Raw genomic sequence first — 72,089 nt, forward strand, 5'->3', positions numbered from 1 at the left:
ACGGTAAAGTCATGGGTAAACCATCTGCAAAGAATGGCGCTCATGGCGTTGACTGGTGCTTGATGCCCTTCTAAATATCAAACTATTACACATACACTTCAAACAAGAAGCACTACCATGACTGACATACAGACTGCAGGTTACTGGGCTTTGGAACAGAAACAATGTTGATCTTGCTACTAGTCATACATAACTGTGTTCACTAATTGTTACATGGGGTGAAGATATTCTTGCTCCCAGCGATATCATACTCACATGTAGTTTTTCTTGCAGGGCATTCCATGTGAAGATTCTCTCTCTTGAGAGGAGTGGTTTTCTGGCTATATGGAGAGACAACAACAAACGCAAGTGGTTTGTTAAACTGGTGGTTCTTTGATGTACGGACGTGCTGGTGTGTGACGTGTGTCGTGAAATGAGATTGGAACAATCTCACTCGCTAGGTAGATACTTTACTGTATTCCAAGCAGAAACCTTCGCGATTATGTGCGAGGTACAATCAACCCTTCACCTGAGTTGGTCCGGCAAAGTTATACACTTCTGTTCCGATAGTCAGGCTGCAATCAAGCCCGTTAGCCCCCAAATCACTGTCCAAACTAGTGATCGCGTGCCGAACGCAAGTCGAAGAACTAACCATTGTCAACACTATCTACCTTGCCTGGGTTGTCCGGACATTCCTGTATTACTGGAAATAAATGGGCTGACGAATTGGCCAGGGCAGGTGCGGCGACTGACTTCGTTGGTCCTGAGCCCGCCCGGCCATTTTCGACGAGTAGGATAAGATGAAAAATATGGTCCTGGGCTTTGTTCGAGCATCGCAATTATTGGAGAAATCTACAATGGCGTTTCTAGAACAACCATGCCCAGTGATTTCGAAAAATCGCCTACATTTTGCGAAACTTCACTGCGGCATGCTGACCATGGCTCTAATCGGCAACTGCAAACTCAATGATCACATGGCAACTATTCAGCGCACTGAGTCATTTTCATGTGAGCTTTATGAATCCGACTACGGAACCTCATATCATCTGATATGAGGGATTCCATGAGATATCGGCCGACCGCAAAAGGTGACCATATCCGATTCGAATGAAACTTTGCAGTTGTGTAATTCTTAAAATATATTAAACGTTATTGTTAGGATTTTAGGAAAAAAAAATATTAAAAGCTTCCCCATGATCCAAATACGTCTTCTACGTCTTTCAAACGATAAACATTAGATTGTTGGTATTTTATGATAGGGAAATGCGAATAGCTTTTTAAAAAGGTGTAACTCCTCGAATTTGTTTTGTTAGAGCAAAATTCCAAATATCTGACAACTATCGCATTTTGGAACACTTTTGTTAAATGCATTTCGATTTGAATATTATTTGATATTTAAAATCATATTCTGAAATAAAATTACAGTTTTGTATTTCCATAACTATGAAATGTGAAAACATGTATAAAGTTGTCACCAGAAACACTTTTTTACGGATAAGTTCTCCATTATGCAATCACATTCAAAGTGCTTCTTTTCTCTTTAGGTTTTAGTAGACAAAATATAAAAAATAAAAAAGGGTATTGTTGTAATTTAAATTTTTAACATAAATTTTTGCTTTTGTGAAAAATGACACAACATTTTTTCAGTGTATATTTTTTCGTACATACTTATTCATTCGCTCTAACTCATTCTCAGATAGTTTTGCTGTTAAAAATACAGTAATCAAAAATATTTTTTGGAAATAATACACGCAGAAACGTCTATACCCTTTTGAAAAATTGGACTTGAGTCAAAATTATCTTATTGACTGTGGAAAAAGTTTAGTCTTCCATGCCGGTAAAACGTGTAAAGTTCACGATTTTAAACATTTTCGGACGGATCCTTCCTGCAACTACCCAGCAGTAGCGCAATTGTGATTTCGAGTTTACGGTCGTCCTTACATAGACGACACCGCGTTTGGACGACTGAAATTCAGAGACATACTAAAGCTTCTTATCCACTGCGGTAAAGAGCTTTAGGCTTATTCGGAAGCCATCTGAGGTACTTGTCAGTTTAACTTACCTATGCTGTTTGTTTTTTGTGCTGTTATTTTTCGCATCCTTCCAATTCTACTTTCTCCCGCTTTCCTCCGGGCGCTTTCCTTCCGCTTAGAAAATGATGAGAAGACACGGCAAGGCACAAATCCACGACTACATACGCGGAACGTGCCATTTGAGCCAGTATACACTGATTACTGATGGTCAAAAATAATTACCAATTCATTTTGTAGAGTATGAAATCATCTGTTATCCAATATTTGATTTTATTAGTTTTATAATTGATAGAATATCAATTCATTTATCACTTGTTCTGAAACTATGGAACCGATCGGTCTATCTTTAAAATCCGTACAGTGTAACGGTAAAAAGAACAGTGACAATCCGCTGCCAAGGCTATCTTGTGCATTCTCTGCCTCGTTGAAGCTTCAGTATTTTTTCCCTTCTTTTGTGATTCTGCGAGTTTACCGTTATTCGGCCAGTGGGTACTGAAGCAGTTAATTTTCTAGTAAGACGCCTGAATACCGTTATATACATAAGTTAAGTACCGTATAATATTACACTTCCTATTCTTGTCTGCAATACCAGCGTGCGGAACATTGTTGCTACAATAGAAGGCAAAATGTGTCCCATGAAGTGTGTTACACTGCACGGACCGGAAAGATAGACCGATCGATTTGAGAGTTACAGAGCAAGTGATAAATGAATTGATATTCTATTAATTGTAATAAATGAAAAAAGCACACTTTAAAGTTCACATAAAATTCTTACGGGCACTTTCAAGCTGCTTAGGGGAGACTGAGGAGACTTGATCCCCTTTTTTATTTTTCAGTCCAACTCCGTGGAATGATAAAAAAAACTATGTATTTTTTGTAGTTTTATATTGTTTCTAGGGATGACTAATAATCATAAAAAAATTACATGGAAATATTATACTGGACATGAGCTATGAGCATTTCTGGAAAACAACAAAAAAATTGAAAATTCTTAGATTCGTGGAGACTCGATCCCTAATTTGGGGACACTTGATTCCTTTTTGAAAACGTGTTTAAAAGAGCATGCAGGGTAATAAGCCTGTTTTTGCCCTGTTTCTATTATCACCTTACCCATCTGAAGCCTTTGGTTAGAGCAGCGTCTGCCATCTTTGCTCAAAGCATTGACTGAAATAGTATTGCGATAATTGGGGTACTCGATTAGAGATTTTGCTGCGCTCAAACAGATGATTTGCACCATTCTCAAGACAATTTTGTTATTATATTGGCTCTTAATAAGAGGCGAATGACCTTCAGGTTAAAACTTCTATAATCGAAAACAAAATTGGACCTTTATAAAAAATCAAAGAAGCTGAAATAATAAAATTTTAATGAAATAATGTGGTATCCTTCCTAATAGGGCAAAAATGGGTACCTTACCCCATTCAATTTTATAAATTGATTGTAGTTGGTATTGATTAAATTTTTATGATTAGATATTGTTATTTTTGTTACTACATATTACGCATCTCTCACCTGAATTCCCCAAATCTCCGTGCAATTATTTGAAAGCCGTCTTTATTATGGTTGAGGAACGTCAAATGTTGGATGAATGGTTGCTACGTATACTGTAGTAAACAATTACAGTTATGTTTCTTTACGAAGAAGCGTTCATTTTTGACATTTTGTTGTTGTTATTTTAAGGCAACAATGACTTCAATTGGTCGGTGTTAAGTCAGACCGGACTAAGTGACAAAATATTGATTTCAAGAAAAACGAGTTTAAAGTTTGACTCGCAGCATCCTTTACATTATGATTGGAAATTAATTTTTGTCATAATTCTTGTTTATTGTTACATATTATGTTTTGCGACTTGGTCCGGTCTGACTTAACACCGACCAATTGTTCTGGTGTGAATTTGATTATTTTCAGTGGTGTGTATGAAGTATGGCGAAAGGGATCAAATCTCCACGAATTTCAAGGGATCAAGTGAACCCATAGCATCTATTTCAGCAAACTTTAGTAAAAATATAGTTGAGCAACAAAAATCAGCTCAATTATAACGTATTCATATAATTGACATTCTCCTGTAATTCTGTATGCAAAAGTAGAGTATGTAGTGGGTGATTTTATCAATTTTATAAAAGTTTGAAAATTTAGAAAATAAATCTTCAGTTCTTCTGAGATTTTTTTTTAAATCGGTAAAAATTCGGTTACACAAGTCAAATTTATTTTTTTCTGTGTTAATGAAATTTATGGTTAGATAAAAATACGCAACTTTCTAGTATATTCGATTAATGTATTCTGATCCGCCTTTGAGTTACAATGATGGGACCAAGTCTCCCCGGGGATCAAGTCTCCTCAGTCTCCTCTAAGCTTTAATGGATCTTGAAAGCTGCTTAAGCCGCCATTAGAACATAAAACGTATCGCCAAATTACTTAAAACGAGTATCTTATGCAGCTTACTTATACGAACTTTTGGTTGCTTGGATAGTTGGGTAGAGCAGAACCGGCGATGGTCACCCGAGAAGAATCTGAGTTGACGTATCGTCGCTGTTGTGCTATCTTATGACAAACGCCATTTTGGGGTAAACTGAGTTAGATATGCCACATTACTTGTTTGAACAATCTCTACAAAGTGGCGTTTTCAGAATTTTGAAATTCTACGTGGTTACTTAGATATAGCGAGAAACATGATGAGAAATTGTGAGTTTTTTGCTTCAAATCACTGTATAGAGGGATTTGCTCAAGTTATATTGAACTTTTAGATGTTTTTATGTGTGAAAATGTCTGAGGAACACAATGGCATAAACATTTTCAAAGGAAAATTACACGAGTTGTGAGAAAAACACAGTTTTAGTTTTAAACTGGAAATAAAGCATATTTGGCAACACTGTAATCAAAAATAACATTTTTTTCTAGATTCCCTGACTCATTTCCTTCAAAATACATTTCACCGATTGTTTATAGACCATATGAACGCAAAGATATGAATAAAAGTAAAAAATGGTTATTTTTTTTCAGTGGAAAATTTTCCATGCACGATTATGACACGTCATACAAATTTTGTCATCAATACACGCCTATGACACGTGTGAGTGCGACTTTTGTTTACATTCATAGTAAAAACTCGCAACATAGTCAACCGATCTTCGTAATATTTGAGAGATTAATGCAGATTAGATAGAAGCATCAAATATCTTCTTTGGATTGTTTATACCATTTATAAGTTTCAAAATATTCAATCTCAAACTTTAAAAATTGTTTTTCTCGAAATGTGCTAAATGGCGCTTGTCATAAGATAGCACAACAGCGACGGTATGTCCTCTTCCCGTCAGCTGCGAGTGATGCTGAATGCAAACGTTTGCACTCTAATATATTTACAAGCTAGAGCATTAGGTCTTTAATACTGCCAACCCCATGTGTCAGCAAGGCTTTCAAACTTGATCGGAGATAATTTCGTTACATTCAACCCGATTTGATGGTACATATACTGTTGCGGCTAGTTATGGAAGGAAACACCGTATATACAGCGGCTTCAAAGCTGTAATATTTAATTTACAAATTAATATTAAAGGTTCATTTGGTAGATTACATTTCAGCGTTCTTTCGGTTCCCTCAACTAGTTCCACCAACAATTAATTTCGAGGACTACGACATTTTTCTATGCCGTCTTTATTTCGTCCATGTCTCTTCTAGCACTCGATAACAAACTAGCCCATTTTGACAGATGCGCGAGGGAATGAGCGTTAGTTTCACTGCCATATAATTGCGCATAAGGGGCGTCGCAACATATTTACCGCCACCCGAAGCTTATCAGGGCGAATTTTCGATATTTCTGTCACAGCTGAATATCGATCCGTCAAAACTCGAAAAATCTGTAATAGATTCAAACATTTCTTTTCTTTAACCCAGAGGATCACAAATGGCTCGGTTGCGGAGGTAGGTACACTTTCAGTCGGGGAGGTAACTTGTTTCAACATCCTGCTTGCTTTGAGACGAATTTTCATCAGGGGTAGTAGTTTTGCACGGGCCTATTGTCCAGTGCAAGCTGGTATTATAGACTAGAATGGGAAGTGCAATATTATTTCGTTACTTAACTTGTGTATATAACGATATCCAGACGGCTTACTAGAAAAAAAACACTTGTTCACCGCTCACTGGCCGGATAACGGTAAATGGGCAGCAACATAAAAGAAGGGAAAAATACTGAAACCGCGACGGGGCGGAGAATTCGCAAGATAACCTTCGCAGCGGACTAGCACTATTTTTTATAACGTTACACTGCTTGAACTGGAAAGATCTACCCATCGGTTCGAGAGTCACCGAACGAATGAATTGATTTGAGATATGTTTATCCTTAAGCTCAAACCAACCAGTCGAAAATTTGCAGCTGCAGAAGTCGTTTATATACTCCGCCGGTCGATATCGCACCAACACCGGCGATAACGAGATTTTTCAACGGCACACACCTCTTCAGAAAGCGGTCGAGCGAATAGATTCTGTTAAACACCGGGTAATGCATTTTGCCCTAGGATGGAAGATGGTTAAATACCTCGACACTCTCAAAACGCATAGATCTTGAAGCACGCATTGGGGCTCTACGAAACAACTCACTCCTAAGAGTACCTTAACGGCGAATCAACTACAGCCGCCACAGCACTGTTAGCATGCTTGTGCGTGCTTTCAACAATGTAGCTTCCACTTTCTGCTTATACTTGCTCGAGAGATACGCTTGAAGCAAATTTTTAATCAATTCTTAAATAAGTAATCATCATTGGGGCGTAGGAGTATTCCGGTGTATATAATGAAATAAAATAAATAAATAGCCTCCAGAAGCATATGAATCGGACTGTACATTTCGCTGATACTCCCTGTTTTTCTATGATAGGTATGGACGAGAAGACAGATGATTGAGTGCGAATAAACCCGCCAGGCGGTTGATGTGTTTATTCTGCACTCGGTGCTCATGCCAAAAAAGGACATGGAAATGGTGCAGTCGTGCAATTCTTAAATAAGTAATCATCATTGGGGCGTAGGAGTATTCCGGTGTATATAATGAAATAAAATAAATAAATAGCCTCCAGAAGCATATGAATCGGACTGTACATTTCGCTGATACTCCCTGTTTTTCTATGATAGGTATGGACGAGAAGACAGATGATTGAGTGCGAATAAACCCGCCAGGCGGTTGATGTGTTTATTCTGCACTCGGTGCTCATGCCAAAAAAGGACATGGAAATGGTGCAGTCGTGTAAATCATGGACGCTATTCTCGCAGTCACGTCACGTAGTGACTAGAAGAAAAATCCCTTCTAGTTACTAGGTGACGTGACTGTGAGAATAGAACCCCATGTACAATAGTAACTATACCAGCATAGTGACAACAGTTCAGTTTGATACAGGATATCATCAGATTTTTCTAAACAAAAAATGTTAATCACAAAACTGTAACATTTAACCGGTTTATTTATATAACTCAATCACTAATAAGGCACTATTTGTCTTGAGACTCTACAATCTACCATAAGAATAGTCGGTACGTGGTTTACGTTCCGATATATTTTAGAATATGGTAATAGAGCAATCAATTCTCTGTAGACAGAATATCGTTTACATAACTAGCCTTTGAAAGGAATGTTGAAAAAGCGGGTATATAATAGTGTGCTAAAATATCAAATTCTAGTGTTCGATAGCGATAAGTAGATTAAATGCTTTCCTCGATTACCGTGTGCAGAATTGACTATATATGCTGTTAGTTTCTTTGTTTTGAATATTTTCAAAGTTTAAAGTATAACTGACGAAAAAGAATAATTCATGTTCTAGTTTTTCAACTACAACTGAAGATGAACTTTTTGAAAAATAGTTGAACTTGTAACAACTCAATAACGATTGTTTTCAAGATAATTGTTCTTATCATTTTGTTTGCGCCAAATCGCTTCTATAAACCCTTACAATAATCTGAACAAGGAAACTAACACCCTATATGCACTTCCTATTAAAGTATACTTTTAGATTAACCATGTAGTGTTTGCTTAATTACTAGAATCACAAAATATAATATTTGCACTTAACCAACCATTATAACGCATTCTATATTTTTTGAAAAGAATGGTGGTTTGTGCGTCGTAATAAATAAAATTCAATAGATTCTAATTCTCTAAAATTTTATACAAACAAACCTCTAGAAACAACTTCCTACAGCACCTTTTGATTGATCGGAATAGTATAACACGAATATGCTACAAGAATATAATATCTTTTCAAGTTTCTGTTAATGATCACGTAACAGTATTCTTCAGCTAAATAGCATTGCGCTCATATCGAATGGTTGATTGACTGGCCTGTTGCAGCACGTATACAAAAATACTTTTATCCGCTCTCATGCTCACGCACAGTTGCCAATCGCTTTCGTCCGGACTGTTGGCCGGTTCGTCATTTTTGGTGATGGTTTTGGCGGCGCTTCAGTAGCGTCATACTGGGATCGCTTAACGAATAGGTTTCCGGTTCAAACACCGGAGGATATTCCATGTTTGGGTAATCCGGCGAGTTCCGATTCGAAAGGTTGCTGGTTAACACCGACGTGGTAGTCGATTGCAAACTACCAACGGTGATAGTGCTTGTGAGGGACGAACTGGATTGATGCGCACTATCGGCTGGAAAAGTGGTCTGCAATGGAGGATTCGAATATTAGTGGGCTTTATGAGAAATATCGTGGAATATCAGAATGTTTTAAAAATACAGATTTGATAATACGAACCTTCGTGTAGCTGATAGGCGAAAACACTTCATGGTCGATAACGCCCGGTTGAAAATCTTGGTGATGTTGGTTCTTGCCAAATATCGCACGATGCAATCCCGGGGATCCAAGCAGTTTCTTCTCCCGGGCCGTCTTTCCGGATGAGCCACTGAAGGAAAGTTTGGTGAAGTACGAAGCACTCCGTTCTGGAGCAGAGTTTTTTCTCACGTTTTGCACCTTAGAAGCGTTCTCTTTGAAATCCGAGGAACTATTACACGTATTGGATTTTTTGATACCGGATGGGTTTATGCTAGTCGGGATCGATCCGCTAGTGCCTCCAGTAAGACTGACTGGAGCGAAATGTTGAGTCGTCACGAAGCTACTGTTAGCGGCGGTGGTGGTGAAGATAGTCTGCTGATCGAACAGAGGTGTGCTAGGATTGCTTTTACCTTGGGCGCCAGATGGCACTGCCTGTTTGAGATTCACATTCAGCGTTGGAGTAGTTTTTTCCAGTTGTTTCGTTTTCAGCGATTCTTTCTCATTATTACTGCTATGTTTGAACTGGAAAAGCTTTTCGCTGCTCGCCTTAATGTTGTCTAACTTGGCAATGACAGCCTTGTGCTTTGACTTTTTGAAACTATCTCTCAGGGAACGGTCCGACGAAGAGGACTCTTCATTTCGTCGTTCTGAACTAATCCAGTTGCGGGTTTTCTTTTTGATTGAGCCTCCCCCTTCCTGTCGTTTAGCATCGTAGCTACTGGTAGAACCATTCCCGCTAGGTCCAGAAGAAGACGATGCATTCTTCAAATTGAACGTATCGTCTCCAGAAATCAATTCGTAGCCGAAATCTCTTAGCTTCTGTCCCTCCTTACTTCGGGTGTACAAAATATCATCGTCATCCAGTTTGAAGCTCTGAGCATAATCTGGAGTGATCGGTAGCCGTCGCTTTTGAATTTTGTTTACCGATTCCGGAACATTACTGAGATTATTTTCTGGTCTGACGTCACTTGTTTTTGATAGACTCTTCTTCAGACTTCGATCGTCCAGCTTCTCCACGCCGAGACAAACCCGCTTGTTGTACATATCTTGAGCTTCTTCTGCTTGTTTCTGCAGCATCAGATCTTTCAACGTGATCATGGAATGTATATAACCATGCGTATGGTTGTCCCAGTTTGACGAAGTTTGCAGCATAGCTTTCGACGTTTGAAAATCAAACTCTACCAGATTGGGATTGGATGCATGAATAAAGTTGTGGGGTGAAATCCGTTTAGTTTTCTTGGCACGATTCAGCAGATCATCTGATTCACTTGGATTAGGGGTAGTTGGTTCCGATGGGGGTTCCACAATGATGGGTTGTGGCATGTCCTCAATTGGTAAAACCGAAGGTAGTAAATTTGTCACTGGAGAATGGGGTTGAGTACCATTTGATGCTAGCGATAAAGTACTGGCTGTCGGGCTTTCATTCGGAATACCAGCTAAAGATGTTGCTTGAGGAATAATTTCTGTGTAGACTTGGCTGGTTCCGATTTGTAAACCACTGCTTCCTGGAACTTTCCTGTAACTGCGAAACTGCGACGTTGGAACAGGCATCTCGCTCGAATTAGTCTTTTCTACGTTTTTATGTGAACTAAAGAAACCGAAAAATTTGCTCTCGCCAGTACCTCCACCACCTCCACCATTACCCTCTGAATTAAAAGGGTTTGTTTTAGTAAACTTTTTCAACGATCCGAAATTTAAATGGTATTTGTCCTGTTTGGAAGACGTTGGAGTACTATTGCCACCTTCCGAATGCCCAGAATGATGATCCGAATTTCTGCCCAACGATGAAGATAGCTGCGGAGATGGAGTACAGAGCAAATTAAACTTAGTCTGACTGTCCATTAAACTGAACTCATCCTCTGAACTATCCGTCTCGGAGAACAATTCTTTTAAACTGTGATCTGCCGATCCACTGCCGGAAGAAGCGTCGTTCCCCTTCATCGTCGCTTGCTTTATGAACTCCATCCACTGTGCAAGAGCTTCTTGGGTCTCGGCAGCAAAGTAGAACGTTTTGCTTGGATGATAAACTTTGAAGGCGAAAGGTTTTGAGTGCACTTCTTTAGCCAGTGAAATCGTAAATCCCGATAAGAATATCATGAAGTTCGCTTTTTGGGAATCTTTCGACTTGAAACCGTATATGGTGGTTTCAATCAGCACGAAGTAATATTTTGCCCAGTACGCCAATCCACTGTGATCCTTGGTACGACGGTATAGATGTCCCTGGATATCACTAACGCACAGCGTTTTCAGTGAAACCTTTCTTCTCTTTGATAGTAGTGAATTTTTCTTCTTCAAAGTTAAACTTTTCGTTTTGTTCGGGGTGAACAATTCCGAAGTCTCTATTTGTCCTTCCAAAAAGTGCTTTGCCACGGGTATCCTCCTGGGAGGTGAAATCATTCGCTCGACGGGTTTTGGTGGCGGCGATAGGATCAAGGGAGCTTGCTCTCCACTAGCTGAATCACGATTTTTCAGATCCACCAAATTCGCTAATTTGGATTTATTGTTGTCCTCGCCGTGCTCCGAGTTGGAAAGGGATGCCTGCTGAGGACTGACGAAGCCAAGATCTGCTGATATGTTGATAGTGGACGGGGTGGAGGCTGGTACTGGTGCGGGCGATGGTGGTGGTGGTTTCTCTGGTACCAGATGTATGATGGTATCGAGAGTTTTCTTCGGTCGAGGAGGAGGCACGGGAGGTGCCTTGGACAAGTGGTCCTTACGCGGTTCGATGGCGGGGGGGATATCTGAAAACATAAAGACATTGAACGGTTTGTTTATTATTGAAATTTAAACTTTATGATATTAGTGTTTTACATTTTTAACAAAAGATTCGTTCAGACTTCGAAAACCAACCGACTCAGATCGACAAATTGGGATGCGTGTATATTTAAAAAAAATGTTTAAAAGCACTCTGATCAGGAAAAACCAACAAAAACCAACAATTCAGGGAACGGGAACTTGATTCTTCCCCGGCACTACCTTACGGCAATACTTCAGGGAGAGGTTCTGTTATGTGCGCAGCACACACTCCAATCGAAATACTTAGTAGTTATTCTTTCAGTAGGGTTAGAGCACCCCTCCTCGACACACTACCATATGGCAGTAGGAAAACTAGCTATGGGTCGAGAATTAGTGCTCCTCTCCTACGAGGACAATCTGGACGGAAAACTTCAGATTGTCTAATTTACTGAGCCCTTCGGTTCCATTCTGCCATGTGGCACCACTTCCTCGTTGACCCCCGACGATGTACCTAGCGGAGAATTCCCCGGCGAAAGAAGTTCTCCCGATACTGATTCTTCTTTGGTGTTCGCTATATTTCTATCGGGCCAGCCGGTAGGGTGTAGTCCTACGATTCCGGATGGAGCATGGCGCTACGACGACCCATACCCGGTGCTCTTTCGCAGTCTACTCGACTAGTCCCCAGTAGTGGATCTATCCTACTCCGGTAGAGTTCCCCGGAGGCGATTGCTCTCTCGAAACCGTTGCTCGCTGTACATCACGTCATTTCCGCTGTAAGGCGGTCATGATCTGCACCAGCACTCTGTTGACCGCGTGTTTACGTCGCTTGTCATTCTGTATCCGGATTGACGTCTGGTATGCCCGTTTCAAGCATCTCCCTGCGCGTCGTTTCGAACCTCGAAGATTCGAAGACCACATGCTCCGGTGCGTGCCTCCTCAACGTCCTCACAATGGTGACGGTATGTGCCCGAACCGATGAAGATACTTCCTGAAGCAGCCGTGGCCCAACATAAGCTGTGTCAAATGGAAGTTCACCTCTCCGTGCTTTCTATTGACACGCGTCGACAGGTTTGGAATGAGCCGGTAGGTCCACCTTCCCGTCTCCGTATTGTCCCATTTTGCTGCTACCCCCCCCCCCCCCCTCCATAGAAACAATTCTTATCATCTTTCTGACGTTTCTGGTGTTTCTCCGATTGTATCACTCGAAATCCTCCGTTAAAGTGATGCAGACGGAGATCATCCAGGCGATAACGCGTACTACGCTCGCGACTCGTACGGCCATCAGGCGGAAGACTCTGTTCAGCTTTTCGCGGTTCCGTTTGGTTTTCAGCGCAACACACAAAGCAGGTACCCCTTATCGCAGTATCTGGGATAGCAGACATCTCGTGCTGCTTCTCGGACCGCCTACGTTTGGCATTATTCTCCCTATTGCGTTCGTTGCCTACGCCGACTGTTCACAGGCGTAGTCGACGTGGTTGTTGAAACTCAACCGGTTGTCAATTATAACTTCCAATTGCTTCAGTGCACGTATCGATACAATGCCCTCCGACGTCGATCTGCATGCACTTAACAGCTTTGCAGTTGCTGAACAACACACTTCCGTCTTGTGGTGAGCTATCTGCAGCTTGACCCCGTTCATCCTATTCTCGATCGCATCTATTGTCTACGTCACCAACATCTCCCTTTTCTTCAAGTGTATCACTTATCACCGTTAGTGATACGGTCCGCAAAACCCACGATTGCCACTTTCCTGGGCTGTCGCACTATCAAGACCTCATCGTACAACCCGTTCCAATGAGTTGGACCGAGAAAAGAGCCCTGTGACTTCGCATGGACTTCTGCTCATCGTTCGCCTCGAACAGCAGCACTCTGCTATGGAAGTAGCTGTTCAGGATCCGACAAAGATAGTCGGGGACCTGGGAGTGTGTAGCGCTGCGGCGATGGCTCGCCAGCTGACTCGCTTCCGTTTAAATGCCTTCTCCGCACTCTCGAGTACTATCCGAATTGCATCCAGTGTCGATGCGCTTTGCGGAATCCTAACTGCATCTTGAACTGTCCGCGCCCTCCCTTCGTGTATTTCGTTATCCTGTTAAGGATGATTCTCTTCAGGAATTTTCCGAGTATATCCTGTAAACATATAGACCTATACGAGGCTTCCCTGGTTATGACAGCAACAACAGCTTCTGTACCTTCTATATTTCGGCAAAGGTACCTTCATCTAGACACTTCTGCAGCACCATCCTGGACATGTGTTCATCGTTAGTCACTTGCGAATCGTCTGTGTTTACTCCTACTTCTTCGATTATCTTCAACTTACCCGGGCACATTTCGACTGGCGTAGACGGGCCCTTCATTTTCACCATAAGGCCATCAGATTGGCGTCTACTTCTCGTCACAACTCTTTATGGCAATCTGACTCGCTAAGCTTGATCTCCCGTTTTAAAGCGACCCTATCTTACCGAAACGCTGCCTTGTGGTTCTCTCTATCTGGCTCCGACACTGCTATCTGAACCTGCTTTCTGGCTTTGAGACAAGCAGCGCGTAGCGTACTGAGCGTTTTATTCCACCAGTAAACTGGACGCCGTCTATTGCACAGCTACAGTTTTCGCGACAGTGCGTGTAGCGTCAGTGAAGGGCTTCAGAATGCGACGTCGATGATAGACTCCCTCCCGTCTCTCCGAAACGTGCTAATGGAACCTTCATTGCACAACTTCGTTAGAGCTAGATGATATACCCTCTTGTGTTGGTTACTCTATTACCTATTTCACCGGATGTTCGACCGTCTATGGAAGCTGTCCCTCAATGTCCCCTTCTTTCTCCAAACAGCCTGGATAAGCGGTTTAGTGTCGGTAGTGGTTGTTTGAACCGGCTAAGAATTCCACTACGATCTACCTATTCCGGTGGTAAAAACCCAACAAACAGGGAACCCCAATTCCATAGTGTCGCGATCCGTGCTATGGGTAAAATTGTTGAGAGGGTTTAAATTATTCTCAATGGCGAACGGAGCCTACGCACCGAAGTGTTTTCGCCGATGATCCGCATAATTTAGCCGAATTTTTGTTGGCTGGGGGTTTGCTGAGATTCTCCGTTGATATGGTAAATCGGTGAAGTGTTGCTGGATTTCGATTATCAAATTTCGATGTGTACAGACGAAGCTGGGTTCCTTCTCCCATGTCATAGGAGGCGACTGAAAGTAGGGGTCCCTAAGTCAAGGTGTAGTTCCGTGCCGAGGACTTGATGGTTGGAGAGTATATCTAACATGTACCAGTCGTGCACGGAGCTTTTTGGATTTTGCCCACACTGTGTTATGCGAATATCTGACGCAGTGACCATTATTTTCTTCGCAAATCGTGGGAATCAACTAATCGTGCCCTAATTAAACCTGCTATGGCTCGCTACATGCGTTTAATCCCAACTTACTAGTTGTTGTGCTATTTATGTTGGTAATGAAATGTACAGCTAATCAACAATGGATAGAATAGCACAAATAAATCTCCAGCATAAACGTACAGCAACTATGAATTTATCTCGACTTATGCAGGAAGGTAAAGTTTCCATAGCATTGTTTCAAAAAACCGAATTTCCACAAAGGAAACTTCTTTTTTGGAAGGTTACTTAACATTTCCTTAATTGCTATAGCATAACGAGTCATCTCCTTCTGATGATTTTAAAAGCTTTGCCTCATACTGTAACAGAAATGAGCTTCCCAGTTAACCAGGTGTCGTATATGATTGGATGTCGTTTCCCGGAATACCATTTCCCGGAAAACCATTTCCCGGAATGTCATTTTCGGGAAAACCATTACCCGGAATGTACTATTTCCCGGAATATCATTTCTCGGAATGTCCCATTTCCCGGAATATCGTTTCCCGGAATGTACCATTTCCCGGAATGCTTTTTCCCGGAAAGTACCATTTCCCGGAAAGTACTTTTTCTCGGCTATTTGTTATATTATTGAAATCTGAAGTACTTTGAGAACATTTGCATTTAGAACTATGTTGCTACTCAAATATTTGTTTGGTTCCCTTCACAGTTTCTCTTTGCTCGCTGATCATGTTAATGAATTTAAAAAAAACTAATTCTTATGCATATGTTATTTTATTTGAAATCAATATCAATCGGAGGTCCAGAAAACAGCTTATGCTAAAAAGAAGGCGATATCAAAGCAGGTCGTAATTTAATTTAAAATTAATAACATTTCAAAAATATACTACAAAAATTTTAAAGAAGGCAAATCCATTTCATTGTATTTATTGTATTTGAATCAATGAAATTCTACAATTATTTTCATTGATTTGCTCTTGTTCCAAAGAAGCCTAATTCATATAGAAATTTTTAATAAGAAGAATTTTAAAATATTGATGGCGTCTTCAATGCACTATTACTGTAAGCAAATATTAGTGAGAATAAAAATCAATAAAAGTCCAAGAGTATTTTCAGAGAAACTTCATGTAGATTAAAATAATATTCTATAAAAAATTCCAAAGAAGAATGCATATTTATAAGAAGGCAACATCTCAGACAGATACATTCACAATCTATAAAATTTCAAAGGTTTCAGGAATATTTAACTAAATTTTAGGGAATGTTTATATTTTTCGTTGCCTTTTACCTAATCTTCAGGGCATTTTTAGAGTACTAGTGATTGGTTATCATAAAAATGGTGCCAACGCACAGTGGCACGGCGAGTGACAAAACCCCAAAAATCAATGTCTTGTAAATCTTTTGTAAATATTTACTTTATTTTTCTCTCAGTTTGAATAAAAGTATTTCAAAATTTTACTATAATCGGATGAAAAATGAATTTTTAACATGTCGTTGAAGCAAGTGATGTCAAGGATTTCTGTTTAATTCAATTCATTAGAATTGTTAGTATCTTAGATTTTCAAATGGCGATATCTCAAGAACTACACAGCTACTTGGAGCAATTTTAGGTTCATTGGAAAGAAGAACGAATATGCTAAACTATAGATGTGAGATTTTTGTGCAAAACTGATTTATGTTTGTTCTTCATCAAAAAAACCCAATTGAAAAATTTCATATCATATCAGTAATTTATCTTTATACGTCTTACAATTTTTGAGATGGTCTCCCATGGGTCACTTATCATGAATCTGACTCAAAATTTAGTGTAGTTTCAAGATATACAGGGGTCATCTTGCGCATTTTTGCGCCGAAGTTGGTATATCTATGTTTTTGAAAATACCCATATGGAGACGCTCTGTAGCTCATAAATCTCCTTACAAATTGGTTGCCTAAAAACATCATATTACTGAAAAATAGTGACTTTTACTAGTTTTGTCAATCATTTCCGTTATCCGATGTGATTGGCTACTATGATTATATGTTATATATATATATATATATATATATATATATATATATATATATATATATATATATATATATATATATATATATATATATATATATATATATATATATATATATATATATATATATATATATATATATATATATATATATATATATATATATATATATATATATATATATATATATATATATATATATATATATATATATATATATATATATATATATATATATATATATATATATATATATATATATATATATATATATATATATATATATATATATATATATATATATATATATATATATATATATATATATATATATATATATATATATATATATATATTGTTTATATTAACCCTTTAACGACCAACGCATTCAAATGGGTTTACAAAAAAGTAGCCGAAAAAATTAAATATGGAATTCCAAAGCTGATAGCAGAAATGGATTCAGCGACCCAAAATTAGTGAAAATCACAATTTGTCACAACTTTGTATGAACAGGTGCCACTGTGCAACGTTGTGGAAAATACTGCCTTTTCAATTTCAAAGATGGCCGCATTTCGAGGTGTTCTAAATTGATCGTACAAATTTACACCATTATTTTTTATTTCAATTATAGAGGTTTTAACCTTAAGGTCATTCGCCTCTTCGGGTTAGAAAAATCTCTTAGGAAAAATTTCTAACCCTATGTGCGGGGTCGGGACTCGAACCCAGGTGCGCTGCGTACAAGGAAATCGATTTACCAATACGCTACGCCCACTCCCCTAATTTACACCATTTTAGAGTAGGGTATAAGCTTATTTTTTGCGCAACAAGGAGATGAATCAAAATCCCAAAAATGGGATTCATAATACGACTTTTGTAGCACAAGTAATTTGTTGAGCATTTTCAGTATTACCACGCGACGAAATCGATTCAAAATAGTAAAAGAATTGAAAATATACCATTGTTACTGAATCCACAAAATTTGCAACAAATATCATCATATTTTTATTCCCCACTCGATTTTTCTAAATCCTCCCACGTTTCTTATTGGTTCTAAACCAAAAGTCGCTCATAAGCTGTGCAGAGCCGTGTTAAGACCACTCGGGGCCCCTGGGCACAACTGAGTTAAGGGGCCTTTATAATTGAACAGGCATATACTGCTGTAGAGTAGGATGATCAAAAAATGATCCCCAGCATCAGGGAGCCATATATGCCACCTTAGATATATTTTTCAAATTTAAGCCAAATCATTCAAGCATGTGAGAGTATTAAAAATACTGTAGGTATCAAAATATATCGAGAAAAAATTTTAGATTTTCATCACCATAGGTGGCCTTGTAAATGTCTAGGTACCGTCGAAAAACAGAAGATGATTTTGATAGATCTTAATGGACTTACCAGCTGCGCTATTCCCACCCCATATGATATAATCTGATCTTCATTGTTGTAAGAGGTTGTTTGGGGCAGATGAGTGCCTCCATCAATAATGACTAATGATTTAGTAAGGAGAGTTAAACGTCAACTCTACAATGTCGACGATTCATTCAATCATTGTCCTGACACTATGACAATCTAAGAAAAATATTTAGCAATATGCCAATCAAATTTAACTTGTTAATAGATGACGACTGCATGATTTACAAAAGTTACATTGATTCGTACAAAGTTGTTCTCAATTTCTTACTGTTCCTGATACGATGCAGTTGGAAAAAGTCAATTCCTAACTTTAAAAAAAGCCACACTTTTTTTCAATAATTATTCAACTACATTTACAGATGATAATATTGAATATTACAGCCATTGAAATCAATCGATATTATGTCGAATCTAAGCGCGCGATTCGAGGTTCATTCTTTTTAGATATTCGTATTTTTCACTGCAGGATTCTTTGAAATAGTGTCTCTTCATATACAACTTGCCGGTGAGGTAGATTTTTGTTATATATTTTAACAGAAGTTTTGTGCTTTCTTTTATAGTGAACGGTTCGGAGACGCGAAGATAGCAAACAAATACGTATTTTCATATTCAACGAATTAGTATCTCAAAGACGGCGCCGGTAGTTAAATGGCAAGTCTAGGGTTTAGATGGTAGAGTCGCCTCTCTGATGTCGGTGATAAGCACTCAGTGTAGAAGGAGACAGAAAGAAAAAAATAATAACAATAATTAGCCTTTTCAACTTTGGAAATTACTCGAAACTATTAATATGAACAACACAATTCATTTTAACAATTCGCTACCACAACTATTAGCAGTTCATTCATAATCAGCCACAAACAGAAATGCAACCATCTACCAACGAAGCTCATCAAATACGCAAAGCAAATGCTATATCACTTTGACTGCAAAATATACAAAATGTAAACCCAAACATAAATGAATAAAAATTTAATTCACAAAAAAAAATTAATTTCAATACCAGTAATGTAAAACATTCGAAATAGGAAACACATCGAATGCACCACAAATTCTCGACTACTGATTCCTGATTCTGACGGCCTAAAATATTTTTGATAAGGGGGAGTGTCGTGCAAAAATAACATAATTGATTCTGTACCAGACTACGACGGCATAGTGGAAAATGTCTAATCTGGCCGCGAAAGTATCGTGAAATCTCAAAAAGTCCAGGAGGAGAATTAAACTGGATTCCTAGTTTTAAGATAGCTGCAAAAAAAAATTCAAACAGACTATTGTAACCCACTGTTGTATATAGCATTGAATTTCTAGTTTTAAGATAGCTGTTCCTATTTTATAAAAAAAAATTTCAACATTGTAGCCTCCTAGTTTTAAAATATCCAGAATGTAAAAACAAACGAGTTTGACACCGCCAAGCTAACGCATTTGTGCCTATAAAAAAAAGTTCATGAGTCATTTTTAGAGGTTTTCATGAAGATTTGTCCATTCACAATCCCTGATGTGATGAAGAAATTAAAATTTTCCACATGCGCGGATCGCTTGCCAAACAAGGACTGTGTGCCGAATTTCGACATCTTCTTCTTCCACTTTCTGTACAGGTTTCTTGTGCAAATTTTGCCACCTTGTTGCCGCTCCTGGTGCCTTTCGAACTTTATGTACGTATTGTAGAACACATTTCATTGAAGCGAGTAAAGGCGCTATAATCTAGGCTCATTAGCCAGGGCAGGACTAATACCTCTGTCCCATCCCAGGAGCTTAGGACCAAAGGAGTGACATTACCCTTTTTAGCCAAATCACTCCCAACGATTTACCCCATCAAATTGAAACGGTCGGTACGGTTGTCCACGTTTCTTCCTTATTCAAGGTTCAAAATGATTCGTTGATTGAATTCTTCATTAAATGAATTTGATTTTCGTATAATGTTGAATATTCATTCTGTACGCTGCACAGTTGGCCTGGCCGTTTTAATGATTGTGTCACATACCATATGTGCCACAATCATTAATACTGACAAGAAAAATTGTACGCGAAAGTTTGCAATTTTCCAGGATTTGGCTGTGTATGTGTAGACTAGACTAAACTAGCATTATAGAAAATAATTCATTGTTTTTGCTCAAAATGATTTGAAACTTAAATCAAAATGTTGGATTGACGTTTGAATTGGTCCAATACCATCCTGATCATGTAGTGCCTCGTTCCCTATCGCTACCATCACTCCGGTTGATTGTCTGATGGTCTCTAAATATCACATGGGATAAGGTACAATGTGTGAACCCGAGCAACTGATCCATTGTTACCCCGCACGCTAAAGAGTTATAAACAATTAAGTGCTACTATTTTTTGAAACTATGATTCTATATTCATCCTAGTCCCTAAAAGCCCGGGCCCCTGGCCCTGGCCCAGTGTGCCCATGCGTAAAGACGGTACTGAAGCTGTGCATATAACGATCAATTTAAATAAATTTTCCTAACATCGCGGAATCGAGAAGATTAAATCTTTAAAATGACAGTTTTGCAATCTTGTCGTTAATGTGTTTTTTACCACTATAACCACCAAAGATAAAAAAAAATTTAAAAATATTTTCAAACAACTTTTCATGTTCTAAAGTAGGAAAAGTCTCCTAAAATACAATTAGCTGCACAGCAGGTCTTCCAAAAATAAGTGCGGTCGGTGAGATACGCGTTTTTTCCATTTTCCGGGAAATGGTATTCCGCGAAAGTTTTTCCGGGAAATGATGCATTCCGGGAAACAGTTTTCCGGGAAAAGATACATTCCGGGAAATGGTTTTCCGGGAAATCGTATATTCCGGGAAATGGTACATTCTGGAAAATAGTTTTCCGGGAAGTGATATTCCGGGGAATGGTATTCCGGGAAATGACGTACAACCGTCGTATATAAATGGCCAACGTAAATCGTAACAGTATCCAAATCGTATCAAAGTCGCATAATAATATGCTAGATGCATGAGCAATAAGCATCGTAACTAGTGCGTCTTGAAAACTCATATACGAAACTCGTATACGAGCATAAAGTAAATCATGCCAGGTCCTTACTAAGTCGTAACTCATGCCGAAATACTAATAATTACGATGAAAGTCAGCATATGCTGTATGTAGCCTCCACTTTTGTCTGTGTATCCTATATTTGGGAAAAATAGTGCTGCAAATATTATTGCGTAACTCGGTTGCAATCACAAAATACCTATGAAAATGTTTACTCGTCACATCACTGCCGCTATAGGCATAACTGTCCCATGTGCTATGGGATTCCGTATACACATGGGACAATTATGCGTAGAGAGGCAGACCATTTGGGGCAGCTCAGACATCAATCTGAGAACTGATGAACTGATGGAGTACATAAGTAGTACATATCTCCATATTCTGCATGTTAGAATGTGACTAGCAGGTTAAATAAAATTCTCTCGACATCGAACACACCAGATGGTGCTTACGTGAAGGACGAAAAAGATGTTCTTAATTGTGTGTTCGATGCACACTTTCCAGGTTGTATCGATCCGGAGATAAGCAGTGTTCACAGATTTCATTCTGCTGATTCGGACGCGTTGGCACGCACATTGATTACCACTGAATCAGTCAAGTGGGCAGTAAACGGTGCTGAGTGACTCGATTTGGTTTTAGAAAATAAGACTCGGTTGAGGTTTTGATTTCGTTTACCGTGTAAACCCAATCTAAACCGAATGCGATGTGCATCACTCGTTTACACGTGTTGAGATTTTGAGAACCGTACCGGTGAATGTATGTACCGGTTGGTGCACAGCCTAATATAGAGGGCTAAGCTAAGAGAGACAAAGAGGAAGTATTACTGAAACTGTAAAAAATATTTCTAAAAATAGTTTTTGTAACATCATTTCTCAAAAATCTGGATATCTGTACATATTCGCAAAAATCTGTATATCTGCACATACAGATTCTTGGTCTGAAAATGCCTGAAAAATCTGTATAAATACAGATTATTCTGTATTTTTGGTAACCCTGCTTCGCATGGCCTACGCCAGGGTAAGAATGACCGAATCGCTCCACGAGTGCCAATAATGGAGGATCTGACAGCCATGTGACTGGATGCCTTCACACGCCCTTTTACGCACGTTGGTGTGGATTATTTTGGGCCGTACGAGATTGTTATTGGTCGATGGACAGAGAAGCGTTGGGGGATACTCGCCACCTGCCTCACAGTATGTGCGATTCACAACGAGTTGTCAGCTCGCTCAACATAGACTCGTGCATCATGGTTTTTCGAAATTTTGTCTCACGGAGAGGTAAGCCAAGAATTTTTTACAGCGACCGTGAGACCAATTTCATCGGCGCACGGCGTGTTATCAAGCAGATGATATTATTATTGTCATTGTCATTTCTCAGCCCACACCCTGGCAGACGTTCATCCGCCCATCTAGACTCCGTCAAGATGAGGACCTACAAAGCCTAACTGTTCGTACGTGCTAGTCCATATAGCACACCAGTTTCTTCCACAAGCAGGCGCCGGCTGTTAACCAGTCCCACAAGTTTCAGATACATTACATAGAAAATAGTCGGAGGCAGAAAATGAAGAGATAGTAGAGATTTTGGTTTGCTGAAACGAGACAAGAAAAGTTAAACAATTGTGATTAGTATCGTAGTTATAATAAATAAGTAAACGATTTCTCATCTGTTGTTTGTTTCCTTGTTCGTAGTCCTCCTTCCTGGTTCCTGATCTGTTTAGACTCTTGGCTTCCGTTTTCTTGGCCGTCACGTTTTCTTGCACCGAGTCGCATATATTGTAGCAAAAGAAATAAATGAAGACAAAAAAATGAAAATAGATGCGAAATGCTCTCCTTCCAGACCACGAACATAACCCTTACACTCCCCTTTGCTTATCATTTTGGTACAACCCGAGAAGCACTTGGCCTTGTCGCCACTGCTCTTCCACCATCCTCGTGGTTTTCTCCATTTATCACTGGCGTCACATGTGATATTTGGGTACGGAAAATGATTTTCTGAGCAGACAATCAAATGAAAGAAGATTGTCAGGTAATTAGTGCACTTTCTGCACCAGGTATCATATCGCATTTGTAGATACACAATATTAAGTGTATCTACTATACGATATGATGGCCGGAAGGATAGATAAGCAACCCAAGCTCCCCATCAAGGAAGCAGATGATGTTATTAGTGAAGAAAACCTGATGAAAGAGTGGGAAAACTAGTTGTGTGTTTTTGCCACCCACTCCCCTGGTACCTGGGAGTGCTTCATCGGATGCGTCAAGAAAAATCTGTGGTGACCTTACATGCACGCTAATTGACGCAGCTGGTTCTACGAAACCTGCCGAAAACACCGTCAACTCTCGACCATTGACTCATGTTCCAATTGACGGTGATTCAACTCCCGCCTTAACGTCGAACCACTTCCTGCCCGGGTCATTTAATGGGGTGCAACCATTGACTGACTACCTGCCCGAGATAACCCGCCGCGCAAAGTGGTTTAGCCATGGTGGTGATTGAAGACCCAAAATCACCAAGAAATTGTTGGCCGAGGGTCAGAATAATTGGCACGCAACCAGAACGAGCTGGCCGTCCGAGATCATCGAATCTGAAAATTACGGTCGGTATTTATGAGCGATCGGTAGCCAAGTTTGCCGTGCCAGAAGTGCGGTGTGGTGATGGGTAAACTGACCGAAAGACAATGTACCTGGGGGAGTGTTGCGCGTAGACTTGCGCAACGCGTCCCTACCTACCTTGGGCGACAGACATTGATGACTGCTGTAACCAGTGACTAGAGATATGCTAAAACATTTGTATTCTTGCCCATCCAGGATAATTATTTTCTCTCTTCGTTATACAAAACACAACGCGACTTTCACTTAATTGGGAAGCAAGCCGGAGATTATAATAGCGGATAAACCCTTCACGATCTGTTGACCAATTGCCAACAACACCCTTTAACTCTCAAAAAGGCAAACTAAAATCGTTACTTCAAGAAGCATCACCCCACTGGCTCTAAGACCCAGCGAAATGAAAAGCCTCTTTTTGTCATTTTATGAGTAAAAAAAAAAATTAAACCCCGAAAATGCTCGGTCATTTATACTTCTAATTACAAGTTGATTAAAATCTGATAATTGTAACCCATCGGGCCTCTGATACCCATTACCTTTTGGAGGGTTAAAGAATCATCTACAAGCTACAAGCCATAACGTTTAAAGTATTTAATATATGAACTTAGCATCTTCAGCAAAGTTACTCGCAATGATAAGTTCCATAAAATTGCTGAAGTCATTATCTCATTCTTATTTTTAAGTACAATTTTGGATAGCTCGTAAATGCGAAAACCTTTCCTTACAGTAATAGCAAAGCAAACTATTCACGCTTCGCTAAATATTGATATTTTATCGAATTTTCTAGCTATTGAGTTCAACTTCATTTCACTGCGGTCTGTTGCAGCAGTACGACTTGTCTACTCTTTTCTTTCTTGCCCCAGGGTTACATTATCTCTTCCGCTTGTCATGGCAATAATCGATGAGCACTCCGCCATCAGCTTTCTTATGGGCATTTGCAGGCATTACGGTCATATCGGAAAACGTCAAATGACGAACCAAACAATTGGACAGGATACGATCTGCGATATCATCGTCTCGGTGAAGACGATGATGCCATACCGTAAGCCTATAGTCGTAAGCCAATAGTTATCCACTGACCAACATCACCTCTGCACTGTTGGTGACGTTTTACGTACTGATTCCCCGCTGTGCTAGTCTAGTGTTATACTAATATATTTCACAATACATTGCCAGATAGTTCGGTAAATCTGGCAGCACATGTAACCTCAATTTAAAAAAAGGAACTCACCATCATCATAAGCTGGCGTACTGTAGCTTTTATCCAGACGTCCTCGTTTGACCATCTCTCGGTTGATGAGCACCGTGTTGATCGCCTCAGCAATATCCGTTTCCCGTGAAATCTGTCTTTGCATCGGAACAGGTTTCACCACAGAGCGACTAGCACTCGGCAGAACGTTATCACTAGCATTCCCATTTACACTGGTATTAATGTTTTCCTTGATGTTTGCTGCTCTACCGCCCTCAGTACCACTGAAACAAATTGGTTTAAAAAATATGTTTGATTGTGCTTTCAACAGACATTTACCTAGAAGCACCCGAGTTGGCACTGTTTTTGTTGGCAATCGATTCAAATCGCTTCACTCGTTCATTCACCGACTGTGTGGGCAATTCCTCATCCGCGTACGGGATTGGTTCGAACGTTTCCAGCACCGTATTATCCACGTTGCAGGTGTACTTGGTATCGATATGGCACTCCTCAAACTTCATATTGGATTCGAAACGGACAACCTTAGAAACGCCAGGTTTGTACTCTTCACCCTCCGGGGTCAGCCCGTTTTTGGACAGGTCGTTTGGTGATTCACATTTTTCCGGAGGAACAATATCCGGTAGCGATCCTTTCAAACCACCAAAGCTGTTGCATTTCCCTTGTCCGTTTACGATCACACCATTACCACCTGCATTTGCCATTCCGAGGCAGGTTGTCGGCCTAGGAGCCATTTCCAATCCAAACCCGAACGAAACTGATTTGTCCCTTAAACTTTGCGGATCATTAGGCTGCAATTTTGTCTGCCGTTCATGCCAGAACGACACACTGATCAGGTCCTTGAAATTAGACAGTGTATGTCTCCTTTGCAGTACGGCTCTCGGTTTTGGCAAGTACAACCTAAGATCTTTCTCGGATTTTTTCACATCCGTTGGCGTTAGAATGTCACTGCACTCCGACTCCGAATCTGAAGAAACATGCTTTTCCGGAACTCGTGCTAGTGGCAAACTGAAATCTTGTAGAGCAAACAGTTCTGCTCGAGGACTGGGCAAATTTTCACCCCACCGGTAGGGTAGCGATCGTTTTTTGCTTGGCAATCGGTACGGTTTTATGTAGATCTGGCCGTAAATTTTTGTATGTTTTGGACGTTTTTTCAGCGTGAGAAGAACGTCTGTAAATAGGAGGGCTGTTATATTTCAAAAGTTCATACGATGTAAAGAGGCAAAGAACACAAACCAGGTGGCGACTCCTGCAGCTGTACGAGCACTTTTTTGTACTCCCATCCGACAACGGTTTGGTAGTTGATCTGCACTATTTCATCACCTTCCTCTACTTTGCCAGAGTTGTGCGCTGGTGAGTTGAATTTTATCTCGGCAATTCTACGAAAGGAGAGTAAGATTGATGGTTTGTTTGTTTGTGGGAAATAAACATTAAAATCGAGCAGAAGTATGTCTCTCTGACAGTAAATAGACCGTTGTGTTGCTAATTACCGGTGAATGCCATTCAGGCTGGGCATGATCAGGAATCCCAAATCCGATTCGCGCTTTTTGAGCGTAACTAAATCCAGTGAGGCAGGCTGCAGAACCATCGGATCGGATATATCCTGTATTATGTAGTCCGCTATTTTGGCCAGCTTGTCGGCGACGTTGTGAATCTAAAATAAATACAAACATGTACTCGTTTATTTCAATCTTTCATTAAACTTTACATTTGCTTCACATGAATCGTGGATCTTATAAAAATGACGAACTATTTTAGGTTCAACACAATTTAATAAGTATACATAATTTAAGACATTTAAGAAATGGTCTTTAATAGGAAATACTTCGGACTACTTACCGTTTCAACGGGTTTAACCGAGAATCTGTCTCTCATTGCCATTGTCGCCATTTCCAACCCTAGTCTCATAATTTGCTTCCGTAGTTCATCAAAACGCAATTGACCTGTATTAAGGATAAGAAAGGAAAGTTAAGCGGACGACAAGGGATCCAATAATGTGTTTTTCTAACCTCTGAACGGTGCCCTGTCTAGCCACCCTATCAACGGTTTCAGGGTCGCAATGGTGCGAGTAATATCTTTCAGTATCTGTGTTTCAAGTTTCGTTTGGTCAGAATATTCCAGTTGTTTGCATAGCGATCTTGCCGCTGAGGCAACATGTAGTGCCAAAAACTGCAGATTTTCCTTGTCCAGATTGTAGTTCTGAAAGAAAGATTGAAAGTGACGATTGTTGTTTCAGCAGAACAAATAACTTACAAAATTCTTGAGGTACTCGACGGCTTCTAGTACAATCTCCTGGTGTCCAATCGAAAGCATTCCTAGCTGTTCCAGCTCGTACGGGCGTATGTTGAGCAACTGCTTGCCTCCCACTTCATTATTGGTGAATGATTGTACATAGTGATACATGGAATTGTCCAGGCCTTGGGCGAAAAAAGAGCACGAATGATGATAAAAAAAACTTCTATGCATAGCTAGATGAAGTAAGTTCTCGTGCGAGATGGTGACCCAGTTTCAAGTTATGATAACCGAGAGTATTATTTCTGCTTTTACCATACGTATATACTGATTGGTGTCCTTCAACTTTGTACAACTATTCCCCACTCGCCTCCCGCAACACAGAACCATTAACAGCTAAGTATGAGAATGCCCTAAAAATTGTCAAGGACAGTGCTAGCTAACAGACCATAGCCCAAACGGATCAATTACTTCATTCAAGAGTGGCAAATGAAGAAGCCTTATGCAACTTACAGTAAAATTGATGCTGCAAATTCGTATAATTATTATTATTTACCTTTCAGCCAATCCGTAACCTGATCGCTGGTCCATTCGGCCACATTGATGTAAGCCATTGTACAACATCCACTGATTCCAATTCGACAGCCGATCGAATAACACCACTGTTTTCACTGTCCACTTTGTGGTATTTTCTGCTGCCTGTTTGGTGACGACGAACGAGAAGAAATTCCTTCGATCACTCGTTGCTCCTCTTGCTGCGGGTGACTAATTTCACGGTAGCCCCCTCCTCCAACTTTTAAATTCAATTCACGCTTCTATACCTAATGATTTGTCACAAATTTTTCACATTTCTTACGCATCGTCACCTGAACTTACCGATGCATATAATTTTGGTGCCTAAATCGACCGAAAAACTAACAAATTACGCAAATTTTCACGAGATAAAAATCCTCACTGCTTGCCATCTTCTCGAATCATCAATGGCATGCTAGTGTGTGTATGACACAGCCAAAAGAGGCAGGCGTTTTGACGTTAGGTTTCCTTTCGTTTCTTTGATGCTTTTTTTCCTCTCGATCACTAGTGTTTTGCTTGCTGATGTTTTCGCTGAATTTATGAATGAACCCGCGCTTAAGCACTAACACCAACGAGATATATATAGTAAGCTATAAGAAGAGTGAGAAAAGACGGATTCTGCAATGTCCGATTGTTATTTTGAATATTGTGTAACCCTGTGACTGAGAACAATAACATAAATATAAGAATGCAGTGTTGACAGTTTGACAAAGAATAGCGTCATTACACTAACATGCTATTTTTAAACTCTGCCGATGCAGCTGCACGAGGAAACTGCATTGTTTTTCCCCTAATCTAGACCGTACATCAGAATCATTAACCGACACTGAAAAAAAACTAAACGTTAATTTTATTCGCTTCAAACCACTTAAAATCCATATGAAGAAGAGATGCTAATGTTATCACGCGCATACGCATGTGTCAACTGTATAAACTATGTGCCCTATAATTATGAAATATGAATGTAAGATTAATATGTCTTGTAAATACAAACATTAGGTTTATGTGCTAGCAAATAGCGTCTATCTGCCTCCGCTAATTGCAAAAATCTTTGTGTAAAATCAATTGACATAACGTTTACTTTGTTTTGAGTGTATGCTGCTACCGGCGAAGATGTGTTTATGCTAGTGTTCATGCGTAGATGTTTTCAGCGTTATCAAATGGTCGGTGTTAAGTCAGACCGGACCAAGTGATAAAATATTGATTTCGAGAAAAACGAGTTTAAAGTTTGAATCGTAGCATCCGTTACATAATGATTGAAAATTAATTTTTGCTATAATTCATGTTTATTGCTACATATTTCAAATCTGGCAAAAGTCGAATGTAGCTGACGAAATTCCTTATCCAGTGATATCATTATCTCATTTTTTTGATGTTTTGCGACTTGGTCCGGTTTGACTTAACACCGACCAAATGCTCTTACACTCTGTTTCCGATATTCGGAGTTGCCTCACTCTAGTTGTTGTTAAGGCTAGTTTACAGTTCGGAAAACGTGTCACGGGATTTGGGTCCCCGCGTATTTTAAATGGAGCTCGGAATTTCAAATCCCGTGACGGGAAATGAGTCTACACAAAAATGACAGTTTTCCGAAGTGTAAACCCAACCGCGAGAAACATCACGGGATTTTAAAACTCTCCACACAGAAATCCGACCGAGAACAATTCAACACAAATTGTTTCCGACGGGGAAAATAGTATTTTTATAAGGATTGCAATTTGACTGCAAGTTTGATACTGTTTGTATTTTTAAGAAGCTGCAGAGTTTTAAGTTTGACAGTTTGGAGAGATCTTGGCGGGTAATTTTCCCTGATCAAATCCCGACGCAAATCCAGTGCGCAATTCCGTAATCTATTTCCCGAATTGTAATTTAGTCTTTATCGCTACTTCGGATGCTGAAAATAAGAATTGGACAGTGCACGAAATTAAACACTATTTTGGACAAGATTTTGGAAGAATCACGAGAAGTCTCATGCCGTTCAAAGCGACTGGAGACTGGTGGAGAAAGACATTTAAAAATAGACTCATTATATTTGAAAAAATCTAACCAGAGCACGAATTCTTGTTGTCTGATCGACAAACTACAAAAACCATTGCTTAAAATGTATTTATTACATATCGAATTCCAAAAATATGCACCACTACCTCTTGATGAATATACGGCTAGGGGTAAACATTAGGGATGGACAAACATTAGATTCCTGCTCCGAGCAACTTTTTGGATACCGTTTAGGACCTAAAACAGTTGTGCAAATTCGTGAAATTATATTTTTGCGCCCAGTGTTTAAAGTTTTCATGAGTATGAGAAAAGTGACTTTCACAAAACAGTACCTCCAAGATTGCCTCCTAAAAATAAATCGTTTTGTGTTTGCTATATGAAATTTACCAAAGAAATAAAGTCTCGAAGATCATGAAAGGATCTGACACTTGTAGAAAAAGTTATTAAACAAAAACCGACTGATGCTCTCACAATTGACAAAATATCCATTATTTCTAGCACCACTGCAGTTGGCTATCCAATTATATGCAATTTTGATTTGATTTGAATTTTGATTTGAGGTTGGTTTCGAGTTCTCCTGCACACATGAATTAAACTAAATAATTTTATTACCAGGAAAAATGGCACAACTAGCAGACGTGGACAATGTGAATAAGATTGCAATTGTAGATTTGGAAATATATTCTCACTGGCCAAAGCTGATCAAAAACATTTAAATCATCTGCACAGTTTGTAAGGCATTGATTGCAGCAACTAAAGATTGTAGTACTGGAGATCTATAATGTTCATAATGTCAACTTGAAACGAATGAGCTAGCTGCAACTTTGGGGAGATTACATTTTCCTTTCGTAGATCGACGACATGCAACTCCTTCAGTTTAGCCAACGACATTTAACTATATGCTGATATTTTCTGTTTAATCATCCTGAGGGAGAAAGCTTTCACGACATGCAGTGTCGCCTAGTTGGACAAAATTTTCTTTTGGATTTTTCATAATTTTGCATTCTTCTATGTTTGTAAACAGGTTGATTAGATTTTTTTTTTTCAAAATATTAAATCTTGAGGACAACAGTTGATCAACGTTGTTGGTTCGATCTTTTAGCAGAACTTCAAAGGTGAAGTAGAAGATCCCTATTAGAATCAAACCGGTTTTATTTTAAAGGTTATTCGTTGGGCTTATACCTATCGTTCGATTTAAATGATACAAGGCTTTCTTTTAGCGCAGACATGCAGAATAAAAAATAAATTGCGTATTAAATAAAAGTCATGATGTTCCAAGTGGTTATACTTTTTTTTTTAAACAGTGCGAAAGGACTTCTACTATATTATACTTGAGAATCAGAGTACTTTCCGGAAATGAACATCTTGTTTTGCCTTTTTTGTCCGGAGGAATGAAAAAAAAAAAACGATTTTTCATAATAGGTCTGGAGGAGATGGTGGTGTTTGATTACCCAGGGTTCGTAAAGTAATCCATTAATGTCTGTCAGGATTATCTACAATTGGAAAAATGTCTATTCTATTGAGGAATAACAATAATCATTTTTTTGAAAATGAATTTTCTAATGTTGTGCACTTTATATTCGTAAATGTGGAAACTTTGTACCACCCTGAGTGCCAAAATCAAGTTGAAAAAAAGTAAATAAAAAATAAACATCAAATATGAATTCAGCGTGATCAAATTGCCCCAAGGGGAAGTTTTTATTAAATTCGGACAACTTTTAAGGTTTTGTCCGACTTTTGTATGGAGGATAATCACTGTGCGATGCACAGTGGCGGGTCTTCAAACAAAAGTCGGACAAAACCTCAAATGTTACCTAATTTGGCTGAAAATCACAATTTAAGCTAATTTTGAGGTGCTGAGCTCATTTTTGATGTCAAAAGTCGTAAAATATTAAATGCATTTTTCCATACAGTGTCATTGAACCTTTCTTATAATTATGATCCCGTTTTCATAATAGATTTTCCGTTACTGTTCACCAATGTCAGCAATAACATAAAAAATGAAGAACACTACTTTAAATCCATTGTATAACGTGTTGGTTTACTGTAGATTGTCTAACTATTTTACACAAAACACCATGCGCCTCCATATCAGCAACAAAGCTTCAAAATCTCCTTAAAAAAATTTGCGCACCTAGGCGCAGAACGAGACCATGATATTCGAAAAGTAGAGGTTATTTCCCATAGAATGTATACTATGTGACCGTTCCGAAATGATTCCGAAATTTGTACAGAATACATTAGTGAAAAAAGTATTTTTGATCTGACCCCCTCAAACATATTTAAACTAAAAAGTCATAGTTCCAAGTAAATTTACCAAATGTATGTTATTCACTAACCACGCTCTTTCGTTCGTCTACACAATGAAACTAGTTGTGCTAAAATCGGACCAAAATCAAAAGAGCAACATGCATTTGAAGTGAACAGAGCAATGGTGGTTTCGGAAATGAAAATCATTAAAAAGTCCGGACTTTGCTACGTTTAAACTCATGTTAAAAATCGTGTTCTTATCCACTGATCGTAAAATTTTGAATATACATCATTCAATACATGAGAAATACAGGAAAAATATAAAATATCAATATTTCAAAACTAAATTTTTGAGGTTTTGGCCAGCCTCCAGCCACTGTGCGACGTGCTGCACATTCGTCGATTCTTCGCATTTATTGCGAAGAACCCGTATTCCAAGTACGTCGCAAAGGGTTTTGATCACGCAGAAAAAATATTTTTAATGTCAAATAATATGAGGGTTGAAATAATAAATTTACCAAGTTGTTCTGTGTTCAATAAAAAATACATGTTTATATAAATAAAACAATTGTTGAAATAATTCTGAAGAATTTATTGGATCAAACATGGAAAATAGTTGGACCAACAAATTTTTTTATTGATTTTATCATAACAACAATCGAAACAACAATCAACTTTGTTGAATCAATGAGCTCATTTTGTTGAATAAAACTAATAAAATATTTGGATCAATGTATGTCTAATGTTCAATACAAAAAACATTTTTGTTAAATCAAATAATATCTTTTATTGTTTTAAACATAACAAATATTTGAATCAATGCATAGCATATATTGAAGCAAAACCAATTTTATTGTATATAAAATATGCCTATTCTTTAATAGGAACCAAAGGCCAACTGTCATGGTGACAAATTTAGAACAAACCATTACTCGCTGACAACAGATAACATCAGTACAAATGAACCTCACAAAGTAAATACTTGCCATTGACTTATTGGCCTTTCTCTAAAAACAGGCTACAAACGCATTAATTTTACGCAGTCAAATCATTCTGGAACCGCTTCGGAATCCTGAATGGATGCAGTATGGCCCAGTCAAACCCATTCCGGGATCGGTTAGGAATTCTGAATGGATTCATTATGAGTTCCAGCTCAATTCTGAAGAATTTATTGGATCAAACATGGAAAATAGTTGGACCAACAAATTTTTTTATTGATTTTATCATAACAACAATCGAAACAACAATCAACTTTGTTGAATCAATGAGCTCATTTTGTTGAATAAAACTAATAAAATATTTGGATCAATGCATGTCTAATGTTCAATACAAAAAACATTTTTGTTAAATCAAATAATATCTTTTATTGTTTTAAACATAACAAATATTTGAATCAATGCATAGCATATATTGAAGCAAAACCAATTTTATTGTATATAAAATATGCCTATTCTTTAATAGGAACCAAAGGCCAACTGTCATGGTGACAAATTTAGAACAAACCATTACTCGCTGACAACAGATAACATCAGTACAAATGAACCTCACAAAGTAAATACTTGCCATTGACTTATTGGCCTTTCTCTAAAAACAGGCTACAAACGCATTAATTTTACGCAGTCAAATCATTCTGGAACCGCTTCGGAATCCTGAATGGATGCAGTATGGCCCAGTCAAACCCATTCCGGGATCGGTTAGGAATTCTGAATGGATTCATTATGAGTTCCAGCTCAAAGGCAACAACCGATTCCGACTCAATCGTTTGTTGCATTTGAGCGAGAATCCATAAGAGATTCCAAACCTGTTCCGGAGTAGGTTTGCTTGGAACGAAATGAAATTTTATTACATGCAGCGCATACGATTCCAATCACCGTCCCTTTATGTAGTACCTTTGACCGTGCGCGTGGTTTATTCCAGATATGCGCTATAATGTAGTGCTTCAGAGTCTCGGCTTTTCCAAAAAGATTGCAGAAGGCGCACGAATACGCTGTGTCTTCCTGTTGGACCAGAGATGGTGAAGTACAGGAAACTGCTCTCTCGAACGGGTATTATTTATCTCTGGTGCGGTGACGTGTTTTCAGTTCTGCGATTGTCGTTTTTAAGCCACACAGGGTGTTTTGTTTGAGTCCTGGAATAGAGGAAGGCACCATAAAACGCACCGTGTGCATTCGACTTAATTTATTCACTAACCTTTGTGCGACATCATGATTATTTTCAAGCTGCACTTGCGCCCTTCGAGTCCGGAAAATCTGAACACTATAAGAATTTACCGAAATTTGAATTCCCTGATTTAAAAATATCGAATTTCTCCAGCATTGACGCACGTGGAAAAAGTTTCAATTCAACAAGGACTGTTGATGTAATGCATTCAGTCCTTTTGAATCAATTAGCTGCATGCTTTTGTTAGAATCACTGATTTGTTTGGAACAAACAATAATTTTGTCGATCTTCGAAAAGCACAGATAACAAAACTTGTAAGATTGATTCAAAAGATATTTTGGTTGATCTAACCAAAAAACTAAGTTTGGTTTAATAAATTCCTTGGTTGACAATAAAGAATTTTTATCGATTAAAAATGAAGAAATAATTTATAGAATCAAACATGCACAATTCTTTTGCGTGATGGCACGGTGACATTTCAGTCCGTAACCGTTTTCGTTTTACACCCGAATAGAAATGTACAGTAACAAAACCTTGATTTTCACTGTGACAGTACAGTATTTTTACAATAATTTACAGTAAGTTTTAGTGTTATGCTACAATACAAAAACAATAAACTTTAACGTTTTTATAATTAATTTCAATGTAAAATAGACTTTTACAGTGAAAAAGGGGGGGTAGTTATGTATCTTAACATTAAAAAAATCAGTTTTTCTCCATACATATTTTTCTCGAAAACAGTAAAATTTAATGTGAATGCACTGTATTAGTTTTTTGCTGAACAGTGAAATTTATTGTTACATGAAATTTTATTGTAAATCTACTGTGAAAACTTGGCATCGAACAATATTGAAACAGTAATAACTATAATATTTATTATTTTATGATTGTTTGTAGGGTAAATGCTGTTGTAAAATTCTATCCGGGCAATAATGGTAGTTGCGCAGAAGGAACAATAAAAATTGTGAAACACTGTCCCAAGTAGCAATTAAAACATATGAGGAAATTAAAATTAGCGAAAGATGTTTTATAGAAGGCTTATATGATGCTTTTATGTTTAACAAGTTCGAATTGTTTCAGTCAAATAATATGCAACATGTATTTGTCCTACTGCGGTATTTGTCAAGGAATCTGAAACAAATCAATATTATGTTCCACAGTGATTCCACAATGATCTTTCAAAATCAAGTTGCGCTGGTACCAATTTGTTTTCATTTGATTCATAAGTTTTTTATGAGTTTATTTTACTGCTTTTCGAACATACGGATCAAGTGATTTCGTTCAACGATACTATTTTGAGCCTAGGAGTGACCATTGCAAAGCTCTAAATACTTTATTTCTGCCTAGTACGGTTATTTGCGTGACTCAGAACAGTCTTCATAATGATGGTGTTTCCGAAGCCAAAACCAGCCAATCTATTCTCGTTAGCGGTCACAATCATAGACGACATTCGCCTTTTTTGGCGTCGTTTATCCTTTATGTACGCAATGTTCACAACCGTTTTCTATTTATAATATTGTATATCAAAACTGCCCCCGTTAATTGGATCTGGTTACCCGAGAATTATTCAGGGTATCTTTGATATTCGTTCCGTATCCTCTGGCAGTTGCTTTGGGGTCACACTATATTTTCTTTACATAGTACTATTGTTTGACCTTTATTCAAATCTTTCAGAGTGATCCATTTGGCTCGTTTGCCCTCTTTTATTTTTCGTGTAGATGTAGCAGTCGATTTCAGATGAATAAATAGATAGCAACGCGATGTAAACACTGCTATCTTTTCTAGCATGCTGGATTAAACGTCCATTTTGATTCAATGACAAGCAGGCGAGTGTGGACTTTTAGCCAAACCGACTCGTTCCATAGGTACAGCAGATTGAGTTTGCAATGTGACTTGCATTTACACTCCCTATAGAAAATCCTCCCGATTTTCCCACCGACTAAATCGGTTTGCATCAGTACAATAACTTGGACGTCAGTCGTCGCGACAACCGATTTAATATTGCCGACGAAATCTGTTGAAGTCGGTCAATTTCAACCAATTAAGTCGATCGATTAGTTGGTAGCAAATAGAAATATATATTTGTTGGTAGTTTAAACCTGGAACCAGATTTACTCAGATTAAATCTGGTGATTAATATGGTGACAAAAATTGTTCACCAGTGAAACCCAACTTGGTCGAAGCTATTTCGTCGGTCGACTAGGAAATTTACCAACTGTCAAATTTTCTATGGAGCTACTAACACCCTTGGAGAGTTTCTGACAGCCGTCAACCAGTCCAATTAGCGAATCAAAATCGCTGTAATTGAATCTATTCTAATCTTTGTAATCCTTCATTTTATATTTTTGAATGTAAATTTTGGCATCACTTTTTCGCCCTGTGGCTACGATCAATCGATTTTTTGACAGTTTGCTGCAGAGAGGAATTCTGCTTCGCGCAATGCATTTCTATAGTGCAGTGCAATATTTTCTGTGTTTTCTTCGCCAGGCCACAAAGGGCTATTTTGTGTTGTGATTAAAATAATCTTTAGACTTACACACGATTTTCCTGTAGTTTTTGATCGAAATGCATTTTTGATTATTTGGTTAACCATGGGCAACGATCAGTCTCAGCTGAAGGGACTGGAAATCAGCCGGAAAGCTGTTCAAGTGACAGATTATTGGTCCCTGTATAATGGGGAAATTCCGGCGGAGTCCAGCGTATCGTTTTTCTCAATTTTCCAAGGCGAAACACTGGTCACCGGACAGTTCTGGACGAACCAGAATCCACTGGAGAGGGCTATCAAAAATCTGAAGATTTACCGCCATCCAAACATACTGAAGTACATTGCTTCGTGGAACAAGGGCTCTCTGAAGATGCTGGCAACGGAACGATGTCGCCCGTTGGCAACGTGTCTAAACATTACGAGTGATGTTCAGATTTGTCTGGGTCTAAGGAATATTCTATGTGCTCTAATTTTCCTCATAGAACAGGCCAAAGTGCGTCATCTAAGCATCAGCATATCATCGGTTTATGTTACCGAAGATGGAGCTTGGAGGTTGGCCGGGTTTGAACACCTTTGGGCAGGAGGAGATTTCAATTTGAACTTGTTGGAAAAGTCACAACCTTATCGGTATCCGAAGGCGATCGATCTGGATGAACTGAAAAACAAAGGTCAGGGTGTGGAACAATTTGCCTTTGCTGTGATGTGCGAAGAAATTTTGCATAACAAAACTGATAGCAACATTCCTGCGGTGGATGATTTCAAGTCGTACTGTGCAACGCACCTGAAACAGGCCAATGTGACCAAGCGGCCCAAACTTTCGACAATTTTGCTCCATCCGCTGTTTAATCACGATTTCATTCTGATACATTCCTTCCTAACTGAACTTCCGCTGAAATGTCCGCAGGAGAAGCAGGAGTTTTTTACCGGATTAGCAGATCGTCTCCGAACGTTCGATTCTGAAACGGTGGCGGAGCAAATGGGTTCTCTGCTTCTATCGCGCATTGTTCTGCTAGACACGACAGCTCAGTTATGCGTAACACCGTTCATTTTGCGTCCAAAATCGGATGACCTATCGGCGGGTCTGTTTATGGCCAAAATTTTCTCCACATACATTATTCCCAAGATTAAAAAAGTCTTCTGCGTCCAGGATGCTCAGATTCGGTTAACATTGCTGGAGTATTTTCCAGCCTATGTGGACTTTTTCAGTAAAGAAGATTTAAAGGAGCACATTTTACCACAAGTAAGCATAATTTCGATCTTTAATACTCTACTTATGTACTATTTTCTTGCAGTTATTGTTAGGGATCAAAGATACCAACGATGTTCTAGTCGCTAAGACGCTCCTGTGCTTGGCAGATTTAGTGCCAATCTTGGGATCTGCAGTGGTGATCGGAGGCAATCGAAGTAAAATTTTTGCTGACGGAAGACCACAAGGTGTTCCAGACCAATCAATGCCATGGAGTGGTGTTCGATCCATTACCCCAGTCATCGGTTCCGGCGAGTTCCTATCGGGAAGTCCCGTTCCAGGGGGAGGAGTGAATGCAATGGACACTAGCGTTTCCTTTTCTTCGATTGTGCAGGAAGGAGTCGGTTTTAATTACATGCCGGAACGGTTATCTCCCGAGGGTGAGGATATTTATCACACTAATAGTGATGTGGAGCTGGAGGTGGACGAATGGAGTGACTGGGAAAATGATGTCAATGAACACACTACTAGCCATCTGATAAATACCGGCCAGGAAGCGGAAGCGCCCAAAGATGACAACAAAAATGAGCCTATCACTAGCCAAGATGGACCCATAACACCTACTACAACAATTAGTAAGGATGGGAAAGTCTCGGATTCTGGTAAAGTTAGACGACAAACGTCAGGGAGTGAGAGCATTGAAAATTTGGACATTAAAACACAGCCGATGAAAAAAGTAGAGTCAACCGCCGAAAATGAGTTTGATTTTTTCAAAGACATGGTACCGGTAATTCAAAAAGCGAATGTATTGCTGATTAATGATGAAGATCGCGCCGATAATGCTGAAAGTATTCAGTTGACAACAGTCAGATCAAAAGGTGAAAATCCTACGCGATTTGTGGACGAACAAGATATTCCACTGATTAAAGTTGATGGAAGCAGATTTGACGTTAAAGTGGAAACTCTCGAGACTAACGAGGATGGATGGGGAGACGAGGAAAGCGAATGGTGAACAGGAAGATTAAATAAGTAGTTAATTTAATCAGCTAATGTAATATCATGGAATGAATATCAATTGCCAATTTTTAATACACCTTCGCTAATGGACTCGACTTCGCTGAGTCGCGACGTAATCAAATAAAAATATGAAACTACGAATAGTTACTTGATCTATAAACATATCCATCTCGTACAAAACTTACAAGGGATTGTTTTATGCTATTTTCGCCTAATTTAGATAGGCCACAGACTAACAGACATAACACTATGAGCAATTTTTTCCAAAAATATCGATCCGCCAATTTTCCCAGAAAACTATAGCTTCACTTTTTATACAAATCCCCAAACACCTGTTTACTAGTAGGTTATCTCTCGGGCTTGTGAACAGTTTTCATTGGTGGTCTGTCCTCCAAGTACTTGCATATGTCAGTGGCATCAACATCACAAATGCGACCACAGTCCGCCCAGAATATATATTTAAAATGGTCGTTAAAGCGGGCGAATCATTGTTTCCAAGTATTATGTCTGTTAGTCTGTGGAAAGACTATTGAATAGTGAAACTACGAGGAGAAATCACGACAACGATGAGACGATTTTAACACGGAAGGTACAACGCTGCCACGACAATGATGCGAAGCGATCTTGAAGCAGATCTGCTGTGTTGTGGACTTATTAATGGGAGTTATATCTTGGTCCTTTGTTCCCCGTTGACTTTCCTTGGCGTGGTTTTCTTTTGTTGATTAAGCGCTCTGGAGTTGGTATCACATTGAAACTTAATTTATTCGAAAAATATTAACAAAAGTTATCTCAAAGCTACATGTTGCCCGTGGGATTCATATATCACTACGCGAAAATTTGTCCCTTTTAGTCTTTAAGTTTTTTTTCCTATTCTTCTGTTATACGGCGTAGATTTCCTATGGCCTTAGAAGGGCGCAATTCCTATTTATTTATTTATATATTTGGCTCTGCCTCTTCAAGACTGGCTTATTTAACCACAATACGGATTCTTGCTATACAATCCTAGTCTAGCCCCGTAAGGGTTCACAAAGTATTGCGCACTTCCCACCAACCTGGACTCCGCACTTTTAAAGTGCGAGTGATCTCAAAACTGCGAGCTGTCAAAAACATGTATTTCAAGTGATAGACCAGTCGAACTAACCGGTCTATGAGAAGAATTTAATGGAAGAATGGTAAGTGCGCAGTGCGGTTAGAATCCAGTTTTTAGTGCCACAAGCAATATGCGGTTACATTTGTACCGCTTTCTAAGATTTTATTACTATCCTAATTGCAGAGAAAGTGAGAAGGAAAAACCAAAGCTAGCTAGCCGAACTGCATATAGCATGCTTATGAAAATTAGGTGCGAGTGGTTGGTAAATAGACAGAATGATTCCTTTTTCTGTGTTCTTTTCATTCCATTTACGGGATTTTAAGATCAACATCAACCTTCCCCACGCGATGCAGCGATGTATTTCTTACACAAGGCTGGCAATGAATAACAATCTCGTTTGCGTTTGTTACAAACTGCATCGCAAGGAAGTAAAAATCCGGACACTCATTGTAGTTGCAGTTCGTTTAGCCACGTTCGGTTGACACAACGTGTTGCCGCGTGCGTACAAAAACACGTGTACATGTTCAACTGCACAGCCGAACTCTATGTACATCCGGTGGGCTTGGTATACATACACACAGGTTCGTGGCGAGATGCATTATAGTATAGGTGTTCCCATTCGTCATGTTTGAGTGTGTTGGTTTGTTGCTATTGAAATTAACAATGGTGTTCCAGGACCGCAAAACCCATAATCAACAAACCGAACAACTGAAACAAAGCTTGTGAGCACGTGGTGAAAATAAGTATGGCATCCACAATCGCAAAAGGGCAAATGGTTACATCCCATAAGAAATATATAAATAGATTGCGACGAATCGTGCGCCGAATAGCGCTACGAATCTTGCTGCGACGAAAAATAATTGTCGCGTCTCCTTTGGAAAAGCACGGACAATATCTTCTTTATGTATACCACAGATAACAGACATTTAAGCTAAAACAAAATTTGTTAAGAACCTGTGTGAACTTTCAAATTGATAAACGTTGGAAATCTGTTTTTCACTATTGCCATCAACGCAACTGTTTGCTACACGTGTTTGACAACTGCATTCCAACTGCATTGCGTCGATCACTGCGCCTACAATTATTTTGTCAAACGTCCCAACAAACATTTCGTGGTTTTTAAACGTTTTAACGTTGCTTTATTCAGCTCTAGCTGAACATTGGAGATATACGTGTAATCATGTATCGTTTATTCCACCCTTAAACATCCGGGATTTGGAGAATTTATTCAGCTTGTCTGATTAAGACACATTAAAGAACCATTCTTCAGCATGTATACAGCCTGAAGAAAGCCACAGTTCAGCTTTATCAATAAACCTTTTCGTTGCCGCTATTCAGCTGAGAAAATTATCATAGAAAAATTATCAATAAAGACATTTATATCAAGTTACACACGCTATCAATTTCTTTGGAAGCCATATACTTTTATTAGTGTTACGTTACAATTAGAGAAAAATTGTATTACCTTATTGGAAGTCATATCACGTACCTGGATCCGAACCAGCAACCTGTTGAATACTAAGCACTCACCTTACTGTCTGCACCAATCTTGCATACACCGAATGCTTAAGATTTCACCGATGTACCGATCAGTCTAGGCTGCTGAATAGAGTCTGTACAAAGACTACACTAGCCTTTTATAGATTTTAGTGAATCCACTTGGCTTGGGTTCGAATCCCAACCTACGATAATTTTTTTATGCGATAATTTTTAGAACATTCGGAAATTTTAAATTAGACAATTTACTAATTTCAAAAACTAATTATTGTAGACGTTTTTGTATCCAAGATGAAGACTTACGGATGTCACAAAACCTTTACACAAGTAAAAATGAGTGTCACTGTGGTGGTAACTGAATGATGGATTGAAGCCATTTATAATTCTAAGGTGGCAATCTCCTTGATTTATTTGCCATACCATTTGGCAAATGGTTCATGGAAACAATTGTGGTGTCAAAAATTTACAGCATAGTTCGAACAAAAATTTTCTCTTGTGTTCAATAAGTAAACAGATCATTTTGAATTAAAAGGTACATTTACGTAAATAAGGGCGCGTATGATTTGGTAAGCTTTTACATTGAAAAACTGTAAATCGTTGGTTTCATATGCTGACAACTCAGTAGATATAAAACAACAAAATAAATTTGCTGTTGTTATTGCTTCTAAACCATAATATATGAAAACATCTCGATTGGAATATACCGAAACACTTAGAAAATATACTGTTTTCTCGCTTGAAAGATTTATGAGTACAGTTGTTGCCTAGGTTGTCGCCAATGTAATAATCATATGTTATTCCAGGGACTTTATAGTCCACAGATAGGCACTTACTTGGAAATAGGAATGGGCCATGTAGAAACGAATTTTTCAAAATCGATGTTGTTAGCCTAAAAAATTGATCTGGTAAAATCGATTTTTGTTTCAAAATTGTCATTGAATCGAAATTTTTTTGTTTCGTACAATCGATCTTTTTGTCTCGAAAAATCGAGAATTTTCCGAGATATCAGTATAAAACATTACTTATTACTCGACTGTGCGGGGATTTGGCTGGGTTCAACTAAGTGTGTATGTATATGCAAGTCCTGGGTATGAATTATTTTTTAGGTTTACTAATGCATCGAACCAACTTGTTACCTTCTTTCCCTCTAAGAACGGTTGGTTTCAAAATCGTCCAATGAAGGACGTTCGTTGGACCAATTTGGACAACGTCCAAATAACCGTTCAACAAACGTCCATCGTTGGACCCGTGTTGAACGATTTTGAAACAATTTTTTGGACGTCTCAGTGGGTTTTGTTAGCAGAAATTTCGGTTGATTCCGAATTTTCATACATACTTCTGTTCAGAACCACGAGTGTCTTCAATAGTTATACTTTCAGTGAAATTTGACCACTTTATAAAAACTTTTCTTCACGTTCTCTAGCAAAAAACTACCAAACTATATCCGTTATGCTTTATTGGGCTGATGCTCTAATGGCTCATACCATTAAAATGACGTTTTAATATATTTGTATATTAAAAATCACAATTTGCAATTAACCAAGAGGAAAACCTATGCTAAAACGTGAAATTATTATTCCATATTTTCTGCGAAAAAGCTTCAACAAAGGTTTGGTGGTTTAGTAGAAAGGTTTAGCGGAAGTCTATTTGACCCCTTTCACTTATTTACTTAACTCAATATTCTTAAAAATATGAAAATGGTTCATTTGAAAACTGACGAAAAATTAACACCATTTGTTTGCATTTGCATCACCCACAGGCACAACTTTTGTAGATGGCGACACTGTACCTTCGATGACGCGAATAGGTGGAGAAAAAAAAAAATCAAAAGCAGCTTTTCGATCAAATTACAGCGCAAATTCGTTAGTTGGGTCACGATTGCGCCCCAACTAGCGAATCGTATCCGCTAATTGGGGGGCAACTGACAGCTGGCAAACAAATCTCGAGGAAAACGCTGATTGTTTGTTTTCTTTGATAAAAAAAAAACAAATATTTTGCGGTTGATGAAAGTTGGCTGTTTCCTCCCAGTTCAAAGTCAATTTTTGTGACAATGTATGTCATTAGTGTTTTGGCCAACTTTTTTGATGAATTCCTTTACACAAAACAGGAAATGGATACGCCGTCGGAAAATAAACCGATTAAACGTAAGCATACTACGTTGCCACTAGCTAAAAAGTTGAACGTAATCCATGACGCTGAGTCCAGTAAATTGTCACACGAGCAGCTCGCAAAAAAATACGGGATTGGAAGTTCAACCGTGGGCCGACTGCTTAAGCAAAAGGAAGCTATCAAATCCAAAATAGACAGTCATAGAGAACACGGAATAGAGCAACGACGAACTATGAAAGAACAGAATTTTCCGTTGATGGAAGAGGCATTGTTCATGTGGATCCTGCAACAAAGACACTCAAACATAATTATTCCGTCGGATGTTCTGAAGGTCAAAGCAAAACTACTATTCGAAATATTACAGAAAAACGGATGCTACGAGACATGCCAATTTCTTGCATCGAATGGGTGGGCTCGTCGTTTCCGTAATCGTTTTGGCCTACGTACGGTTATATTCGCTGGAGAAAAGGCTTCCTCCGATCTCGAAACTTACGTCCAGTTTAAAGGAGTGCTCATGAACAAAATCGTGGAAATGGATTTAAGACCTCCGCAACTGTTTAACGCTGATGAATCCGCATTATTCGTTAAACTAATTGCATCTCGAACGGTAGTCTTGTGGGTTGAAAAAGCTGCGTCTGGTTGTAAATTGAATTGAATAAGATACACTTTCATGCCTTATGCGAATATGGACGGAAGCTTGAAATTAAAACTTATGTTTATAGGGTCGTCTAAAAATCCGAGAGACCTTCCTCGTGAAAGCTCTACCGATTTCTTATTACAATTCGAAGAAGGCTTGGATGACCCGACTCCTGTTCCGAAAGTGGTTTGACGAGGAATTCGTTCCCGCCGTGCGAAAGTTCTGTGACGAGAACGGGCTTGAACCAAAAGCGCTTCTTGTCTTGGATAACTGCTCAGCTCACCACGATCTCTGCGATTTTAAAAGTGACGATGAATTGATCCAAGTTATCTACTTGCCTCCCAATGTTACAAGCGAATGCTAACCCATGGGCCAGTCCGTAATCAAGGCAATAAAAATTCAAACAATTGGAACAAACTAATTGACAATTTCCCAGAATTTGAATATCATGAACCTCCACCGGTGGAGGATAACATGCAAGAGCTTAAATCTTGCATAGCTGCTGCAGACAAAGCTTCCGGTACTAACACCAACGAAAATGACGTTGTTCGCTGGCTTAATGACCAGGTTGTGGACTCGCAGGGGAATATTTTAAGTGTTACAAAGTATCAGTACACAGATGAAGAAATCATTCATTCAGTTTTACAGCGGTTAGATAATACAATGTGTACCGAGGAGGAATGGTTGAACACCTCCGGCGATAATATTCCTGGAATGGACGAGTGACAGGTGAGCTGTGATGCATCTCCAAACCGCAGAAAACAATTTTCTGTCGTACTCAAATCATTAGATAATGTGATTGAGTACGCCAGAGATGACCTCCAAGAAGTCAGAAAACTAACATCTCTGCGAAACAATCTAACTGATGCTGAATGGAAGAAGCGCAGCTAACATCTTATACATTTATTTTACTAAGAACATTCTGGAATATAAATAAAGTTCCATCTGATTTTAAAGTATGTTTTTTCTTCTAGATCGTCACAGAAATCAACTAATGAGCCCCTTGAAATCGATGACTTTCAAACGTCAATCAGTGTTTGACTGTTAGTTTTGACGTAAGAGTGTCTTTTAGTTGGGACATGCCCCAACTAGCGAACTCCCAGCTAACGAATTTGCGCTGTATTTACTAAAAAAATTTCTGTGTGTAGGGCGAAGTCGGTTTCGCTCGCGTTTTCTGGCAAATTTTGACTGGAACCGAGCAAAACCCTGGCATAACTTGGAAATAAACTGTGCAAAGATCCTGGCGATTCCTACCTGGTAGAATTTAGCACGAATCGAGCAAAACATCTGACAAAGATGTGGTAGGAAGCGTACAGAGATCTTGGCCGTACATTCCTGGCTGGATTCTGGATAAAAGTGAGCAGCATCGGTTGGTTTAACCGCTTCTGTCAGAAACGGTTGTTGCATTTGAGCGAATTCTTTGCCGAAATTCTCGCACAAATCGCGCAAAATGCTCGCAGGAACTCTGAAAGCATCAATTTTGCTTTGCTAAACTTTTGCTAACTTTCTGTTTGCCACGGTCAGCGATGCCACATGATTTTGTGAAATGTCTGTAAAAGAATAACTAAAATGTCTGTAAAAGTCTGTAGATGGTTGTGTAAATCCTATTTACACTAGGTTATTACTTTAAAAGTAGCTTGAAATTAGTGAACTATTGTGAAGGAATCACTCGTATTCGGATCAAATTATTCTAGTGCAATTTTGTTAAACCCTGTTACTCTTTTAAGAGTCTGTAGATTTCTGATTACATCTGTAGGAGACCATCAAAAGTCTGTAAAATACAGACATGTCTGTAAATCTAGCATCGCTGGCCACGGTGACTGGGAAAGTGTTTGTATTTTACGCGGTTCTCATCAGCATACATCGTCTCTGGTGCAATACTTTCACTTTTTTACAGTGCACCTAACTGTCAGTTTTTATGCTGAATTTCCTTTGTTTTGCTACGCACGTTCGTGTCAAATTTTAAGAAAAATAAACATCAGGGAAGGTAATTTAAACGGAGCAAAGATTTTATAATTAGAACGCAATTCACGCATCGGACGGGATGCGCGTAACCGGATAATCTGAACCCGTCGTTAGGCTATAAATAGCAGCAATATTTCCTTCCATCATAACTGGTGAAAGCTCTTTAAGCTACTTTCTGATCGAGCGGCGTCGTGGTGGAATCTAGATTGATCGGCATTGGAATTGGCATATTGGCACCAAAAGCGGATGAGTAATTGCTGAAAAAATGTTGGCTCAAGAGGATCCCTCTTCTATTGGAGAATGGTACCGCGAAAAACGACTTGGCAGTGGTGGCTTCGGAGTGGTCACATTATGGAAGAACCAACAAACGAAGGAGATGGTTGGTAAGTGGAAAAAAAATGTTTTGTTGGAATACTGCTGTTTATGCAATTATTTTCTCGGTAGCGATAAAAAAATTCCACATTCTTCAAGATAAGAGTGAGATGACCGAAAAACACTGCGAGCGCTGGCGGAACGAGGTATCGCTAATGACAAACAAGGTTCGAAATGAAAATATTGTTAGCACAGTACAGGTCAAACCGGATAGTTTTATCATAGAATTGGCGAAAATTTCAGCGAACAAATTGCCTATACTTTGTATGGAATATTGTGAGGGTGGTGATTTGAGAAGGGTTTTAAACCGAGCCTCGAACTGCAGTGGACTGCGTGAGCTTGAAGTGAGAGACATTCTGCGATCATTGCGAAATGCAATATCGTGTTTGCACAGCCTGAAGATAACCCATCGCGATATTAAGCCAGAAAATATCGTGTTGAAGCAAGAGGGCGATCGAGTAGTTTACAAACTCACCGACTTGGGATATGCCAAGGCTCTGGATAAACAAAGTTTGAATGCAAGCTTGGTTGGTACAGTGGAATATATCGCACCGGATTTAATTTATTGTGACCGTTACAACTGTTCCGTTGATTACTGGTCGATGGGAATAATCGGGTTTGAAATTATATGTGGAATTCGGCCTTTCATTCCACACGCAACGGTTGCAAAATGGATGATGCATGTGCAGCTGAAGAAATCGATGCACATTGCAATCACGGAAGACAATAGCGATAACTATGTTTATCACAGTGAAATTTACCCCCACAATCATATTGCACCGGATTTAAAAAATCATCTTGAAAAGTGGCTTAGGTTGGCTTTAGAATGGAATCCGAAACAGCGGGGTTATGTATTTCAGACCGGCACCAAAGAGGAGACCGACCAACAGTTGAAATCGGTAACGTTTGCCGACAGTCCGGCTGGTAGCAAGCAGCCGGTTCAAGTGTTGAAGGTCTTCTCCATGCTGGACGACATTCTACAGAAGAAATTTTTGACAATCTTCTGTCTGTTCAACTGTAGTTTTCTTAGTATGGAAATTGATGAATCAAGCGATCTTGATATGATTAAAGATCATATCGAAGCAAAAACGAACATTGCACGGGACGCGATTGAGTTCGTGCTTCCACTCGAGCAAAAGTTGGACCGTGTTACGGAGAGCACAAAACCAATTGATCTCTATCTAGCCGGTTTATACGAGAAACCGATGCTCTATGTAGTCAACAAACAAGGTGCCATTATTCAGCCGGATTTAAAGCCGGAAATACCAAAGAGCGTGTCGGATGTGTTCCAGAACATTAGGGTAAAATTGAAGCCGCACATGTTGCGGCAGTTTGCCGGTAATGCGCACTTTTTCGTGACAAACGAACAGCGCCTGTACGTCTTGGCACTGGAAGGAATAAAAAATTACGCATTGGTGCTAAACGAAGAGATTGTCAAATGCAAGGACGAGGTCGGACAACTGAATAAGATTACGTACGGAATAAGTGGCGGCTTGGAGTACCATAAGCTGACATTGAATCATACACAGGAAAAGATGAGTGCGAAAAAGGTACGTGCTGCATACAGTTTATCGGCATACAAATTTGTATTCATGATTATTGCTTCTTGGATTTCCGTTACAGCTATCAAATGTTACTCTGCGGCAATCCTTCACTTTATGGCAAGAACGTTGTTCTCGGATGGAGGCGAGCATTTTGAAGCTAATCGAAGTAGCCGACAAGGTTACCAAACGGTACGATTCGGTGCTAAAGCGTAGCCGTGATTCTGTTGGTCACCATCTCCTGAAAGATTATGAACAGCAGGACCATTTCAACTTGAAAGGATTAGATGGTCGGTACGAAATTGTCCGAGCACAGATATTAGAGAAGAATACGCACGAAAAATCGCACATTGATATGCTACAGGCGGTCTATGAGTGTCTGAAGAAGCGTGACATTTTATTGCGGGATTATGCTTTTAAGGAACTCCAGCAGTATGTTGTTCTATGTTTTAATAATTAGGGAAAAACGATTTATGAAATAATTTTTTTTTTAAATTTCAGACAGCTAGTAGACATTCGTCGTGAAATGCAGGAAATACGAAAAGCTCTGCAAAAGGCTTTAGAGCACGCAGAAAAGTTCAAGAAAGAGCTCGCCAGGATGACTTTGGAACACAACGATAATATCTGGAATCTGCTGCAGAATTTGTTAGAGAGCACACAAAAACTAACTTCCAATGAAAACCCTGCAACGCTTTCGGATATTGAACAACTGATGGGTTCGGTTAGTTTGCAATCAAAAGCCTGCAATGGAGGTCTTCCGAATGGTCCAGATTTTCATGTCGGCGGCACAGTATCATCTCTGCAGGATTCTCTGGGAAAAAGCTTATTGAGCAAAAGCTTACTCTGCTTTGGCGAAGGACCGGATGTGGAATCGTTGATAACAGCAAATAATTCGTTGATAATGACGTAAGATAATTTATGCAGATATCAATTTTAAGTGGTTTATTTCAATTCATATTATTTCCAGAACTGATGATCTATTAAACGATGGATTTGATTTCTTCAAGTAGTCATAAACAAAAGATGTTACCCAGTCTTAATCTTAATTACAACGGATGGCTTCTTGAATGAGTGTATTTTTCAATAATGACAGCAACATCAGAAGAGAATCGGATTCGATTGATCCACATTATTCGAGAGATCATTCCGTCGTAATAATTATTGAATAAGACTGAATATCTGTCAATTAGAATCGTGCCTATTCTGTCATTGACGGTACATTGTTGTAAGGAGACCGTGACAAATTTGATCAACTATTATTTTATTCTTATGTGATACACAGCTACTTTTGTACATAAAACGTATTGTCTGTAACATGTATCTTCTACTAAATGCAATTAAAATAATTTTATCTTTAATATTCATGACTATATTATTTACAAATAAACGTTAAAATACAGTTAATACTAATAACGCAAGTATTCTTATTTTTCTTCTTTTTTCCACGTTGACAAGTACTCCATAAGATCTGTTAATCCTTCGAATTCTGTTCTACTACTGGGAGGATCATTTTTGGGGATTTTCGGGAATAAGCTACCAATCGTTTGACGGAATTCTTGAAACTAGAATAAAACAAAATCAATGTCAATAAAAAAGTACAATCATTGTTGACCATAATACGTTCGAGGCTCCCGTCAACTTCCAAATCCCGTAACAGATGGTTCCAGTACCAAGGAATGCGTACAGCGTTCCCCAGCCAAGCGCCCTCATGGCAAGACTGGCTCCGGTTTCTCGCATCGCAATACTACCCTGAATCCCTTTTTCGAAAAACTGAGGATCCGATTTTTTCGCAGACATGACTGTTTTACCGAAACCGGCAATTGCAGAAATACCGGCTACTCCAGCTAGAAAGGCAGCGGCTGAAATCATATTTTTTTTGTATTCATGCGGCAAGAGAAAATCAACTTAATCTTTTGGTTTTTTTTTACCTCGGTATCGGTATTTGCGTTCATCATCGGATGATTGAAGCGTTGGTACTGTTTCTGGTGAATTTGTGGATGGATTCTCCATCGTTTTTTTGTGTCCGGATTGTCTATTTACTATCCACAAGTCTTTATATAACGGATCAAAAACAAATCAACGTCAAAACCATGTGGCACTTATATACTAAATAGGTTAGTGCCTTGAGTCGAAAGGGCTCATGTCTTGGATTGAGTCTACGATTTTATTTGCTTTCGTCTACGGCCACATTCGAACTTATGGCGCTGTATTCTATACGATGATGCGCGATCTCCGTATCAGCTGCAACCGATTTTCTGTTCATGCTTTTCTGAACCTGAATAGAAACCAATAGAATTCTATGCAATTGATTTCACACTATAATACTACGTTCACACTACGAATTAAAACATGTTTTTACGCTATCTTGATGACATTTTTCTTGTTGCTAATTATTATAACGTGTTTTAACTCTGTAGTGTGAACATGGTAAGCACATAGCACAGATAACAGACGTTTAGGCTAGAACAAAATTTCTTCAAAAACCTGTGTGAACTATCAAATTAATAAACGTTGAAAATCCGTGTTTCACTATTGCCATCTGCGCAACTGTTTGCTACACGTGTTTGACAGCCGCACTCTAACTGCATTGTATCGATCACTGCGCCATCTGCAAACGTTTGCCAAACGTGTTTCAGACGTCTAATTTATTCGGAATTTCAGTAGCGGGAATTTACATACGATTCAAATCGAGCCTAAACGTCTGTTATCTGTGAACATAGTATACTATGTTCACACTACAGAGTTAAAACATGTTATAATAATTTGCAACAAGAAAAATGTCATCAAGATAGCGTTAAAACACGTTTTTACTCGTAGTGTGAACGTAGTACTACGTTACTACGTATACTACGTTCACATTACGAGCACAGACTAATACTATGTTCACACTACGAGTTAAAACGTGTTTTAACGCTATCTTGATGACATTTTTCTTGTTGCTAATTGTTATAACTTGTTTTAACTCTGTAGTGTGAATGTAGTATAATACTACGTTCACACTACGAGTTAAAACGTGTTTTAACGCTATCTTGATGACATTTTTTTTGTTGCTAATTATTATAACATGTTTTAACTCTGTAGTGTGAACATAGTATAACAGACATAACACTATGAGGGGATTCCCTTTACAAATATCGATCCAGCAATTTTCCCATAACGCTTGCTCCATCTTTTATTCCCTGTCCCAAACACTTGTTTGCTGGTGGGTTACCCCTCAGGCTTGTGAAAAGTTCATAATTGTTTCTTATGAATTCAGTACTGGCCTGGACGGCCAGCTGGGAGCTAATAGCACAGACTAACAGACATAACACTCAAAAACAAAGCTTCGCCCGCTTTAACGGTCATTTTAAATATATTTGTAGTTGGGACTGTGGCCACATTTGAAATTATGGCGCCACTGACATATGAACAAGCATATGGGGGATAGACCACTAGTGAAAAATTGTTCCCAAACCTGAGGGGTAACCCACCAGTAAATGAGTGATTGGGACTGTGAATTAAAGGTGGACCTAGTGATCTGGGAAAATTGTCGGATCGATGTTTTTTGAGGGAATTCCCTCATAGTGTTATGTCTGTTAGTCTGTGCTAATAGTTTCAGGCCAGCACTTTTTGATTAGCACTGTTTGAAACAAAAGAAGTGAGATTTTCAGTCAAATTGCAACAAAATTTTAAATTGTTTTTTATGTCATTGAATAAATTACTGTGAGCATTAAATCGGTTTACATGGTTATGATTTTTACAGAAGATATCCGATTATTTGAAATGAAATAAGTTGTGCATATAATTAGTTCCTGACGCGTGTTTTATTATCATTTGAGAAGTAACAGTCATTATCAAATCATTTGAGAAGTAACAATCATTATCATTCAGTTGTCTAAGCCCAGTTTTCCAAGAAATATTGACGAAGCGTTGCTCATTATGTACAAATTTTAATATTTAATGAGAGTTTTCTCTTCAATCTTCTGAAGGGATCTACACTTGGCGGTTAAGTTGTCCAGAATTGAGTTCTACAAGATGACCACACGAATGAATGACGAATGACGTTCATGTTTGACAATTCTCAGTGGTTTGTTTACTTTGTCAGTTGCGTGAGTTCGAGTGCAAAGGGTGCCCATCTGCTACATTCAAACTTACGTAACTCCCATGTAAACAAACCACCGAGAATTGTTAAACGAAGTTCATCCGACTCATTTTGTGGGGTTTTGTCTTGTAATATCATCTCAAGGTTGATTTTTACTGTTGATTTTTTGTCTACTAAAATGCTCGAGAAATGTCAACCATGTTCTATTTTTTATATAAATGCACAATAATATCCATAAATAAACTTATGGCATTCATTCGAACATTGTGATGAATTTCATAAGACTGTTCTATGGTGTATACAACGAGCAAAATTTACATTGAATTTCCATAAAATCGTCTTATGGCTTTCAGACATAAGGATTTTAAATGGATTTTATAAGTCTGTCTTATGATTTGGAGGGGAAATTTTCCAAATCCATCTCTTACTATTTTCATAAGTCTTTTTTAATTTCGTTTATAGAGGTTTTAACCTCAAGGTCATTCGCCTCTTCGGGTTGGAAAAAATCTCTTACGAAAATTTTCTAACCCTACGTGCGGGGTCGAGACTCGAACCTAGGTGCGCTGCGTACAAGGTAATCGATTTACCAACTACGCTACGCCCACCCCTCATAAGACAGTCTTATGAAATTTCTGAAAATATTCGAATGAACGCCATAGGTGCCCATTCATGAAAATTGCTGACATTTATAAGCAGAAAATATATTAGAAATAATGATTTCCATAGAAAAGTCTTATGACACTCATCACAATGTTCAAATGAATGCCATAAGTTTTTTTATTTATGGATATTATTGTGCATTTATATAAAAAATAGAACATGGCTGACATTTCTCGAGCATTTTTAGTAGACAAAAAATCAACAGTAAAAATCAACCATGAGATTATATTAGGTTTTACACCAACCAGCATAACCCCACAAAATGAGCCGGATGAACTTTGTTTGACAATTCTCGGTGGATTGTTTACATTGGAGTTACGTGAGTAACGTGCACAGGAATAAATTTGAAAGAACAGCTCATATTAAAAAGAGGGATGAAACATCAATGATTTAAAATAATTGAGTTAGGGAAATAATTAGAAATTTTGAGAGAGAATGTAGAACAAAATAGAAAAGTAAGAGATAGTGGAAGAGGGTGAGACAAAATGGTAGAGAAGGAGTATGAATGAAAAAAATTGGATTGTTTCCATTCCACAAGACTTAGTGGCGTAGCCAGAAATTTGGTTTGGAGGGGGTCTTGATGAAAATCGCAATTTTTTTGAAAAAATGCTAAAATTTAATATGAGTTTGCTAAATTATTGAAAACACAAAAACATAAGTAGTCTAACAGATGTTATTCCAGTCTACAAACAAGAAGGATCAACATGGAACAGCTTACAAACCTCTATAGATTATTTTCTTGTATAATATGTCAATGAAGTCAAAAATTGCGATCTTTTAAAGTGGGATAAATGATCTAAAAAATTTTCAACGTTCAAGATCACCTAATATAATAATCCTTGACTTTGAAGGTTTGACAACTTCGGGAAGTTATCAACATAAAACAGCGCCTGCTTTGATATAGAAATTTTAGTGATTAACTCTCATAGAGGTAATTATGGTGAATTAATTTTTCAAAAATATTAAGAGACATGGTGCCTTCAGCAAAGTTTTTGATAATGTCATTTCAAACAATTTTGTTGAAAATATGAAGGCTACATGAATTCAACATATAGGGATTTAAATGGACTGGGCCTGCTATATTTCTCCTTAGTGAAGAAAAATTTAGGTGAAAACTATTTTTTTCTGCGCTACGGATAAAATTGTTTGAAACAATCATTGCGAGTTGAGAACACAAAACCTATAACTAAATTATGGATGGATGGAACTGAAACTTGCGTTTCGACTTCATCTCATCAGAATCCGACACTAACTTGGTGGCCGGACTAAGCTAGCGCCGAATTGATGCTAGCTCCTGAAAATGGAATCACTCTTTGTGTTTTTGAGTCCTTTTAATATCTGGGAATTATTTGTTTTAAATCCAGTTCCCTTATTTTTTTGTAAGCTTCAAAGGCACCTTGAACGCAATGTGAATTTATTATTTAATTACCGCAGAAGAGATTTATCAAATACAGTAATTTCAGAATAGCTTGTTGTAAAGGTTTTCTACTACTATATTTCGATACTCTGAATATGTGAGATATTTATGTCTTTGACAAAGTTGTTTGAAATAGCACTTTCGAAAACTTTGCTGGAGACATTAAGTCTTGACCCAAATTTGGTTGAAGAGTAATTCTTGTCTATAATTACTTCTAGGAGGATTAACAGTCAAAATTATTCTATCAGCAGATGAACAGTTTTACGTTTTGAAATTCTTCAATGTTACTTAACATCGAAATTTGGCAGTTTCGAATGAATGTGATCGTGACCGTTAAAAATTTATCGAGCATTAATTTTACTTTTCTTCATTAGTCAACCTCACAACTTGCAGTACTAGTACGTAGCACACAAAATTTTAGTACGCCATTCATTGCATCCTGCTAAGAGGCTATTCATATAGTTGATAATACAACAAAAATCCAATGCTCATAAAACCGATCCTGACCTGCTAGAGACAAAATTACATCAGCTTTCAACTAGTTTCTGAAATGTTATTCTTGTTGTTAACCATATTGAATTGTTGTCTAAACTCTACACAATCTAAAAAAATACATTTTCAGCAAATGTTGAAATGTATGTAAGTTTTCGGTAAACAAGCTTATGTTTTATATGGAATCAACCTATTCAAATTTAGATTCCCATTCGAAAAATTATCTCTAATCCATATTTTGAAGCATCTTTCCAAAAATGAGCTCATAATAATTCAGACAGTTATTTTATTTTACATTGAAGTAATTTGATAACTCGACATAGATCTTTCATTAGGGCTTAAATCGCAAATGTAAACAAACTGCGTTTTCGCTATTATGACATTATGCGACAAAAATACTACAAGATTGAGGTGAAAATTAGTTAAAATGGTTTTTAGTTCGATTTATAATTAAAGAAAACAAAACGGCGAAACATGCATTTTCTTCGAGATTTCGACTTAGGCCCTTCTTCTCATATGGAATATAAAGGCTAAACTTACATTTTTAGACAGAACCGGGCGTACGATTATTATTCACAAAATTATTCTTTAAACGGCGGTTCTATTATATAAATGATAAGCAATATCTACTAGGATCATGTCTACTCGATAGTTGTTGCACATAAACATTCGAGTATTTCGATATTTTCATGAAATTCGAAGAAAAGATGCACGCGCCCTATCATTTACATTGGGTTTCTATGCGCCCATTTGCTGAGCCCTATTAAAAAGTATACTGTCAAGCTCGCCCATTTACCCAGCCCTACCCAGCAAGACAGAGTCAGTTTAGCCCTTTTACCGCGCCCTTCTGAAAATTATGTACACCGTTTAGCCCTTCCACAAATGGTGGTTGCTGAAGGGCGAAATCACGACTGGGATGCAAATTGGGCGTAAGCATTTTTTTAGTTTCTACCCACTAAAAGCACATAGGAATTAAATTCTTTGTTATATTGTCATAAGGTTTAACCAAAGATGCTTCCGGAAAAACATGGTCATAAAGTAATTTATACCTACAATAAAAACTACATTTAGAAAAGCATCGCCGTATATTGAAACTGATTTTTCTCCATTTGAGTACATTGCGACTTTGGCCCTATTGAAAGATCTGTGTCGAACTATGGGATTTTGGCTAAGAGATAAGTTACAAAATCCCCTTCCCACAATTTTCCAAAAGTTCTTTAACCCCCAACCCCCCCTGGCTACGCCACTGACAAGACTTTATAATGCATGATTGAAAAAAATTGTCATAGAACAGATTATTTTGATTACAGACAGATTTTATGTGCTTAGCATCCTTCTGCCTAACTGCCTAATGACCTGACATTGTTGCCGACGAAATGTAAAAAAATAAACTATATTAGCATATATAACCCCACATCGCTTCAATCCGTGTGCTCGGACCTCAAATGAAAAAAATATATTTGTAATATCCAGACAATGAAAACAATACGAGATTCGTTCAATCAAGATACGAAAATCAAATTTATTATGAAAAAAAAAATAAAACACAATTAAAAAAAAAGACACAACTCGAGGAACACACAAAAAATATATTATCCATCTCGAGCCTAAAACAATATTACAATAAAAAAATACTAAAAACCGAGCACAACAGGCAAAAGAACTCGAAATTATTAAAACGAGCAAAGTAGCAAAAGATCTCGAACAACAAAAAAAAACACATCTGGGGAAAAAGAAGGAATTGGGGGAAACATACTAACCACTAACACTCTTTTTCTTTTGCAAAGAATCACCGACATAAAAAAAAATTAGAAGATTAGGAAGATTGCCAATCGAGTCGGTTTTCATTTTAAAATAAACTATAAACAAAAGTAATTTCACATATGACAAATTTTAAAGATTAAAGCAAATGATTGAAAACAAACATAAATTGAAATAATTAAATAGATATAGTAAATTACAGGTTGAGAATGAAGATAACACAAAAAAATTAGTTTGTTTATATTTTTAATACAATAATAATCTATAGCAGTCAAATTATCAAATCCGTACAACAAAGAAGCAAATAACATATAATGAAAAAAAAAATTATTAAACATAGGAGATTTTGCATGAAGTGGAAGCAGAAGTCCAGAGTAGTGTGTGCCCCATGGAGATGGTAGTCACGAGCACTACCCAACGCGTTCGACAAGGATGGATTTGGAAAGGACGGTTGCAGGTGGTGACGGGAAGAAGATGGACGGGATCTCGGAGGTGGAAGAATGGTCAAAATACGAAACAAGCAGGACAGCCCATTATTAACGAGAAATTCAATGAAGCTGAGAGTGGAGTATTGGCAACGAAGGCTAAACCTGGATCAGCCTAAACCAAAGATTAAAGCCACAGTCGGAACAGTCAAACCCGGTCTGTGTGATTGAAAATAGCGCCTCAGTAGCCCACAACCAAAATGGCCTGAAGCAAGCAGACAAATCTCCCGGATAAGCCAAACGTTGAGGGAGAAACCAATGTAGACAAATACGTAAAGGACGTCAATATCAATGTAATCGATCGAGGGGTGGTACAACAAATAAATTCTAACCAGAATCGAGGAGCGAGGAATCGATAACAAAAATTAACAACGTGAACGGAGAAGACAGAATCGAAACAATATGTATGAGCAAGCAACCATGGCCCAAGAAGACAACAATCTGCGGACAAAGAAGGATGTCACTTCTCAACCAATTGGAAATATCCAGCCCCCTGCTAGGCAGACATTTTGTCCTAGCCAACATCTGCCTTTGTTAAAATCAAAACAACCCAATGCTATTGCACGGGCGACATGGGCCTAGATGCAGCTAGGCCCATCATATGTTGACTACTGTCAAAGTCCGTATATCTCCATAGCGGATGACAGAAGTGACACCCCCTGGAAATATCCTGCCGCACGAGGGGCCCGAAATCTGAATTCCGAGAACCACTACGCAACCGAGTCGAGGAGCCGAGAGTGGATGTAACGTTTGGAAGCAGGAAGATGTGCGGACTGGGACCACCGTAAAGTTAGGATGTTAAGAAAATGTCAAATAATGATAGAAAATTGTAAATATTTGGTTTTGACAAAAGTAACAACAAATATGATTTTTGTAATGGCAATCTTAGGAATTAAGGTACAAAAGACTTTTTACCTCATTTAAAGGTAACCCGCGCAATTGTCTTGATGGTGCGTCTCTCCGAGGCAACATCAAGCTCAATAAGTAAGGGGGCATGCAGAGTCCCTAATTTCCCCCGGTTTCAATCCCGGTAATATTCAATCATCATTTGCCAATCTCTTGGATGCTCGATTCCATGAGTTAAGTTGCATCATAAAGAATTAGCCTTAAGCTAAGTAAGTTTCATTAACGCTGCGCCTTGTATACGCGAAGGCAATGTTTAATAACAACAAAATTGTTTGCTTACGCAGCGACCCTACTGTAGCAGGGGCATGGCATCACCTTATGGAGCAGTCCATTGTTTTTAATTGAATCGGCCAGCGACCGACAGTTCTAGAGAGAGCTTTAGAAATGCTTTCAAAAAACTTCGTGCATTTCTCTCAGAGATGCGCGAAAGTGATCTAAACCCGCGTTGTTAAAAAGTCTTTTAAACCCGAGATAAGTCAGTCGGATAAGTCAGTCGTATTAAGTTAGTTAGTGACCGCACGGATAGCAAGCGTGCGCGTGTCGGATAAGTCAGTCGTGAAAAGTTAATTAGGGTTCGCACGCGCAACAGGCGCGCTGCCGAAGAAGTCAGTCGTTTAAGTTGTTCTCGCCCGGCCGCGTTAGGTCAGTCGGATAAGTAAAGACATATCAAAGAAAACGAAATAGCTTACGTTGGACCGAGTCCGGTAAGGCAAGTCTGTAAGGAAAATCCACCCTGCTCCCGTCGTACAAAACCAGTGGCCACCGGCGGCTTACGCTACACGAGAAGCCCCGAAAGCTGTGCTGGATAAGCTTCGGTTCCCTTTCCCTCCTCTCTATTAAGCATTCGATCTGAAGCCTATTCGGCCTCATGTCCTTCGGCCTGGTGACCTTCGCCCTAATGGCCAGACACCGGTAATTCAAGTGCCTTTTACGCTGCTCACCTAGGTTCGATGCCCAACCCCGCACATATGGTTAAAAGTTTTTCTCTAGAAATAATTATTATAATTAATAATTATAATCGGAATAAGAGGTGGATGACCCATAGGTTTAAAAACACTAAGAAAATACTTTATTTGGCACGACTCAATGCGTTAGCTTGACAGAGCTGTATGGTTTGCTCGTTTTTTGTAAAAAAATAATGCAACTAAATTTATTTCCGTCTTTTGGATCCTGTTGACGCCGGTTGCAGCTTGTAATGTAGTAAGTTGTTTTTTTAGTGTCCTCGACGCATGGCTTTCCGTAATCTAAGAAATATGTACAAGAGTACAGCACACATACACATAAAGACATTAATTCAATTCGTCGAGCTGATGCGAATGGTCTATGCGAAGAATCGCTTTTAGATCTTTTGTCAATTAGAACGGTAATCTTCAAGGTAATCTTCAAATACGATAAGCTACTTACCACTTAAACAAGATCCATCAGTAGTGCTATCCATATCATAATCGATTGTTCTAAATTAATATCTATCTTCATAACAGCATATTAAAAGTTTAATAGGTCATAAAATTAATCTGAGGATTGATATATCAAAGACCTTTCCCCTTGGTACGCCCGACAAATACAATATGCTTGGACCGACACGTGCTCTTCGAAGCAACATTACCCCTCATTTTTGATTATTTGCTTCTCATCCCATTGTATCTACCCTTGGACCGGTTTTACATTGGAGAGAATATAAAAAATGACATCACCCTGTACCAAATGTCCTTTCTTAGTTTGTGTTATTCGTTCATCTGGTTTGACCCTCGGAAGGATCGATGACTAGGAAATGAAATCCTCAAATTGTCGCTCATATCATGTTCGGAAAATTTCGTCATAAGAGAGCATCGCAAACCTACTTGATGACTTTCATAGTTTTTGATAGATCCCAGTCTACCGCCCTGTCGCCGGAACGAGAAGGCCACTTTGGTTGGAAAGATGAGGAGGGTGAATGGTGCTCACGTATTGAAAGGGGTTACCCTTAACCGAATCTTTTATTTGCTTTTTTAATAAATATCAGATTAGTGAAGGATTCACAGATACGGTTCACATTAGACACGAGTACAGGTGGCGGAAATCACTGCGAGCTGATTTATGTTTTTTGTACTCGCTTCACGTAATTGCGATTTCTGATACATTTTATTTAGGTAATATTAAATCACGGTATAAGAATTTTTTTTCCACAAAATTATATTTCCTTACTCAATAAAGACATCCTGTAGCAGATGGATTTTCAGTCCGTCATTTATAGTGACGTTTAATGTTGCATATTTGGCCACCAGTAGTGATAAAAACCACACGGAATCGATTCTTCCCACAGTAATAAACGTTTCATTGGCCACACTTCAGACAGTATAATCCATCTCAAGACGTGCCATATATTGAAAGCCATAACTTCTCGACGCATGTGAAGAATCATTATCCGCTATCATGATGACAATTATTACCGAACATTAATCACTCTTCATTTCAATAATAACTTCATAAGATGACAAATGGCAAATTGTTTGAGACGAAAACAAGTGCATCGAACCGAAGCAGAGCCAAACCCTAGCATCTCCGCCAGTAATCGATTCGTTGAGAACACGTGGGCAACCAACCACCCCAGTAGTGCGAGCAGAACATTACCTCGGCAACCAACCGCGTAAGGGTGCAAATATTTGATTTTCCCCCTGTACGAGGATAATCACAAGGACAAATCGCTTTATGGTTTTTATATTAGTTTTCACTGGTGAAGATGACTTCAATGATCTGAAGCGGCGACCGTTTATATTGAAATCGACACCCTTCTCTTTCGGTACGGTCGGTCCGGGAAGACATGCACTTGCCCTCGTCTCATCTCCACCCAGTCTAGCCGGTTGACTGCACGGTGAAGAGGACTTTTCTAATAAAATCTAATAAATGTACAAACAAGGGACAAGTGTGTCAGCAATTTGGATATGGTGAGTTTCTGTTCATATGTTTTTAATAAAATTCGACATTTATAGGTACAATAGACAGTTAGTGGAAGGAGTGAGAAAGAACCGGATTGATGTTTCGTATGTTTGTGTCTGAAGCTACTGCATAGTTTTGGGATACACATTGGCGTTTTAAATGAGACTGTGAAGATATAATAAGGCAGCTGTTCACTTGATCAAAATAGCTAGCTTACGACTAGATTCTTTTTTTTTCTTTTTTTGTAAGTAGTAGTTATAACCACCATAAGTTTTTTACGAACACGGTTTTCAATAAGTTTTAACGCGATTAAAATATTTAAAAATATCTAGTTATAATGGAATTTTAAATATTATAATAATCTCTTGGAAATAAGGCACACAAAATAAAGCACCAATGTTGCTGTATATTTTGGCTGGAAAATGTAACGTGGTTTCCAAGCAAAATATTCAGTCTCTCAAAAGTTAACTTTATAACAAACAATGATCAGAATCTCTAAATTTGCCCGATACGAAGTATTTGCGAGAAATTCACACAATGAAAAATAAATAATGAATCCCAATTTGGATTGATTGATTTTAAACTTAACTCGGGATTTCATGAAAAAACTAAGCGTAGGTAATGTTCAGGACATTAGCGGGGTTTTGACGTAGGACAATTATTTTGTGTACGAGTTTTCTTTATAACGTTAAAAAATTCTAACTAAAACATGGTACTTTTACTGTTCATTCGCGAAATTTAATTTTCGAATTACTGAACTAGTCAACATTCCTTAACTTTTACTATATCCTCTATTGACAGATGTTTATATATATTTTAAGTGGAAAACTCGTTAATAAAATTGTTTTACTGAATGGATTACCGAACGAGATACTATTTTAATCCTCAGGAAAATTTTACTGAACCCGGTGAATCAAACTTAATGTATGAATTTAGCCGTTGGAAAGAGATACAAGCAGAATTTTAATAATATGATACGCTAACGAATAGTCCTATGTCAATCCCGGACAATACCCACCCTTAGCTTTCTTTCGCGGCTTCGTTTCACCTGCCAACAATGAAAAACTTAATTCCGTTCGGTCTGCTGTGGCAGCAGAATAGTATGAATGTTAGGCAACACACCATCTTGGGCAATGTTCGCCCAGGAGAGCAATTCAGCTCTTCGTAATTTCGAATGACCAGCTGCAGCTGGCGGGGGACAGTCCTGGTCTTCTTGTTCCCACGTGCTGCGTTTCCTGTCAGCTCCAATATTTCGGCAGCCAGTTATTCCATTACAGCCGCAAACTAAACGGACGCTCCGGAGTAGTGACCCTTTCTCAGCAGACGGTGGATTCGACCGACAGTAAACTGGAGACTGGCAAATGGGTTGGCCATCGAATGAAATTAGTTAACTTCCATCGTCAAAGAGAAGGAGCTTCGAAGAGTTGTTCAAGATTAGCGTCTCGGTGCATGTAATTAGTGGGAACCAATCAGATGGGAATGGGAATGTGCTTCAGTTAGATGATTTAAAATTGGGTTTTCCCGTGTGTTTGTGTTAATTTCGACCCATCCAATTTTTGTTCCAACTAACCCTAGTACGGAGCTGTACAAACTAATTATTACATTAGTCGACGGAGCCGGCTGAATCCTAATAATCACCTTCTTTCTCGATGTTGAAATGTTGTCACCGGACATGCAACAAGGTCAACTAATAGAAACTGACTAAAATTACAATACATTATGTTCTAGACTAGTGGCTCGGTGCATGAAACTAGCGGTAAATAATCACGAACTGGTTGGGTGTTTTAAAATCCGGTTTTTCATTGTGTATGCTATTTTATAACCATCAGAAATGAAAATATTTGGATAGCAGGTAACGGCACATTCAATGGAAAAAAAATCGATGCAGCTTTTCAATGGACATGCCTTCTACTTTGTGCCGCTTACACGTCTGGTTTTGAGAAAAACTGTGGCATATATATTTATAGGTTCTAGTGTTTATGTTGATTCGAATTAAACGTAGTTTTTGGACTATTTAAACAAGTTACACATAGCAAGAAAGGTATCGGTAGCAAGCATTGAACGATTTGTGAAATAAGATTAACAGGTAGTATAGTATGAAGAAAGTTATTAAAGTTCAAAGTGTACGAAACGCTTCCGTTTTGAAAATAATGAAACGACACTCAGTATTCATAAAGTAAAGAAAGATGAAAATCCTAAGTAAAAAAACGACCGATTATTTAAAAAAAATACTACGAGCGACCTAATTGTACGATTTTATTAAACTAACTAGCAAAGAAAGCAAATGATTGTTCGTGATTTTTTCCAATTCGAAAAGTTACTAATTTGTATTTTCTTTTAACAATTGTTCAAAAAATGCAATAGAAAAATGTACTGGACCCCTTTTTTAGTCGAAAAAAAAAACACTTTTAGCACCTAACAACAAGCTGCCGAGGGAAAAATTGGCCCGCAAATTGTAACTAAGTTATTCTACACAAAACGTCGCCGCCCATGGAGCTCGAACATCGGATTAAAGGTGTAAACAGCTTTCGTTACCGCGACGCCTCATGGACCAACATGTCTGTTGCAGCTTTTTCGCACTATCAAACGATAATGAATAGAAGCGTGGTATACACGTTCGACTGGAATTAATGAGGGCTACGAACGATTGAATCAGATGCCGACCCGTACGCATACGTTCCTATCTTAATTGAAGTGCATTTTGAGTGGTATAAAATCGAGAGTGCTGATTCAAATGGTCCTTAGTGACAAATGTAAACAAACTGAGTTATTTGCAGCGCAGCATGTGATTACAACATAGCTAACGAATACCGAAAACCAGGACTCATTATACCCAGTATTTATCAAAATAACAAGCATTATATAAAAAGTCGCAAAGTTTTCATGATCATATTTTAAAATTTTGCACTTGAGACCTTTTAAATTGAAAGGGCCTATGCGCGAAATATTTGAAAACCTCTGCAACTGTTCATAGGCGCCATGCAAAAACGACGCAAGATTCATTTCATTCTATGCTTTTCCCACTGCACATAGGTACCTAGTAAAAACGTCATAAGCATCAAAATAAAAGAAATTATTTTCTTCTGCTCATGCGAATTATTTTCGAAGTTGAATTTAGAAAGTATAGTAAATTAAAAGATAATTGGAAAGCTTAGTTATTCTAAAGTAACATACCATTCGTTGGTTTTAACCACTTCCAGCCAATGGTTTGTTAGTATAAACTAAAGTTTCCCGCATTTTTTTCTGCAAGACTTCTGTTAAATCCAGTGCAACTATTTACCATAGTAATGATGAACATTCGTATTCCGGTGCTCATTTTGTCGAAAACTTTGAAGAAATTCAATATTCGTCGTAAGAGCTACCTTTGCTGAAAAAAGCCTTATGTGCGGCGTCGTATGATTCTTAGGCCCGAAAAAAGACCTATGTGAAAGGTCCTATAATTTTCAAAAGGACGCATCATTCTAAAGCGCTTAAAAACTGCATTAGCACTAAACATTTCATGTTTTTAGTATTATTCACCTGAAGCGTGGTTAAAATTGACAGAGCGATAGTTAAATTTGACAGCTCAATGGTTAAAATTTTGCCCATGATGCAGAATAAAAAGGTGGAAACATTTACTGCATCTAATTGAAGTTGTCAATATTTTTCAATACAAAATTAAGGGATAAAGATGAAAACGATAACGTGTTGTGTTAAGATTTGTTTGGGTTATTTCATGATGTGGATGTTTACTTTTCGCGAGGCTATGACTGTCATCATTAATGTAATAAGAAAAAAAAACTAATTTTAAAATATCGAGAAATGTTCACACCTCTACCAACTTGTGGTCATCGCAGCTGTTAATTCTAAATAACTATCCATATGTCAATATGTCTTCTTTGTGGTTGCCCCTGTTTGCTCTACATGTTACAAATTGCCCGAATCCAATGTAGTTGGAAGCGAGTTGTTTGTTTGTTCACATGTCGTCGCTGTTGTGCTATCTTATGACAAACGCCATTTTGGGGTAAACTGAGTTAGATATGCCACATTACTTGTTTGAACAATCTCTACAAAGTGGCGTTTTCAGAATTTTGAAATTCTACGTGGTTACTTAGATATAGCGAGAAACATGATGAGAAATTGTGAGTTTTTTGCTTCAAATCACTGTATAGAGGGATTTGCTCAAGTTATATTGAACTTTTAGATGTTTTTATGTGTGAAAATGTCTGAGGAACACAATGGCATAAACATTTTCAAAGGAAAATTACACGAGTTGTGAGAAAAACACAGTTTTAGTTTTAAACTGGAAATAAAGCATATTTGGCAACACTGTAATCAAAAATAACATTTTTTTCTAGATTCCCTGACTCATTTCCTTCAAAATACATTTCACCGATTGTTTATAGACCATATGAACGCAAAGATATGAATAAAAGTAAAAAATGGTTATATTTTTTTCAATGGAAAATTTACCATGCACGATTATGACACGTCATACAAATTTTGTCATCAATACACGCCTATGACACGTGTGAGTGCGACTTTTGTTTACATTCATAGTAAAAACTCGCAACATAGTCAACCGATCTTCGTAATATTTGAGAGATTAATGCAGATTAGATAGAAGCATCAAATATCTTCTTTGGATTGTTTATACCATTTATAAGTTTCAAAATATTCAATCTCAAACTTTAAAAATCGTTTTTCTCGAAATGTGCTAAATGGCGCTTGTCATAAGATAGCACAACAGCGACGATGTGTCGTCCCAACCGGGTAGTATATGATTAATGTAGCTGAGGATCGGTTTGGGACAGGTATGCCATACCTCGTGAGGCGTCATAAGATGCTTTCGGAAGTATCGTCCCCTTCGAAGAAATGGTACTGCACAATGGCAGAGACCTTTGTCATTTTTTTTCAGAGGATTCATAGCAGGACAATGTCCCGTAAATAAACTTGTGATTATACGTAGGGTGATGAGCCTATTTGCGCCATGTTTCTATTATCACCCTACCCATTTGAAGCCGTTGGTTAGAGCAGTGTCTGCCATCTTTGTTCAACGCATTGAGTCAAATGGTAACGCAACAATAGGGGCACTCGATTCGAGTTTTCATTGTGCTCAAACACGAGAATTTTACTGTTTTCAACGCATTTGTGTTATTATATTGGTTCTTAACACCGAAGCAAAGCGGTTGATGTCAATTTTTACGCATTCTATTGATTGTAAGGCAAAAAATTATCGAATTAGTGAGGCACCTTGCTTAGTATGGTGAAAATAGGCTCATCACTAGGGCATTGCAAAAAAAACTTTTTTTTGAATTCTCAAAGGCCCCCCCTCTCATATTGTGACAAATGTCAAAGTAAGCTCAGATGCCAAATTTCACATCATTTGGACAATTTTAGACCCCCGCCCACTTCGCTTGAAATTTTTTGAAATTGGTACTATGGGAAAATATGGAGGAAAAATACATTAAATGCTATAACTTTCGAAGTAGCAATCAGAAAATTACAATTTATACCTCTTTTGAACGGAAATAATCTAAGTATTTGAATGAAGAGATACTTGTTTCTTGAAAAATACGGGAAAGTGGGGTACTGGCTCATTTTGACCCCAAAATCCCCTATTTTTAATGATTTTTCTGCTCCGTGATGCAAATCATACATATTTTGTAGTTTTTCTAATGTGAAAAAATCTCAGAAATCGAACGGAACCATTTTGACCTTAGTTCGAATACGAGAAGTTGGGGTTATAGGGCTTTTTGTCAGTCATATTAAATTTTATCATTTTCTCATGCATATATCTCTATTATTCTTCAATCAATTTTCATAAAATGTAACTTATTGAACGTGTAAAATTCTGAGGAATAAAACAAAAATAAAAACGTTAAAGGTAAAATTCAGAAACATCAAACTTTTTGATATTTACTCTACAAATCTAATTTTTTTCATTATTTGTCATAATACCTCAACTTCCCCTATTTTTCCAGGAATGGAACTTTTCTCATGTGATCCCTAAGCATATTTTACACTAAAAGTAGTAAATTAAATAAGAATTTTGTTGTTAAATGGAGTTAATATGTGCGATTTTATGATAAAAATGTGAAATCGACACTATATGTCAGATAATTTGATGTTCCTGAATTTTACCGGTAACGAATCTATTTTTGTTATAATCCTAAGGATTTTCCACGTTCAACAAGGTATAGTTTATGAAAATTGAGTGAAGAATAATAGAGATATATTCACGAGAAAATGATGAAGGTTAGTATTAATGTCAAAAGGCCATTTAACCCCAACTTCTCGTATTCGGACTAAGGTCAAAAGGGTTCCGTTAGATTTCTGAGATTTTTTTACATTAGAAAAACTACAAAATATGTATGATTTTCATCACGGAGCAGAAAAATCATTAAAAATAGGGGATTTTGGGGTCAAAATGACCCAGTACCCCACTTTCTCGTATTTTTCTAGAAACAAATATATCTCCATTCAAATACCAAGATTATTTTCTTCCAAAAGAGGTATAAATTTTAATTTTCTGATTGCTACTTCAAAAGTTATAGCATTTAATGTATTTTTCCTCCATATTTTCCCATAGAACCAATTTCAAAAAATTTCAAGCGAAGTGGGCGGGGGTCTAAAATTGTCCAAATGATGTGAAATTTGGCATCTGAGCTTACTTTGACATTTGTCACAATATGAGAGGGGGGGCCTTTGAGAATTCAAAAAAAAGTTTTTTTTGCAATGCCCTACTCATCACCCTAAATCTTCTCGTTTTAGATCCATTAGTTGTTTTGGCTTTCGTTGTATCTGGATGTATGAATTTCTTGGCTTGTCGAGCGCCTACTACGGTACTCCAGTCATTTAGTAGTTGGTCTCTTGCCCAAGCCGAAAGTTCTAGTTTGATGGTGCAGATCGATATGCCTAGAAATGGTTCTGGTCCAACAATCGTGTTTGATGAACCACGCCTGGCTAACTCGTCGGCCACTTCGTTACCATAGAAGGATCAGATTATAATACAATTATGCACATGACTGTATACGGTCACCATGGCTTTTTGTGATATAGTGCTTGTACTACACAAAATAAAATGTATCTTAGTATATGATAGTAATCAATACAATAACAAAATGATATAATGAACATAATTTAATGAACTAAAAACAAACTTATGAATATGACAATAAAACATATGTTCTTCGTACTGATACGACTTCCGAAAATTGGTAACTTGTTTTCGATCCTTCTAACGAATAGCCAATTTTCAATTCTTAACGTATGCGAAATAAAATTTGGACAAAATTCAAAAGGCAATTTTTTTTATTAAATATTCTTTCTACATTAAAACATTTATCAGCTTAATGTAGAAAAAATTTGAGCACATTCGAGAAGCTTTACGACAGTTTGCAGGAACTTTTTGCAAAGGAGTCGAAAAAATTGATGTTAACATTTTCTATTATCATGTTTGTTAGTTTTAGGTCGAAAATTATTGGCATTTACTCTCCGCTTCAAATAATCCCAGAAATCCTCAATTGGACGCAGTAGTTGTACATTTCGAGGGTTATCAGCCTTTTGTACAAACGGTATGCCATAATCCTCCAATTTTTTTTTGCGTAATGCAGTGAAGACCCGATTTTATCGGCCCCTTGGTGAATTTTAGCCTTATAAAACAGGGACATTGACAAAATCGGGACATATATTCTGCTTTCTTTTTAAGTAACCGATGCTCTTAAAACATTCTTTTTAGTCACTAGATATAGCTTCATCACCCTTTCTGATTCTTTTGTTTGAATTTCCCTTAAGGGGGTCTGATACGCTTGTAGTAAAAATTGTATTGTGTTCTCTGCCCTATTTTCCAATAACTCGGGTGTTCCTCAAGGAAGTAATTTAGGCCCACTCTTAACCACACTTTTTATCAGTGATCTAGCTACAGTATTACCACCGGGATGTCGTATATTCTACGCTGATGACGTTAAATTATACATGATCGTCAAGTGCATCAGGGATTGCTTAGCTTTACAACAGCTCTTGGGCACTTTCAGTGACTGGTGCTCTTTAGACTCGCTTACAATTAGTGTGATGCAGTGTAATACGTATCATCGCAAGCGCAAGCCAAATTCATACGACTACTATATTGGAGATCAGAATCTTGAGCGTGTACTACAAGTGTGTGACCTTGGAGTCACTTTGGATTCTGCACTCACTTTCCGACCTCATTCCGACTGAGGAATTCCACGAAGATCCGTCCGAAAATTTTTAAAATCGTGACCGACCATCTTAGATTCCAATGAAACTTTACACGTTTCATCGTCATGCAAGACTAAATATTTTCCACAGGTAATACGATTATTTTGACTCAAGAGCAACTCTTCAAAAGGGCGTAAACGTTTCTACGTGTATGAATTTCAAAATTTTTTGTTCGATTACTGTATTTTATACAGCAAAACTATCTGAGAACGAGTTACAGGGAATGAATACTTCTGTCTAAAAAATATACACTGAAAAAAATGTTGCGTCATTTTTCAAAAAAAAAACAAAAATTTATGATAAAAATTTAAATTGCGAAAAAACCCATTTTTTTTTAAATTTTTTATATTTTGTTACCAAAAACCTAAAGAGAAAAGAAACATTTTGAATGTGATTGTATGATGGAGAAAAAATCGGTAAAAAAGTTTTCCTAACAATAACTTCGTACATGTTTTTAAGATTCATACTAATAGACATATAAAATTGTAATTCTATTACAGAATATAATTCTAAGCACCATTTAAAATCAAAATGCATTTAACAAAAATCTTCCAAAATGCGATAGTTTTCGAGATATTTGAAATTTTGCTCTTTCAAAAACAATTAATTCGTGTAATTATGCTCTTTTTAAAAGTTATTCGCGTTACCCCATCAAAAAATGTCAAAAATTTAATGTTTATCGTTTTAAAGACGTAAAAGCAGTCTATTTGGATCCTGGAGAAGCTTTCAATAAAAAAGTTTTCCTAACAACAACTTTTGACATTTTTTTATAATTCTTACTATTTGCAGTCAAAAATACAATTTTCTTTTTGAATATGATTCTAAATGCCATTTTAAATCGAAATGCTCTTAACAAAAATTTTCTAAAATGTAGTAGTTCTCGAGATATTTGAACTTTTGTTTTAACAACACAATTATTTTGTTTTATTACGACCTTTTCATAAGTTAGTCGCTTTTCTCCATCAACAATAATAGGTTTTTCAAAAGGCCCGTAAACTTTCCTGCAACTTTCTCTTTGACATCAAGGCGATATTGTGAAACATTTTAAAGTTACATGAAAACAACCAACATATGATCCAGCTATATAGTTTAATCAACAGACCCTATGGTTGAAATATATTTTGGTTGCTTTCATGTAAATGGTTTACAATATCGCCTTGATGTCAAAGAGAAAGTTGCAAGAAAGTTTACGGGCCTTTTGAAAAACCTATTATTGTTGATGGAGAAACGCAACTAACTTATGAAAAGGTCGTAATAAAACAAAATAATTGTGTTGTTAAAACAAAAGTTCAAATATCTCGAGAACTACTACATTTTAGAAAATTTTTGTTAAGAGCATTTCGATTTAAAATGGCGTTTGGAATCATATTCAAAAAGAAAATTGTATTTTTGACTGCAAATAGTAAGAATTATAAAAAAATGTCAAAAGTTGTTGTTAGGAAAACATTTTTATTGAAAGCTTCTCCATGATCCAAATACACTAAAAAGGTTGCTTTTACGTCTTTAAAACGATAAACATTAAATTTTTGACATTTTTTGGTGAGGTAACGCGAATAACTTTTAAAAGGAGCATAATTACACGAATTAATTGTTTTTGAAGGAGCAAAATTTCAAATATCTCGAAAACTATCGCATTTTGGAAGATTTTTGTTAAATGCATTTTGATTTTAAATGGTACTTAGAATTATATTCTGTAATAAAATTACAATTTTGTATGTCAATTAGTATGAAATTTAAAAACATGTACGAAGTTATTGTTAGAAAAACTTTTTTACCGATTTTTTCTCCATCATGCAATCACAATCAAAATGTTTCTTTTCTCTTTAGGTTTTGGTAACAAAATATAAAAAAATAAAAAAATGGGTTTTTTCGCAATTTAAATTTTTATCATAATTTTTTGTTTTTTTGAAAAATGACACAGCATTTTTTTCGGACAGAAGTATTCATTCCCTGTAACTCGTTCTCAGATAGTTTTGCTGTATAAAATACAGTATTCGAACAAAAAAAATTGAAATTCATGCACGTAGAAACGTTTACGCCCTTTTGAAAAATTGCTCTTGTATCAAAATATTCCAATTGGCAGAGAATATCATGGAGATTCATACAGCGAACACACCTGCAAAGTTTCGTTCGAATCGACGATGGTCATATTTTGCGGTCGGCCGGTTTCTCATGGAATCCCTCTATATTATTAACAAGGCAAGCCGCCAGATGGGGTTCATGTTTAAAATTTCTAATGAATTTAATGACCATCTCTGCCTCCGCTCACTGTACTGTGCATTGGTACGGTGGATATTGGAATCTAACTCAGTAATATGGTGTCCGTACCAAGGAGCATGGATAGCAAGAATTGAAGCAAAGACAATTCGTTCGTTATGCACTAAGACGCCTTCCGGATTCTACTAATCTTTCGCCATACGAAGACCGCTGTAGATTATTAGGTTTTCCCCATATTCGTTAAGACCAACTAGGTCAGACGATTAATAAATAAATAAATAAATAAATAAATAAATAAATAAATAAATAAATAAATAAATAAATAAATAAATAAATAAATAAATAAATAAATAAATAAATAAATAAAATAATTAAATATATATTAAATATTTATATAAACAAGAAAATAAATAAATAAAATCGGGGATAGACAAAATCGGGGGCTGATAAAATCGGGGGTTGATAAAATTGGGTCTTCACTGTAGCAAGGTGCCAGATTGTAGATTGGTATCCCCTAGCAGTTCGAAATCAACACTGGATGTTTATAATAAGTGTGCTTAAAGTAGGACGTTTAGTATGGTGCCCTGCGCAGGGTTGCATTTTTGTTTTAATGCTGGGAGCGTTGTCCAAATTTTATTCCGCATACGTTATTTATGATTTAACGGGTAGAATAATGCACACAAGACTATGCTTATTCCTCACGCACATTAAATGGGTGTATCCCATTCGACACAACTACGATGGACATACGGACGTTTGGGATTTA

General features: G+C 37.8%; 4 protein-coding genes across 5 annotated transcripts; 2 read left to right on the forward strand and 2 right to left on the reverse strand.

Annotated features, from left to right (window-relative positions):
* Positions 1-7,427: 7,427 nt before the first annotated feature.
* Positions 7,428-28,333, reverse strand: LOC131678523 (uncharacterized). 2 transcript variants are annotated; one of them, XM_058958731.1, is made up of 11 exons: positions 28,168-28,333; positions 27,848-28,112; positions 27,313-27,476; positions 27,069-27,258; positions 26,899-27,002; positions 26,550-26,713; positions 26,296-26,438; positions 25,381-26,230; positions 25,084-25,325; positions 8,748-11,506; positions 7,428-8,656 (listed from the first exon to the last, which is right to left on the reverse strand). In XM_058958731.1, exons 2-11 carry the CDS (start codon positions 27,903-27,905, stop codon positions 8,423-8,425), a joined length of 4,908 nt encoding a protein of 1,635 aa, XP_058814714.1. In that variant the 5' UTR covers positions 27,906-28,112; positions 28,168-28,333; the 3' UTR covers positions 7,428-8,422. The 2 variants fall into 2 exon arrangements, with proteins under 2 accessions (XP_058814714.1, XP_058814713.1); XM_058958730.1 differs by having other exon boundaries at positions 27,848-28,333.
* An 8,361-nt stretch (positions 28,334-36,694) lies between these two features.
* On the forward strand, positions 36,695-39,086 carry LOC131678524 (protein-associating with the carboxyl-terminal domain of ezrin). Its single transcript, XM_058958732.1, has 2 exons — positions 36,695-37,994; positions 38,047-39,086. Exons 1-2 carry the CDS (start codon positions 36,861-36,863, stop codon positions 38,950-38,952), a joined length of 2,040 nt encoding a protein of 679 aa, XP_058814715.1. The 5' UTR covers positions 36,695-36,860; the 3' UTR covers positions 38,953-39,086.
* Positions 39,087-46,226: 7,140 nt separating this feature from the next.
* Positions 46,227-49,528, forward strand: LOC131678525 (inhibitor of nuclear factor kappa-B kinase subunit beta). The gene is made up of 5 exons (XM_058958733.1): positions 46,227-46,638; positions 46,700-48,177; positions 48,251-48,600; positions 48,670-49,074; positions 49,136-49,528. Exons 1-5 carry the CDS (start codon positions 46,521-46,523, stop codon positions 49,176-49,178), a joined length of 2,394 nt encoding a protein of 797 aa, XP_058814716.1. The 5' UTR covers positions 46,227-46,520; the 3' UTR covers positions 49,179-49,528.
* Position 49,529: 1 nt separating this feature from the next.
* On the reverse strand, positions 49,530-50,254 carry LOC131678526 (transmembrane protein 242). The gene is made up of 3 exons (XM_058958734.1): positions 50,097-50,254; positions 49,789-50,027; positions 49,530-49,730 (listed from the first exon to the last, which is right to left on the reverse strand). The coding sequence occupies exons 1-3, from the start codon at positions 50,176-50,178 to the stop codon at positions 49,593-49,595; spliced, it is 459 nt and encodes a 152-aa protein (XP_058814717.1). The 5' UTR covers positions 50,179-50,254; the 3' UTR covers positions 49,530-49,592.
* Positions 50,255-72,089: the final 21,835 nt, after the last annotated feature.

The sequence above is a fragment of the Topomyia yanbarensis genome, chromosome 2, assembly GCF_030247195.1.
Source record: "Topomyia yanbarensis strain Yona2022 chromosome 2, ASM3024719v1, whole genome shotgun sequence".
NCBI classification, from domain to species: domain Eukaryota; kingdom Metazoa; phylum Arthropoda; class Insecta; order Diptera; family Culicidae; genus Topomyia; species Topomyia yanbarensis.

Bases quoted from the DNA above. Each gene is read 5' to 3' on its own strand.
- LOC131678523 (XM_058958731.1), bottom strand. From the start codon at position 27,905: ATGGCTTACATCAATGTGGCCGAATGGACCAGCGATCAGGTTACGGAT. The intron at 27,477-27,847 runs GTAAATAATAAT...TTTTCGCCCAAG, and splicing joins GGTTACGGATTGGCTGAAAG to GCCTGGACAATTCCATGTAT. The intron at 26,231-26,295 runs GTTTGTGTTCTT...TCCTATTTACAG, and splicing joins GCTGCAGGAGTCGCCACCTG to ACGTTCTTCTCACGCTGAAA.
- LOC131678524 (XM_058958732.1), top strand. From the start codon at position 36,861: ATGGGCAACGATCAGTCTCAGCTGAAGGGACTGGAAATCAGCCGGAAA. The intron at 37,995-38,046 runs GTAAGCATAATT...ATTTTCTTGCAG, and splicing joins AGGAGCACATTTTACCACAA to TTATTGTTAGGGATCAAAGA.
- LOC131678525 (XM_058958733.1), top strand. From the start codon at position 46,521: ATGTTGGCTCAAGAGGATCCCTCTTCTATTGGAGAATGGTACCGCGAA. The intron at 48,178-48,250 runs GTACGTGCTGCA...TTTCCGTTACAG, and splicing joins AAAAGATGAGTGCGAAAAAG to CTATCAAATGTTACTCTGCG. The intron at 48,601-48,669 runs GTATGTTGTTCT...TTTAAATTTCAG, and splicing joins GCTTTTAAGGAACTCCAGCA to ACAGCTAGTAGACATTCGTC.
- LOC131678526 (XM_058958734.1), bottom strand. From the start codon at position 50,178: ATGGAGAATCCATCCACAAATTCACCAGAAACAGTACCAACGCTTCAA. The intron at 50,028-50,096 runs GTAAAAAAAAAC...ATATGATTTCAG, and splicing joins ACGCAAATACCGATACCGAG to CCGCTGCCTTTCTAGCTGGA. The intron at 49,731-49,788 runs GTATTATGGTCA...GTTTTATTCTAG, and splicing joins AGTTGACGGGAGCCTCGAAC to TTTCAAGAATTCCGTCAAAC.